Here is a 72,089-nt window from a genome sequence, read left to right on the forward strand (position 1 = left end):
CTCGGTTTTGAGGCTACAATTTATGACTTGGCGAGACGTAATCCGGCTGAGAAGCGGCACTTGTCAGAGGTGGAGATTGAAACCCTGATATCTCAGGTTCATTTGTACTAACGTGTGTACTATTTGGCAGCCTGAAACTGTTATTAAAGGCTGTAGAAAGAATGCGGAATGGAAAGAGATCACTGATGCGGTCAACAGTGTTGCCGTAGTAAATCGGACTCCAGCTGAAGTTTATTTATTTTATACATGCTTGACATATGCTATAGTCCTAATAGTAATACAGGCTTATATTGCAATCTCTTAGGCCTACATGCCTAAAACAGTGTTGCAGACTGGCGCATAGAGGTCTTCTAAAAGAGCCAGATCTGCGATTGCTAATAAGTGATCAACTGATGACTTCTCCTTCTCCTGTTAAACTGATTATATGCTGCACCGCAAGTCCACACTGACTCCAAAACTTGCGTACACGAGTTCAGACCAGACGTGAGATTTTTTCGCAGCCTACGCTCACGTTCAAATTGATAAATGCCGAGCTTTGCGTAGGAATCGGCGTACGCCCGTCCTACGCCTGTTTTAGGTCGTATGCACGTTTCATAAATGAGGGTCCATGTCTTTGGGAAAACAGAGTATTTTGGTCTTTTACAACAGAGTCACCCACAATCAGAGTTTGAGGCCCAGTCGTTAGCTTTCCCTGTAGCTTTTTACTTTTTGAATTGCTCTCAGTCCTTACCCTGCTGTGTGACGATGAGTCGCAATCCAGGTCATCAGATGAAGGTCCAGTTTCCCTGCAGCAGTGAAGCAAATCTGTTATCCAGTTGCACCCTCGGTAGTTGGGGAGGCATTTTGTTGCTAATTCTCCCTCCTGCAGCTGTCCACGGCTGTGTCCTACTTAGTACAGTGGTTGAAGAGGCACTCTGCCTGGGAGTTAATGCAGGCCAGCCGTTTAAAGTATATCAGCCACTGTATGCCTACCATAACTATAAATAATTATATGGTATTATATATATATATATATATATATATATATATATATATATATACTGTGTATGTATATATGTATATATATATATATATATATATATCTATCAGGGCTCGACATTAACGGTTGCCCTTGGCAACCAAATTGTGACAATTGGCAACCTAATCATCAAACCTGGTTGATGTGATTTAAATTCTTAAATCAGCCTACTGATGGCATCAGATAAGACAATTATTATGCAATAAGGTTGTGCTGCTGTTGAAATTACATTCATATTTTGTATTTTAAAAAGTACAAATATGGAGAGCCACTTAGCACAGACCTTTAAAGAGAGAGAGAGATGTGACCCTGTAATTACAGCTTCATCTCACCCAATAGATGTAAATATAACCTGTATGTCTGACAGCACAGCCAACAGCTAACGTAAAACAAAATCTATTAATGATTCCATGTTAAACCAGAGTTATTGCATGGGTTATGTTTTCCAGCTTCTTGTAATTTATTGTGCATGCTAGCTTATATTTACCAGTTGTTATTTTACCTTAATAAAATTGTGATATGTCATGCATGGGATTGGTACCATAGGGTTTAACCAAAATCTAAATGTAGCTATCAGCAACATTGTTTTGCATTAAGTTAGCAAACACTAGTCTGTTAACAAGAATATTTGCAAGCCTCCAAGTTTAGTAGCAAATCTATGCATGATTCCATGGTAAACCAGAATTATTGCATTAGTTATGTTTTCCAGACTCTTGTCAATTATTGTACATGCCACCTTGTATTTACCAGTTTTCAGCTCAGCAACCTCAGTTTTGCATATTCTAAGCTAGCTGTAAACCCCCATTTGGCTGCTACATTCCCAGTTTTAGCCAACTCTAGCTGATCTGTTAACATGAATATTTGCAAGCCTCCAAGCACGGACGTCACACTTTAAATCCTACCTGTTGCTTTTCACCATCTACTTATTTAACTGCTGTCGCATCCCTTGACATGCCATCTCCTTTTCCGTCTTTTTTTTTCTTCTAGATTTAGCCCCCGACAGATTTAATTCTGCTTGTTGCTTTGACTTTGGTGATGGGGCTACTTGGTCGGGGTGGCTGTGGCTTTGATGGGAAAGCTGTCGCATACCAATCGGAAGGTTGCCGGTTCAAACCCAGGCCATGAAATCCAATCTCAAAATGTCCTGGGTCCCCGAATTGCTCCAGATGCCCCATCGGTGTTTGAATGTGTCTATGTTTTGCTTTTTTATTGATAAGGAAAGAAATTCCACTAATTAACCCTGACAAAGCACACCTGTGAAGTAAAACCCATTTCAGGTGACTACCTCATGAAGCTCATTGAGAGAACACCAAGGGTTTGCAGAGTTATCAAAAAAAAAGCAAAGGGTGGCTACTTTGAGGAATCTAAAATATAAGACATGTTTTCAGTTATTTCACACTTTTTTGTTAAGTACATAATTCCATATGTGTTCATTCATAGTTTTGATGCCTTCAGTGAGAATCTAAAATGTAAATAGTCATGAAAATAAAGAAACACATTGAAGGTGAAGGTGTGTCCAAACTTTTGGCCTGTACTGTAGCAAGCCAGCTGCCTGCCTTTCTCTCATTTATTCTATGGCCAATCTATGGACAATGTCATAAGTCGCCCAGATGCCTAGAAGCAGGGACATGGCCCACTCAGCTGTCAAGCACCACAGAGACTTAACAGTCCGACATCCTGCCACACCCCCAGTCGGCCCTCCCAGCCAACACCTACCACCAGTCATCCTAACTGACGATGCCTCATTGCAGACCTCCAGGCTCCCAAGTGGTCCCATCTATAGATTGTTTGTAAGCAGGGGCATTTTAAAAGGTCATTTATGAGGTTTTTTAACGTTAATATGAGTTCCCCCCCAGCCTGCCTATGGTCCCCTAGTGGCTAGAAATGGCGATAGGTGTAAACCGAGCCCTGAGAATCCTGCTCTGCCTTTAAGAAAATGAAAGCTCAGACGGGCCAATCTGGAATCTTGCTCCTTATGACCTCATAAGGAGCAAGGTTACCTCCCCTTTCTCTGCTTTCCCTGCCCAGAGAATTTGGCTCACTCATGAGAGAGAGACACATCATGGCTTTCAAACAAGCAAAGTGGCAGTTGGTCAAGGCCACAATCCCACCCTCCACCTCGCCCCCCCTCTCTCCTCCTCAATAGCTACAGACACAGAAATGGCACATCCTAAGGAAAGCTCATTGTGGGACTGGCTCTAGTGACTGTAATTCTGCACCAAGGCTGAATTTCAGGAAAGAGACCTCCGATATAGTATTAGGGGACCACTAAGGTCTATATAAAAGAGACTTCAGATACAGTATTAGGGGACCACTAAGGTCTATAGAAAAGAGACTTCAGATACAGTATTAGGGGACCACTAAGGTCTATATAAAAGAGACTTCAGATACAGTATTAGGGGACCACTGAGGTCTATATAAAAGAGACTTCAGATACAGTATTAGGGGACCACTAAGGTCTATATAAAAGAGACTTCAGATACAGTATTAGGGGACCACTGAGGTCTATATAAAACTGCAAATGATTTGCCATTGTTGCGCATCTGTGGCTACAATGTGAAGACTGGCAGAGAACTTAAATATTATTCTGTGTCAGTAGGTGGCAGTATAGCGCAATAATGATCTTGTTGATTTAAGACAATAGAAGTACTGCCACCTTTTGCCGTGGCTCAAAAAAGGTTGAAAAACACTGCACTAACGTTTATATAAAAGCATCCAAAGACCACCATGTCATGGGACCTTAAATATTCAAGGGCATTCAAAACTTACTAAACTGTACCTCTGTCGGGAGCTCTGGATGATCCTTTCCTGCCACTTTTCATTTGATAAACAATGTCTATTTTGATGCTTTTTATGCATTCTGGCACCTTATTTTCATTCAAAGTACAACAAACCTGCCAACTGCATTTATAATACATTAGTATTAATTCATATTGCATTTTCATATAATACTCAATGACAAATACAGTTAATATTGCTGAATTTTAATATTTAACATGATCAATGTAACGAGAGCCAATGATTTGCTAATAAAGAGTTGACAGTAACGTGAAATACTGAGAGAAGTCTACATGCCAGTTGTGATAAATTGATAATGTAAAATTTTATTTTTATTTTGTATAAATACAGAAATTAGCCATTACATTGTTCAAGCTTTTTTTTTTCCATGACAAACAGTGAATCTCTTTTTAAAAGTAAAGAGACGTCTTGCTGTTATGGAAATAAGTGCACACAATGAATACCTTTCAACTATTCACATCCCTGCATGATTCCTTCAGAAGAAATGCCTGTACATTAGTAATCAATAGTAAATAAATTAGTAATCAGTGTTATTACATCAAATAATTTTGGCTGGACACAACAACCTTTTGAGGTGTTTAGAAATTTCTTTCATTTTTAGCCCATATATGAGTGGATTAAACAAAGAATGATACAAAATTGTTTGTAACATCATTATTAAGTGTGCAGTTTTGGAAAAATTGGATTCTACTCGAGCTATACTGATATCATATCACATAAAAAGCATAAAACAAAGAACAAGTCGGGGTAAACAGGTCTCTGCTGCTTTTTTCCTGACTTCTCTACAACTTCGATAAGTTACTATAAATATCTTGATGTATGTAAAGATTATGAAAAGCATAGGCAGAATTGAGAGATCTACTAAACTAACCACACCAAATATTGTTATTACTCTTGATGTCACACACTGAAGTTTGTAAATTGAATTGTTACAAAATATTCCTTTTAAAGTTAAATCACTCAGTTTCGCTTTAGAACTCAATATTGTTGGGACTGCAATATGACAAGCAGGCAGAAGCCAAGCAAACAACAGGAAAATACTCACTGTGGTTTTTTTCATGATAGTGTGATATTGCAGAGGTTTACATATGGACACATATCTGTCATAGGCCATGACTGACAACAATAAGAATTCAGAACCGCCAAAAGTATAAAATATATAAAATTGAAAGAGACAGGCTGAATAAGAAATTATCTGTTTTTCAGATAAAAAGTCAATCAAAAGCTTTGGGTAGATATTAGTGCTGTAAACAACAGAGTTCAGTAACAAAGCTGCAATGAAAATATACATAGGCTCATGGAGGTTTTGGTGAACCCAGATAAGGTACACAATAGTAGAATTACTGCAGATTATTAGAGTATATACTATGAACATAATAAAAAAATAAACATATCTGTATTTGTTAACTTCCACGTGCCCATCCAGAGTTATATAAGTTACATTTGCCTCATTATCCATTAATGTTGTCTAAAACTAAATGTTCAAATGTTCAGTAATAAAACAAACAATTTTATAACAAGCATGAATTCCTAAAAAGAACTGTCACTTTCATGATAACACCAACATCCAACTTGTACTGTAATGTCTTACCCATTCATAGATACCTGACATTGAATGTTACCTGGTGTGTGTTCATTTCCAAAATTAAGAAAGTGAACTGTTTGAGTCTGTGGAAAGTATTTATGAAATTGCTTTTCCCTCCAAGGAGCTCATTAAACTTTCCACCAGTAGTTACTAATATATATATATATAATTTCATCAAACTCTGGAGGCCTGAATTCACATCATTGTTTGACCTCTTTTTCTTGACCATTTGCTCCATTACGTCATCTTTCCAACTTAAAATATTGTCTGTGCTAGTCCCGTCAAGACTTCAACCAGGAGAACGGGGTTTGTGTCTTTTGAAAATAACAGTAAACAGCGACATATTTTTAACATCACGAAACAAAATGAACTACGTCACATTCTGCATCATTCTGCTTCTATGAGGTACTTTGAGCTCTGGCCGCGTGGCGGCCCACAGCAGGGACTACAAACCCGCCGCTGCCCTGACAGAGCTCCAGGGCCTGGAACTCCCCTCTTCCTGCTAGCTAAACGGCCCGGGGTGAGAGTGAGAGCACGGCCAGCGAGCTTGTTACACGCAATCTCTTACCACATTTACACATGTGCACATATTATCAAACGCCAACATCTAACTAAACGTCTTATAAGGTTAACAACGTGTCCGATTTCAAGTTAATGCATATTTGTGGGGACTAGCTAGGTGTTTTGTTAGCTGCGGCTGTCCCTTCAAGTCTAGCTATATGTAGCTACAAATCACGGATAGTTAACTTCATTTTCGGCATAATTTGAGTGTATTTACAGTTTGAATTTCGTCACGCCACTTACACAACATCTAACTAAATGTCTTATAAAGCTAACAACGGTGTCTGATTTCCAGTTAATGAATATTTGTGGAGAGTAGGTGTTTCGATAGCTGCAACTGTCCCCTTCAATTATAACTAGACTGCTGTAGCTACAAATCATGGATATTTAGCTTCATTTTCGTGTAATTCGTGTAAAGTTTACAGTTTGAATTCCGTACTACAGATACGTTATAACATCTACCTAACGGTTTTATAAAGCTAACAATGGTGTCCGATTTCAAGTTAATGAATTTTTGTGAATTCCAGAGGAATTATAAGAGAGGCATAGCTCTCATTGATAGAGCTACATCCAGCCGTAGGGCTCTATCAATGAGACCGCACAGGAGCGTTTATTTCCCCAATCGTTTGTTTAAATAACTCAACACATTATAATTACACACATTAAAAGATTAACTGGATCAGATTGCTGGCGTAACAAGCTCTCACTCACACACACCTGGCATTAGGAAGAGGGGAACTGCAGGCCCTAGAGCTCTGTCAGGGCAGCAGCGTTTAGTAGTCATTCACCCACAAAGCAGTGACTTTACGTGGGTATGAAGTGCTGTGGGCTGCCAGTCTTGAAGGAGCTCAATCGAGCTCACAGCAGGCCGGGGTCTGTGAAGGAAGGCAGGCCAGGCGACGAGTCAGCAACACAGGCAACACCGGCAGCTGAACTGCGACACACAGTCGGACAAAATTTGCAATTAGACATACATTTTTGTAAAACGGCCCATATTTGACCTCTACATTGTTGATTTCTCGCATAAAAAAGTCTCAGAAGTGAATTGAATGGTAAAATAGCAGATGAACAACAGATGAAATACTATATAATTTCTGAGATCTGCACGACATAGAGTCAGAAGACTAACTGATCTCAGGTCAGTTGTGTAGCCTATGTAAATGTTGGGGCGTGACAAGGAGAGAGACTAGAGCCAAATGAGGAGGAGCCGCAATAGTTGACGTCAACTATGGGGCTCGTTGAGCTTCACCTGTTTTCAGAGGCAGTTTCAAATTGTGAGATTTGCAGAGAAAAGATGTCAATGGGATTTAGAGGTTCTATGTATGTCCTAGTTACCCACTAAACTGTAATTATTCAACTATGACAAGGTAAAATCAGTTTTGCATTCTATCACCCCGTTAACCCCACCTACAGCCTTTCCCTAACCCCAAATGGTTTTACCCTGCATGATATAAAAGTGACATCAAGTGTGTTGTGCCTCGTGTGTAGTTTCTATTGTTTGAATGTTTAAGTACTTCTTCTTCTTCGTCTTTTTTTCTTGTAGGAAAATCTTACCAAATGAATTGCAGAATGCCATTAATGAATTAAATGTAAACAGTGGTACTTGAGGGGCTTGCTGGATAGGGTTGGGTACTGTTTGGATTTTTTCTGATTCTGATGCCGAACCGGTATTTTTAAAACGATTCCGATTCCTAAACCGATTCTTGAAAAACTGAAAAATTAAATCAAAGAAAGGCTCTTTATGGAGTTTTTTTTTTTTTAATTGAAAATTATTTAAATTTAACAATATTAACGTTTTAAAGTACTTATATATATAATAAGTAAACCTAAGTCACCTAACACATAACTACAATAATTTAACAATAACTAACAGTTACACTTTTAACAAGTAACAACAAAATAAATGTTGAGTTGGTATGCCAACCAGCTTCAAACTTTAGCAGTTCTTTTGCAGAATAATGACCATATTTATGGTCTCTGGCAATATAATACTAACCTGACTCCGCCAGATGGATCGCTTTGCCTTTGCTCGGCATATCCATCTGGGAACTTTCCGTTGGAGAACCTTTGGGAAGGGGTGAAAATACTGGTTAGCTGATTGGATAAACCAGTAATAAATAAACCTATAAACCTACCTAACCTATCACCACCTATGTTGGCGATAGACGGGCCAGATCAACCAGTCATATCAAACTCTTGCTGAAACCAGTCGGGAGAAGAGCAAAAACATTTTTTCCTCCGAGAAAAGCCTCCAGTGCTGTTTTTTGCTCTTCTTTCAATGAAGGAATACTTTCTAATTTGGATAAAACTTGCACGATACCTACGCTCATCTCATCTGTGGAGGCTGCCATGTTGTTTAGACTGAACAGTCACTTCTCGTTGCATCACACCTAAATTCGCCTCAAAACCAACGCTGATTGGTCGTTTAGCGAACGGCTCCAAATATTCTCTATCTCAAGATGCCAGATTGATCTGAGAGGAGAAAACTGGAGAGATCTCGCGAGATCAGGACAGTCTCACAAGGCTAATACACTACACCTCTCCTGACTTATGGCATGTCCTGCACAGTGGAAAACTCTCTCAGATGGTGTCCAAGAGGCCTGTACACAGAGGTATGAGTTTCAAAGGACAGACAAGCTAGCAGAGCAAGTGTAACATGTTTACTAGCGATCACTAGCGATATATATATATATACAGTGCCTTGCGAAAGTATTTGGCCCCCTTGAACGTTTCGACCTTTTGCCACATTTCAGGCCTCAAACATAAAGGTATAAAACTGTAATTTTTTGTGAAGAATCAACAACAAGTGGGTCCCAAGTATGAAGTGGAACAAAATTCATTGGCTATTTCAAACTTTTTTAACAAATAAAAAACTGAAAAAGTGGGCGTGCAAAATTATTCAGCCCCTTTACTTTCAGTGCAGCAAACTCTCTCCAGAAGTTCAGTGAGGATCTCTGAATGATCCAATGTTGACCTAAATGTCTAATGATGATAAATAGAATCCAGCTGTGTGTAATCAAGTCTCCGTATAAATGCACCTGCTCTGTGATAGTCTCAGAGGTCCGTGTAAAGCGCAGAGAGCATCATGAAGAACAAGGAACACACCAGGCAGGTCCGAGATACTGTTGTGGAGAAGTTTAAAGCTGTATTTGGATACAAAAAGATTTCCCAAGCTTTAAACATCCCAAGGAGCACTGTGCAAGCGATAATATTTAAATGGAAGGAGTATCAGACCACTACAAATCTACGAAGACCCGGCCATCCCTCTAAACTTTCAGCTCATACAATGAGAAGACTGATCAGAGATGCAGCCAAGAGGCCCATGATCACTCTGGATGAATTGCAGAGATCTACAGCTGAGGTGGGAGACTCTGTCCATAGGACAACAATCAGTCGTATACTGCACAAATCTGGCCTTTATGGAAGAGTGGCAAGAAGAAAGCAATTTCTTAAAGATATCCATAAAAAGTGTCGTTTAAAGTTTGCCAAAAGCCACCTGGGAGACACACCAAACATGTGGAAGAAGGTGCTGTGGTCAGATGAAACCAAAATCAAACTTTTTGGCAACAATGCAAAATGTTATGTTTGGCGTAAAAGCAACACAGCTCATCACCCTGAACCCACTATCCCCACTGTCAAACATGGTGGTGGCAGCATCATGGTTTGGGCCTGCTTTTCTTCAGCAGGGACAGGGAAGATGGTTAAAATTGATGGGAAGATGAATGGAGCCAAATACAGGACCATTCTGGAAGAAAACCTGATGGAGTCTGCAAAAGACCTGAGACTGGGACGGAGATTTGTCTTCCAACAAGACAATGATCCAAAACATAAAGCAAAATCTACAATGGAATGGTTCACAAATAAACATATCCAGGTGTTAGAATGGCCAAGTCAAAGTCCAGACCTGAATCCAATCAAGAATCTGTGGAAAGAACTGAAAACTGCTGTTCACAAACGCTCTTCATCCAACCTCACTGAGCTCGGAGCTGTTTTGCAAGGAGGAATGGGCAAAAATGTCAGTCTCTCGATGTGCAAAACTGATAGAGACATACCCTGCCGCGACTTACAGCTGTAATCGCAGCAAAAGGTGGCGCTACAAAGTATTAACTTAAGGGGCTGAATAATTTTGCACGCCCAATATTTCAGTTTTTATTTGTTTAAAAGGTTTGAAATATCCAAAAAATTTCGTTCCACTTCATGATTGTCTCCCACTTGTTGTTGATTCTTCACAAAAAATTACAGTTTTATATCTTTATGTTTGAGGCCTGAAATGTGTCAAAAGGTCGAAAAGTTCAAGGGGGCCGAATACTTCGCAAGGCACTGTATATATATATATATATATATATATATATATATATATATATATATATAACTTGATTTCACATCATATCACCCAATTGAACATGTGTTACGGTAAGTGAACTTTGGAATGACTAATTTTGATTGATTTTGAAATTGCTTCATACGCAGTGTTCGTAAGAAACTTGCATTTCAGCTTATAGTTTTGATTCTTGACTGTTGTGATGTTGTGTATACAAAGGCATTTAAGACAATTCTTGTTCCACTTAACACAGCATGAAATAGACTGCAAATTTGTCCTTGCATTTCATTTTCTTGCTCGCCACTGAACAATGTATAATGCACTGAATGTTAGACACATTCATTGGCTTCAACGTGTATTTTAATGTTTTCATTTCAATTATTTGCACTCTGATCAGCTCTATTTCTATGTCCCTCCTTTTATGAAACAATTTGCAAAAGAACTTTTAAGTTTAATTCAATTCAATTCAATCATTAGCAGTGGCTGCTCGACAGTGGCGAGGAAAAACTCCCTTTTAGGAAGAAACCTCAGCAGACCCAGACTCTTGGTAGGCGGTGTCTGACGAGGTCGGTTGGGGGTGTGATGAACAGTGGCACATAATAGTCACATTAAAGATAATGGAACAGTGACTTCGAAGGTAGTCGTTGTAGTTCATGTTATAGCAGGGCACATCTTGGCATACTGAGTAGTGCAGTCTCCTATACTGGATCATGACTACTCTGTGCATATGAACATCGCAGCAGGGCATTGCAGGATGAAAAGTGGGACTGCAGAGCATGGGTGGATGCAGCAGGATGCAGCAGGACGCAGCAGGATGCAGCAGGACGCAGCAGGACGCGGCCGGGCATTGCAGGGAATCGCAGAGCTATGCTATACATAAGGACTCCGGGGAGTAAAATCCCCAGAGCTAGGTTAGTAACAAGCAGTTCTGGGACAGGATGCATACAAAAGGAAACAAATGAAAACATTGATGAGAGGCTGTACTGGCCTGCCTCCCTCTACTCTCCATATATTATTGATTATATGATAAATAAATCTGATGATTACGAAGAGGAGCAGATGGGCTGGGTTAGGCGGACGCTGCAACCCCTCACTCCTTAACTATAACCTTTATCAAAGAAGAGAGTTTTCAGTTTACTCTTAAATGTGGTGACGGTGTGTGCCCCCCGAACCCAGACTGGGAGCTGGTTCCACAGGAAAGGAGCCTGGTAGCTGAAGGCTCTGGCTCCCAGTCTACTTATAGAGACTCTAGGAACCACAAGTAACTCTGCATTCTGGGAGCGCAGTGCTCTAGTGGGACAATTAGGTACTAAGAGCTGTTCTAGATAGGATGGTGCTTGACCATTTAGGGCTTTGTAGGTCAGGAGAAGGACTTTAAAGTCAATGCTGAATTTTACAGGAAGCCAATGCAGAGTAGCTAATATGGGAGAAATATGATCTCTTTTCTTAGTTCTTTGTCAGAACACGCACTGCAGCATTCTGGATCAGCTGAAGAGTCTTAACCCCCTGATGCTTGAATTTATTCACAATTATATAAACAAAATATTATGTGTGTTTCTGGCTCCAAGCTGATGCTAAATTAAGTTGAGATTGTTAATTTGTCTATAGCATATGGAATAGATATAAATTTAGGTATGATGCAAATTAGCGACAACAGGCATTATGGTAAAATTAATAAAACACATAGTAGATTTCATTCATGTCACAAAGTTGTTAGAACTTCTAAACTGTAATTGACAAATACATGGATCTTGACGACGGCGAGAAAGAAAACACTCTCCTACTCCCTAACATTGACAGTAGTTTCTTTAGGGTTAGTGGTAGGTTTAGGGGTAGGGGTAGGGTTAGGGGTAGGGGTAGGGTTAATTCCGCTTCCGTGAACCGGATGTAACTCCCACTCTGACCGGTACTACGAGAAACCAGTGCATGCAAAATGTTTCGAGGTATGTATCGCATGTAAACAAACCGGCATTGGGAGGAATACACACGCTATCTCGCCTGCAGTCGGAATGGAAGGGGTTTGATGCAAATTAGCAACAGTCGGCGTTAAGGAAGCTGTCACTGTTTTTATAATGACTGTATTTGGTGATCCACTCACACTGTAATGTTTATTGATTTATTTATATTGTGGTTGTGATGTTTTAACCCTCCTAATGTACGTGTTGATGTTTTTTTTTCTTTTTTACAGTTTTATGTATGTTGCATTGATTTTGTTGTGCTATATGTTGGGACTCCCTTGAAAATGAAAAAATATTTTATAACGATGGACTCTAAGCTCCAAAGACTGTACATTTTATTATGCTTATCTACAATAAAGCTTTGCATATCTACAAACAAGTCTCTCCTGATTGAATTGTTTTGTTTTTCACAGTTTTAACGATTTTGTTGTGCTATATGTTGGTACCTCCTTGAAAATGAGATGATACATCTCAAGAGGTTTATGCTAATAACTAAATTTGAACTAACTTCTGTGTTGACTTTTTTTTATTTATTTTTTTTGTCATCTTCTATTTGTTTTTTACTTTCTTTTTGTTATGCAATGTTGCTGTACAGCACCTTGTCACCCTTGATTTGAAAGGTGTTTTTTGAATAAAGTTTACCTCTTCGCTTACTTTTTGTAGCTGACAGGATCATAATGTGGAATTATATGACGACTTCAAAGTTGTAACGTTCTCTTTTTTGCTTTAGGGTTAGCAATGACACTAGCATGTTTTGACTCGTGATGGTGCCAGATATTAGCATCCTAAGGACATTCAATTCAATTTGGCTGTACTGTAATGTTTATTGCTTTATTTATACTGTGGTTGTGATGTTTTAACCCATCTAATGTATGTGTTGATATGTTTGTTTTTTTGTTTGTTTTTTACACTTTTATGTATGTTGCATTGATTTTGTTGTGCTATATGTTGGGACCCCTTGAAAATGAGATGATACGTCTCAAGGTGTTTATATTAATAACTAAATTTAAACTAACTTCTGTGTTGACCTTTTTTTGTATCATTATTTTGTTTGTTGTTTTTTTCAGTGTCATCTATCTTTTTTACTTTCTAATTTTATTCAGTGTTGCTGTACAGCACCTTTTCACCTTTGATTTGAAATGTGTTTTATAAATAAAGTTAACCTCCTCACTTACTTTTTGCACCTGACAGGATCATAATGTGATATTATATGATGACCTCAAAGTCGTAAATTCTCTTTTTTTGCGTTAGGGTTAGCAATGACACTAGCATGTGTTGACTTGTGATGGTGCCTGATATTAGCATCCTGAGGACATTTGGGGCTTAGCCTTGACCTCTGTTGTGTAATCCTGCCCATTCAAATGTTTTTTTATAAACAAGCTCTAATTTGAGGCTTTTTCATGCACTGTGGTACCTTATTTACATTCTAAGTACAACAAAATTCCCAGTGTGAATCAATTTATTTTAACTGTGAATAAGAAAATTGTCAGATGGCCACCGGACACCCTCATAAGTTGAGCATCAATATTAAAGTCATAGCTTGAAGTGAAAAATAAGGATTTACTCCTGAGTCAGAATGTGTTACACTGAAAGACAAAAAAACATCAGTTAACACCAAATATCATTGTTAATCAAAACAACTTAGTTTTCTAATTACATTTATGACAAAGTAAAATACAGAAAAATCTACAAATCAGCTATTACATTGTTCTAAATCATGACACCTTTCTGTTGCCATAACAAACAGTAAAGAGTCTCTTTGACAGTAAATAAACAGTACTGTGTATTTACAACAGTCCATAACAGTGCTGTTTGTTATGGAAATAAGTACGTACATTAAATAACTTTCAACAATTCACATCTAAGCATGATAATTTCAGAAGAAGTGACTGTACATTAGTAATCACTGTTATTACATCAAATAAATTTGACTGGACAGAGCAATCTTTTGATGTGTTTAGAAATTTCTTTCATTTTGAGCCCGTATATGAGTGGGTTGAACAAAGGATGATACAACATTTTTTGTAACGTCATTATTAAGCGTGCAGTTTTAGGAAAATTGGATTCTACTCGAACTATACTGATATCATATGTAGTCAAAATGGATAAACTGATTAAAACCAACAGGTGGGGTAAACAGGTCTCTGCTGCTTTTTTCCTGACTTCTCTACAACTTCGATAGGTTATTATAAATATCTTGGTGTATGTAAAGATTATGAAAAGCATAGGCAAAATTGAGAGATCTATTAAAGAGACTACACCATGAATAGTAATTACTCTTGATGTTACACATTGAAGTTTGTAAATTGAATTGCTACAAAATATTCCTTTTAAAGTTAAGTCACACAGTTTTGTTTCAGCACTCAATATTGTTAGGACTGCAACATGACACGCAGGCACAAGCCAAGCAAACAACAGGAAAATACTCACTGTGGTTTTTCTCATGATAGTGTGATATTGCAGAGGTTTACATATGGACACATATCTGTCATAGGCCATAGCTGACAACAGTAAGAATTCAGAACCGCCAAAACTATAATACATATAAAATTGAAAGAGACAGGCTGAATAAGATATGATCTGTTTTTCAGATAAAAAGTCAATCAAAAGCTTTGGGTAGATATTAGTGCTGTAAACAACAGAGTTCAGTAACAAAGCAGCAATGAAAATATACATAGGCTCATGGAGGTTTTGGTGAACCCAGATAATGTACACAATAGTAGAATTACTGCAGATTATTAGAGTATATACTATGAACATAATACAAAAATAAACATATCTGTATTTGTTAACTTCCACATGCCCATCCAGAGTTATATAAGTTACATTTGCCTCATTATCCATTAATGTTGCCTTCAACTAAATGTTTTGAAAATGTTGAGATGTAATAAAAAAAGCAATTTTATAACAAGCGTGCATGAATTCCTAAAAAGAACTCTCACTTTCATGATAACACCAACATCCAAGTTATACTGTAGTGTCTTACCCATTCATAGATGCCTGACCTTGAATGTTACCTGGTGTGTGTTCATTTCCAAAATTAAGAAAGTGAACTGTTTGAGTCTGTGGAAAGTTTTTATGAAATTACTTTGCCCTCCAAGGAGCTCATTAAACTTTCCACCAATAGTTACTAATATATAAAGTACTTCATTAACCTCTGGAGGCCTGAAGTCACAGCATTCTTTGGCCTCTTTTTCTTTACTATTTGCTCCATTACGTATTATTTCGAACTTAAAATATTGTCTGTGATAGTCCTGTCAAGACTTTAACCCAGGTCCTTGTCTTGTCTTGTTTGAAAATAAAAGTAAAGAGCGACATATTTTTAACTTCACGAAACAAAATGAACTACGTCACATTCTGCATCACTTGCGTAAAACAGAAGTGAGGTAACTTAACAAATGTAAAGATTGTAACCCCACCTACAATATTTCCCTTACCCCAAATGGTTTTACCCTGCACGATATAAAAGTGACATCAAGGGGCCCTGACGAAGCGTCAGAAGTTGGAAGTGAGATTTGGGCCTAAGAAATATGCCCTTGTTCAATAAAAGACAATTAATGGTAGCAACCTGGTCCAGATTACCTACATCCAATATCAGCCATTGCAATCCTGTCCAAACAAACACAAGTGTTTTGTGCCTCCTGTGTAGTTTCTATTTTTCAGTGTTTACCTACTTCTTCTGTCTTTCCTTTTTGTAGGAGAATTTTACCAACTGAAGTGCAGAATGCCATTAATGAATTAAATCTAAACAGTAGTACTTGATGGGCTTGATGGATAGAAAACAGGTTTATTAAACTATCTTCCCATATTTTATGTATCCACTGCTGATGTATCAACATCTTTGTTTCATGTGCGTTACTAGCCATCTGCGAATGTGCATTCATCTTCAACAATAAATTTATAATCAACTTTCATATTATCTCAGGGTCAACAATATCCTATCACCACTCCACAACTACCGCCCTACTTAAATTTACCATTGATTTGTTCCGTGCTGCAGATAATGGTAAACCCACAGGTGCCATCTTTATTGATTTAACTAAAGCTTTTGATTTTGTTGATTACCATCTCATTTAGATAAGCTTCATGCTATCTGAAAATGCAGTTCTGTAATTCAATTAAAATTTGCTTAACAGAAACAATGTGTCAACCTTAACATAAGTAAATCTCATCTCTTAATTTAACTGGAACATGTGCCCCTGGGCTCAACATTGGGACCACTCCCGTTCTCTTTTCATGTGAATAATTTATCATCAATTTGCATTACCTGTTTTGTACGACATTATGTTGACACTGTTTTATTTATATATATATATATATATATATATATATATATATATCAGCCCGGTCTCATGGCAGTTCGTGTAAATGTTATTGTAATCTATTGATACGTGTTCACTGAGACGTTTTTGTCGGTTTTTACGTGGCGGACAACACGAAAATGTGAAGTAATGTAATTCAATGGGAAGCATATTTTGTTGCCACAGCACGAAAATGGTAGGGAGTAATATAAAAAGCTAAAAATCCGTGTAGGGAGGTTGGTCGGGGTGGTGGATGGGTCAACCAACACAGGACTTTCACCCGGGCGAGTGGGGATCGCGTCCCGTGTGTGGTGCTTTGTTTGGCGTTTTGTCCCGCGTGTTACTGTGGTGCATCTCCCGGCATTTAAGGCGCCCTTTCACCATAAGGTTTTTCCTAAACCCAACCCCTGCCATCCCGTTTTGGTGGCGCCTCCCCAGCGGGGCGCCTCGCGGGCGCCCCCCGGCTTATGGAGCGTCCTTTTCGGCCACCTCCCGGCCGCCTCATCCGGCGCGTCCCCAGCGTGCTGCCTCGCAGGTGCCTCCCGGCTTATGGAGCGTGCTTTTCGGTCGCCTCTCGGCGTCCTTTCCCAAAGAAAATAACTTGACATTTACACATAAAAAACGAGAAAAATAACGTGACATTTACACATAAGAAACGAGAAAAATGTCTACGTGAACACGAGAAAAATAACATCACATTTACACGTAAAAAACGAGAAAAACGTCTCCGTGAACACATATCAATAGATTAAGAATAATGTTGACATTTACACGAACTGCTGTGAGACTGGGTTGTATATATATATATATATATATATATATATATATATATATATATATATATATATATATATATATATCTTCAGATTTGACAACCAAAAATTCAAGTTTCTCTTCAATCTGATTTCAACATCTTACAAGTTTGGCTTTTACATAATACACTATTGCTCAAGAAAACAAAGTCAAATATTATGATCTTTGGTATCAAACAGAAACTCAAATCCGAACTTGGGCGTGTGTAATAACCTGTAATGTTGAAAATCCTCTGCATAAAGTTGATAGGATTAAATATCTTCGTGTATGGCTTGATTCCGAACTATCATTCAAATCACACATTGAACATGTGTTACAAAAAGTGAACTTTGGAATTTATTAAACAATTTGCAAAAGAGCTTTTAAGTTTAAAGCTCCAGCAGATTGGAATCATTTGCCTGTTGGTTGAAGATCCATTTCCATACTTGGTATGTTTAAGCATGCCCTGTCTTTTCACTTTAAGATGGAATGCTATTGTTATTAAGGAAGCTGTTGCTGTTTTTATAATGTTTGTACCTGACTGTATTTGGTGATCCACTCGCACTCTAATGTTTATTTATTTATTTATACTGTGGTTGTAATGTTTCGATCAACCTAATGTATGTTCTGATGTCTTTTTTTGTTTTTTCCTGTTTTATGTATGTTGCATTGATTTTGTTTGTGATATATGCTGGGACCCCCTTGAAAATGAGATGATACATCTCAAGGTGTTTATATTAATAACTAAATTTAAACTAACTTCTGTGTTGACCTTATTTTGTATCATTATTTTGTTTGTTGTTTTTTTCAGTGTCATCTATTTTTTTTTTTACTTTCTTATTTTTATTCAGTGTTGCTGTACAGCACCTTTTCACCTTTGATTTGAAATGTGTTTTATAAATAAAGTTTACCTCCTCGCTTACTTTTTGCACCTGACAGGATCGTAATGTGGTATTATATGATGACCTCAAAGTCGTAACATTCTCTTTTTTTGTGTTAGGGTTAGCAATGACACTAGCATGTGTTGACTCGTGATGGTGCCTGATATTAGCATCCTGAGGACATTTGGGGCTTAGCCTTGACCTCTGTTGCGGAATCCTGCCCAATCAAATGTTTTTTTTATAAACAAGCTCTAATTTGAGGCTTTTTTATGCACTGTGGTACCTTATTTACATTCTAAGTACAACAAAATTCCCAGTGTGAATCAATTTATTTTAACTGTGAATTAGAAAATTGTCAGATGGCCACCGGACACCCTCATAAGTTGAGCATCAATATTAAAGTCATAGCTTGAAGTGAAAAATAAGGATTTACTCCTGAGTCAGAATGTGTTACAGTGAAAGACAAAAAAACTTCAGTTAACACCAAATATCATTGTTAATCAAAACAACTTAATTTGCTAATTACATTCATGACAAAGTAAAATACAGAAAAATCTACAAATCAGCTATTCCATTGTTCTAAATCATGACACCTTTCTGTTCCCATAACAAACAGTAAAGAGTCTCTTTAACAGTAAATGCAAAGTACTGTGTATTTACAATCCATAACAGTGCTGTTTGTTATGGAAATTAAATACCTTTCAACAATTCACATCTCAGCATGATTATTTCAGAAGAAGTGACTCTACATTAGTATTCAGTGTTATCACATCAAATAAATTTGACTGGACAGAGCAATCTTTTGATGTGTTTAGAAATTTCTTTCATTTTGAGCCCGTATATGAGTGGGTTGAACAAAGGATGATACAAAATTATTTGTAACGACATTATTAAGCGTGCAGTTTTAGGAAAATTGGATTCTACTCGTGCTATACTGATATCATATGCACTCAAAATGGAGAAACTGATTAAAACCAACAGGTGGGGTAAACATGTCTCTGCAGCTTTTTTCCTGACTTCTCTATAACTTCGATAGGTTATTATAAATATCTTTGTGTATGTAAAGATGATGAAAAGCATAGGCAAAATTGAGAGATCTATTAAAGAGACTACACCATGAATAGTAATTACTCTTGATGTTACACATTGAAGTTTGTAAATTGAATTGTTACAAAATATTCCTTTTAAAGTTAAGTCACACAGTTTTGTTTCAGCACTCAGTATTGTTAGGACTGCAACATGACACACAGGCACAAGCCAAGCAAACAACAGGAAAATACTCACTGTGGTTTTCCTCATGATAGTGTGATATTGCAGAGGTTTACATATAGACACATATCTGTCATAGGCCATGGCTGACAACAGTAAGAATTCAGAACTGCCAAAACTATAAAATATATAAAATTGAAAGAGACAGGCTGAATAAGATATGATCTGTTTTTCGGATATAAAGTCAATCAAAAGCTTTGGGTAGATATTAGTGCTGTAAACAACAGAGTTCAGTAACAAAGCAGCAATCAAAATGTACATAGGCTCATGGAGGTTTTGGTGAACCCAGATAATGTACACAATAATAGAATTACTGCAGATTATTAGAGTATATACTATAAACATAAAAAAAAAAAAAAATTTTTTTTTTTTTTTACCCCCCCCATGCCCATCCAGAGTTATATAAGTTACGTTTGCCTCATTATCCATTAATGTTGCCTTCAACTAAATGTTTTGAAAATGTTGATATGTGATAAAAAAGACATTTTATAACAACATTGAATGTTACCTGGTGTGTGTTCATTTCCAAAATTAAGAAAGTGAACTGTTTGAGTCTGTGAAAAGTTTTTATGAAATTGCTTTGCCCTCCAAGGAGCTCATTAAACTTTCCACCAGTAGTTACTAATATATAAAGTACTTCATTAACCTCTGGAGGCCTGAAGTCACAGCATTGTTTGGCCTCTTTTTCTTGACCATTTGCTCCATTACGTAATCTTTCCAACTTAAAATATTGTCGTAGTCCTGTCAAGACTTCAACCAGGAGACCGGGGTTTGTGTCTTGTTTGAAAATAAAAGTTAACAGTGACATATTTTTAACTTTACGAAAATGAACTACATCACATTCTGCTTCATTTGCATAAAACAGAAGGGAGGTAATGTAACAAATGTAAAGATTTTAGTCCCATCTACAGTCTTTCTCTCCCCTACCCCCACGCTGTTCACGCGACAAATGGTACAAAAGGGTGCCAAGCAGGTTTTTTTTTGTTCCAAAGCGCAGGAGGTGCAGGTAAGAGCGGCAGAGAGTGACAGGTGGCGGTTCTGACTAAGCGTCAGAATTTCACAATTTGGGAGGGAGAAGTTGTTGTCATCACAAACTTCAGGCCTATAAAATGTGCTCTGGTTAAGATGGCATTAATCAACACAAGGTCAGTGAAATCTAGGCTTAACCTTTGCAGTGCCTGCCACCTTCTGGCACTATCTTCCTGTAGTTATAAAAATGCCGTCAGTCAATGGTTTTAAGAAGCTGTTCAAATCTGCTTCATAAGAACTTTGTCCTGTGAAGCATGTCATGCCTCCTGTGTAGTTTCTGTTGTTTGAGTGTTTAAACTACTTATTCTTCTGTCTTTCTTTTTAATAGCAACATTTTACCAATTGAAGCTTAGAAATGCCCTTCATGAATTAAATGTAAACAGTAGTGCAGGGCTTGATGTATCCACTTGCTGATCTGCTATCTGGAAATGTGCATGCATTATGCATTATGCATGGTGGTGGACATGGCACAGTGGATAGAACACATACCTTTGGTGCAGGAGATTTGGGTTCAATTCCCACTGTAATACATCAACCAATGTGTCCCTGAGCAAGACACTTAACCCCTAGTTGCTCCAGAGGTGTGCAACCTCTGATTAATAGCAATTGTAAGTTACTTTGGATAAAAGTGCCAGCTAAATGACATGTAATGTAATTATTCCACTCCATAAATGAGGTTATGTACTTGTTTTGAACAATTATAGACCTGTATCCATTATATGTTCAACTGCTAATGTCTTCTAAAAATCAATTTATAATCAACTTTCATAATTTCGTATTAACAATTGCTATTACCATTTCTTCCTGGCTTCAGGTTTCATTATTCCACAACTGCCGCCATACTTATTACACCAGTGATTTGTTCTGTGCTGTAAGTAAGTAAGTAAGTAAGTAAGTAAAATTTATTTATAGAGCGCATTTCACAGATATAAATCACAAAGCGCTTTTACAAGGTACATACACATATAATTGGGAAGAAAATACAGCATGACATGAGGAGAGACGAGGAGAAAAAGGCAACTCCCAGACTATGCCCCTGAATAGGGGTACAGTGTGGGAACAGGAAAAAACACCTCAGCACATAAGCACACAAGCAATACCATTTGCACAGCTGCACACCACATAACAGTACATTTGCACTGCTGCACATAACACAACATAACAATATAACATGACCGCAGACGGGGGTGGGATGATGGGTGCATCGGGATGGGGATCATGGAGTAGAGGTAGTCCAGGATAGGCAAACAGACATCTGGTCCTGCAGCCAAACAAAGGCGCTGGCCCCAGACCTGCCCGCCTGACTGGGGAAGAAGCGTGAAGGCGCTGGATAGGGGCTGGGGTGTGGTTGCAACTCTGTATGTATGTCAAAGTTTGTGTATGTGTAGGCCTGATTAGTCAAGCTACGTCTGGCCCCCGTAATCTGGTTTACTCATACCGCACGATATTTTCGGTGAGCACAGCCGGTTGCCATGGAGTAAGCCCTGAAACAGGACCCAGTACGAGTCAACAATCAACAGGTGTCTGTGGGAGTCGGGTGGGGAAAATGAAGAGTGTGGCTTGCTGTAGTGCTCCAAGTCGGAGTGAGTATTCAACACCGGCCTTGGCCAAGGCCAGCACTGGTTCAGGAGCCGAAAAGATAAGGTTGGAGTTTGTTTTGTCTTGGGGTTGAGGAACCGGCAGTTAGTCACTCCCGACTTCTCTGAAATGTCCCCTCTGGTCTCCGTAACGATCAAATTTCCTTGCCAAAACCATGAGTTTCCCCAAGATGTTCTCCAGCTTGTCCAGAGCTGACTGTCTCTCCAAGATGGTATCCAATTTTGGGCCCATGATAATCACAGTATCCAATTTGTGGCTCATGGAGTTCAGAGTCACAATTTGAGTTCCGACAGCTCTGCCCACAGCTTCAACCATGACGGGCAGCCTGGTGCTGCAGATAATGGTGAACCCACAGGTGTCATCTTTATTGATTCAACTAAAGCTTTTAATTTTGTTGATTAGTATCTGCTTTTAGATAATCTTCATAATCTTGCCCTTTTTAAAAAATATTTTTGTTTTTTTTAATATTTTTTTTTTCAAAAAAAAATTTTGCTAAATTGAAGTAAATCTTATCTGTTAAATAAACCAGGATAAGTGATTAAGCCGGGATATTCAGGTTATCCTGGATGAATTTAGCTTTGACTTGGTTGCACAAAAGCAGGTTAAATTAAACCCAGCCAAGTAACCATGGCGATTTATTCTTTGCAGCTAGCCTGCTTCAGAGCAGGCTAACAGGCAGGCTAAGATTAATCCTGGAGTCTGATGTGTTAAATCAGCTGACGCTCTGATCCGAAATATACGTGTTTAACAGTATATACATGTATATAGTCTAATAAGCACGGTGTCTTTCCCCCGGCTCAGATCGGTTAAATCAAAGGTAAACAAAAGATGCACTATACTTAACAACCTAATTGGAATTAAAACGACTGCAATGATAGAACAAAATAGGAAAATTAGATGTGGACTATTAAATATTAGATCTCTGTCTTCTAAAGCAGAGCTGGTAAATGATTTGATATCAGATAATACAATTGATTTATTTTGTCTTACTGAAACCTGGCTGGGCCATGAAGACTATGTTAGTCTAAATGAAGCGACTCCTCCTAGTCATATTAATACTCAAATTCCTAGAGGCTCAGGCCGAGGAGGGGGAGTTGCAGCCATCTTTGATTCAAGCCTGTTAATTAATCCTAAACCTAAACTAAATTATAACTCATTTGAAAGTCTTGTTCTTAATCTTCAACATCCAAAATGGAAAACATTACAGCCAATTATATTCGTTGTTATTTACAGGGCTCCAGGTCCGTATTCTGAATTTTTATCTGAATTCTCAGAGTTTTTATCATGTTTAGTCCTTAAATCAGACAAAGTACTTATTGTAGGTGATTTTAATATCCATGTGGACGTTGAAAATGACCTTAGTTATTAGCCTTAGTACTGCTTTCAACTCATTACTGGATTCAATCGGTTTCAGTCAGAGTGTGCACAAGGCGACGCACTTAACCACACCCTCAACCTTGTGATGGTATATGGTATTGAAATTGAGGATTTAATAATATTTCCGCAGAATTCTGTATTATCAGATCATTCTTTAATTACTTTCGAATTCTTACTACCTGACTATACTAAATTAGATAAAAGCTTCTACACTAGATGCCTATCTGACAGTGTTATAGCTAAATTTAAGGAAGATATTCCAACAGTATTTGACTCTATGTCATGCCTTAACATAACAGAGGACCTTTATGTTAACCTCAGTCCCTCTCAAATTGATACATTTGTAGACGGTGCTACGACGTGCCTACGGACGACCTTAGACTCTGTCGCTCCCCTAAGAAAGAAGATGATGAAGCAAAGGAAACTAGCACCGTGGTATAACTCCCAAACTCGCAAATTAAAACAAATCTCGCTTAACCTCGAAAGTAAGTGGCGTTCTACCAAAGTGGAAGAATCCCGTTTGGATTGGCAAGAAAGTCTCAAAACCTATAGGAAGGCCCTAAGAAAGGCCAGATCAGACTATTACTCTTCACTAATAGAAGAAAATAAGAACAACCCAAGGTTTCTTTTCAGACAGGTAGTCACAGCTCCAGTGAGCCAACTATTCCTCTAGCTCTGAGTAGTGATGACTTCATGAGCTTCTTTAATGATAAAATTATAACAATTAGAGATACAATTCATCACCTTTTGCCCTCAACTTTTAACAGTTCACCTTTAAATGCAGGACCGCTAGAAAGAACGACTAGTCCCGACATATACTTAGACTGCTTTTATCCTATAGACCTCCAACAATTAATGTTAAAGATATCCTCAGCTAAGCCATCTACCTGTCTCTTAGACCCCATCCCAACGAGACTACTCCAAGAAGCGTTACCCGTGGTTAACACTTCATTACTAGATATGATCAATATGTCCTTATTAACAGGTTATGTACCGCAGTCATTTAAAATAGCTGTGATATAACCTCTTCTGAAAAAAACCACCCTCGATCCTGAGGTCTTAGCAAACTATAGACCTATATCTAACCTTCCCTTTCTATCCAAGATCCTTGAGAAGGTGGTTGCTTATCAGTTATGTGATTTTCTACATAGCAATAGTTTATGTGATGACTTTCAATCAGGATTTAGAAAACATCATAGCACAGAGACGGCACTGGTGAAAATTACTAACGACATTCTAACTGCTGCAGACAAAGGACTTGTCTCCATTCTTGTTTTACTAGATCTTAGTGCTGCATTTGCCACTATTGACCATACACCTGTTGCAGAGATTGGAACACTTAGTTGGCATTAAAGGAATTGCTCTAAGCTGGTTTAAGTCCTATTTCTCTGATCGATCTCAATTTGTTAATATTAATGATAAATCCTCCAAGTACGCTAAAGTTAGCCATGGCGTTCCACAAGGCTCAGTGCTTGGACCAATTCTATTCTCCTTATATATGCTTCCTCTTGGTAATATTATTAGGAAACACTCAATTAACTTTCACTGTTATGCGGATGACACCCAATTATACTTGTCAATCAAACCAGAGAAAACTAGTCAGCTAGTTAAACTTCAATCGTGCATTAAAGATATAACATCCTGGATGACCTATAATTTTCTGTAAAGTGTCTCGATATAACTCTTGTTATGATTTGATACTATAATAAAATTGAATTGAATTGAAATTGAACAGTTATTCCTTTGTCTTCTGAATGTGTTCTGCTTCATTTTATTAACATGCATTACTTGTAACTATTGCTGTCACGAGTTTGATTTAAATCCTACTACTGCAGTTGTTGAGATGGTAATGGTAAAAAGTGGGACGATATGGAGGAAATGGGCTTTTCCTCCGCTGCTGTCCCCGTGAAATGTGGCCCCGCCCGTGCAACGCGGGGAGGCGGGGGAGGCACGGGGATCCTCCCACACGGTGCAGCGGACTCTAAAAGCGGACTTTTTGCATCAATAAGGACGACAATGGCACCTGATCAAACATCCTTTTTTACCAAATGGGACTGAGAATGTGTTGGAATGCCACAAAGCTTCTTAATCATTTTATTTTGGTGCTGTCACTTGTCATCTTCAAGCTTGGGAGAAAAAAAAAAAAAACATGAATAATAACTTAATTGTTTTATAGATATGCTTACAGTGTGTGTTGAAGTCACTTCTTTTTCTAGTTTTTGTCCAGTCATGCTTGTTCTGTATGAACATTACTTGTAGAAAGATACTATATAGAATTAGACATAGCTTATGGAGATTTGTGCATATTGTAAAACATATTCTCCCATTATGAATAAGCTTTGAAATTAAGCCTAGTCCTTATAAATTTCCCAGGAACAAGAATTATCCCCAGCAGATTGGAATCATTTGCCTGTTGGTTTAAGATCCATTTCCATACTTGGTATGTTTAAGCATGCCCTATCTTTTCACTTTAAGATGGAATGCTATTGTTATTAAGGAAGCTGTCGCTGTTTTTATAATGTTTATACCTGACTGTATTTGGTGATCCACTCACACTCTAATGTTTATTTATTTATTTATTTATACTGTGGTTGTAATGTTTTGATCAACCTAATGTATGTGTTGATGTTTTTGTTTAGTTTTTTCCTGTTTTATGTATGTTGCATTGATTTTTTGTGCTATATGCTCTTGAAAATGAAATGATACATCTCAAGGGGTTTATCCTAATAACTAAATTTGAACGAACTTCTGTGTTGACCTTTTATTTTTTAGTTTGTATTATTAATTTGTTTTGTTTTTCCAATGTCATCGTCTTTTTTTTTTACTTTCGAATTTTTGTTCATTTTTGCTGTACAGCACCTTGTTACCCTTGATTTGAAATGTGTTTTATAAATAAAGTTTACCTCCTCGCTTATTTTTTGTAGCTGACAGGATCGTAATGTGGCATTATATGACTTCAAAGTCATAACATTTTCTTTTTTTGTGTTAGGGTTAGCAATCACACTAGCATGTGTTGACTCGTGATGGTGCCTGATATTAGCATCCTGAGGACATTTGGGGCTTTCCGGGATCCTGCGACTTTGCGGGATCCTGCCCAGTCAAATGTTTTTTTTATAAACAAGCTCTAATTTGAGGCTTTTTTATGCACTCTGGTACCTCATTTACATTCCAGGTACAACAAAATTCCCAGTGTGAATCAATTTATTTTCACTGTGAATAGACAAAAGGTCAGATAGCCACCAGACACCCTCATAAGTTGAGCATCAATATAAAAGTCATAGCTTTCGAAGTAAAAAATAAGGATTTACTCCTGAGTCAGAATGTGTTACGGTGAAAGACAAAAAAACAGCGACGAACACCAAATATTATTGTTACTCAAAACAACTTAGTTTGCTAATTACATTTATGAAAGTAAAGTAAAATACAGAAAAAAGTCTACATATCAGTTGTGATGACTTGATGATGTAGAATAAAATATTTTTTTTTGTATGAATACAGATATTAGCCATTACATTGTTCAAAATCAAGACACCTTGCTGTTCCCATAACAAACAGTACTGTGTATTTACAAACGGTCCATATATTACATACATTAAATACCTTTCAATAATTCACATCTCAGCATGATTATTTTAGAAGAAGTGCCTGTACATTAGTAATCAGTGTTATTACATCAAATAAATTTGGCTGGACAGAACAATCTTTTGAGATGTTTTGAAATTTCTTTCATCCTGAGCCCGTATATGAGTGGGTTAAACAAAGGTTGATACAAAATCATTTGTAACGTCATTATTAAGCGTGCAGTTTTAGGAAAATTGGATTCTACTCTTGCTATACTGATATCATATGCAGACAAAATGGAGAAACTGATTAAAACCAACAGGTGGGGTAAACAGGTCTCTGCTGCTTTTTTCCTGACTTCTCTACAACTTCGATAGGTTATAATAAATATCTTGGTGTATGTAAAGATTATGAAAAGCATAGGCAAAATTGAGAGATCTATTAAAGAGACTACACCATGAATAGTAATCACTCTTGATGTTACACATTGAAGTTTGTAAATTGAATTGTTACAAAATATTCCTTTTAAAGTTAAGTCACATAGTGTTGTTTCAGCACTCAATATTGTTAGGACTGCAACATGACACGCAGGCACAAGCCAAGCAAACAACAGAAAAATACTCACTGTGGTTTTTCTCATGATATTTGGATATTGCAGAGGTTTACAAATGGACACATATCTGTCATAGGCCATGGCTGACAACAGTAACAATTCAGAACTAGCTAAAGAGTAAAATATTTGAAATTGAAAGAGACAGGCTGAATAAGATATGATCTGTTTTTCAGATAAAAAGTCAATCAAAAGTTTTGGAAAGATATTTGTGCTGTAAAGAAGAGAGTTGATTAACAACGCTGCAATGAAAATGTACATAGGCTCATGGAGGTTTTGGTGAACATAGATAAGGTACACAATAGCAGAATTACTGCAGATTATTAGAATATATACTAATAACATAATGAAAAAATAAACATATCTGTATTTGTTAATTTCCACATGCCCACCAAGAGTTATATAAGTTGCATTTAACTCATCAGCCATTACGATTGTCTTAAACTAAATGTTCAGTGATAAAACAGGCAGAATTAATAACCAGTTCTGAATTATAAAGGCACTTGGTGTGTTGTTATCTACAACATTCAGAAAGTGAATTGTTTGAGTCTGTGAAACATTTTTATAAGATTGCTTCACTCTCCAATTAAACTTTCCACCAAAATAGTTACTAATATATGAAGAACTTCATCACACTCTGGAGGCCTGAAATCACAGCATTGTTTGACCTCCTTTTCTTGACCATGTGCTCCATTACGTAATCTTTCCAACTCAAAATATTGGCAGTTGTAGTCCTGTCAAGACTTTCAGGCAGGAGACCAGGGTTCGTATCTTGTTTGAAAATAACAGTAAACGCTGATTTTTCTTTTAACTTTACAAAACAAACTACATCACATTCTGCAACATGTGCGTAACCGAAAGTGAAGTAGTTTCGCATTGCCAGACCAATCTCCACAGCGCTGCGGGTTAAGTCTGGCAACATGAGTATACACTCCATGGATAGGAGAAAAAAAGGTCAGAGGTTATGTGCATTTCTTTAAACCAATCACAATCGTCTTGGGCTGTGCTAATCTCTGGATGCAACGACAGTGTCTCTGCAAAATTGTCACGGGAAGGAACCTATTTAGGTGCAACATTTGCACCCCATAAAAGAAAATGCCACATACACCATTAAATTAAGTTAACTATTCACACAATACATTAAAGTGAGTTATATAAATTAGCTGCATACATATTTAAATGTAATTTGCTAATACCAGTATTCGCCGTGTGTATTTTATCCACAGCAAGTCCCTGCCAATTGGTCCCAATTCCACATGTGGTGGAACTGTTTTTAAGAAGCTGTTAAAGACAAATCTGTTTCATAAGCACTTTGTCCTGTAAAGTGTGTTGTGCCTCCTGTGTAGTTTCTATTGTTTGAGTGTTCAACTACTTCTTCTGTCTTTCTTTTTTTCTTGTAGGAGCATATTACCAACTGAAGTGCAGAATGCCATTAATCAATTAAATGTAAACAGGGGTGCTTGAGGGGCTTGATGGATAGAAAACAGGCTTCCCATATTCTTATGTATCAATTGCTGATTTAATCATCCTCTTTGTTTATTTGTTATTTGTTTATTGGATATTTCAAACCTTTATAACAAATAAAAAACAGAAAAATTGGGCGTGCAAAATTATTCAGTGAGGATCTCTGAATGATCCAATGTTGACCTAAATGACTAATGATGATAAATAGAATCCACCTGTGTGTAATCAAGTCTCCGTATAAATGCACCTGCTCTGTGATAGTCTCAGAGGTCCGTTTAAAGCGCAGAGAGCATCATGAAGAACAAGGAACACACCAGGCAGGTCCGAGATACTGTTGTGGAGAAGTTTAAAGCCAGATTTGGATACAAAAAGATTTCCCAAGCTTTAAACATCCCAAGGAGCACTGTGCAAGTGATAATATTGAAATGGAAGGAGTATCAGACCACTGCAAATCTACGAAGACCCGGCCGTCCCTCTAAACTTTCAGCTCATACAAGGAGAAGACTGATCAGAGATGCAGCCAAGAGGCCCATGATCACTCTGGATGAACTGCAGAGATCTACAGCTGAGGTGAGAGACTCTGTCCATAGGACAACAATCAGTCGTATACTGCACAAATCTGGCCTTTATGGAAGAATGGCCAGAAGAAAGCCATTTCTTGAAGATATCCAAAAAAGTGTTGTTTAAAGTTTGCCACAAGCCACCTGGGAGACCCACCAAACAGGTGGAAGAAGGTGCTCTGGTCAGATGAAACCAAAATCAAACTTTTTGGCAACAATGCAAAACGTTATGATTGGCGTAAAAGCAACACAGCTCATCACCCTGAACACACCATCCGCACTGTCAAACATGGTGGTGGCAGCATCATGGTTTGGGTCTGCTTTTCTTCAGCAGGGACAGGGAAGATGGTTAAAATTGATGGGAAGATGGATGGAGCCAAATACAGGACCATTCTGGAAGAAAACCTGATGGAGTCTGCAAAAGACCTGAGACTGGGATGGAGATTTGTCTTCCAACAAGACAATGATCCAAAACATAAAGCAAAATCTACAATGGAATGGTTCACAAATAAACATATCCAGGTGTTAGAATGGCCAAGTCAAAGTCCAGACCTGAATTCAATTGAGAATCTGTGGCAAGAACTGAAAACTGCTGTTCACAAACGCTCTCCATCCAACCTCACTGAGCTCGAGCTGTTTTGCAAGGAGGAATGGGCAAAAATGTCGGTCTCGATGTGCAAAACTGATAGAGACATACCCATGCGACTTACAGCTGTAATCGCAGAAAAGGCCCAAAGTATTAACTTAAGGGGCGGGAATAATTTTGCACGCCCAATTTTTCAGTTTTTATTTGTTAAAAAGGTTTGAAATATCCAATAAATTTCGTTCCACTTCATGATTGTGTCCCACTTGTTGTTGATTCTTCACAAAAAATTACAGTTTTATATCTTTATGTTTGTAGCCTGAAATGTGGCAAAAGGTCTAAAAGTTCAAGGGGGCCGAATACTTTCGCAAGGCACTGTAATGCTAAACCCACAGGGGCCGTCTTTATTGACTTAACTAAAGCTTTTGCTTTTGTTGATCACTATCTGCTTTTAGATAAGCTCAATACTATTTGCCTCTCTGAATATGCAGCTCTGTCGTTCAATTCTTAATTGCATAGCCGAATAAGAAACTTGCCTTTCAGCATATAGTTTGGATTCTTGACTATTTTGATGTTGTATATCAAAATGCATTTAAATCAGGCCTTGTTCCACTTAACACAGCATGAAATAGACTGCATATTTTTCCTTGCATTTCATTTTCTCACTCACCACTGTACAATGTATAATGCACTTTAATGGCCATCTCTAAATGTTAGACACATTCATAGGCTTCAACGTATATTTAAATGTATTTATTTCAATTATCCTTATTTACAACAGTATGTTGTACTTTTTACCTCAAGTTACCAAGTTCGGCACTCTGATCAGCTCTATTTCTATGTCTGTCCTTTTAAGAAAACAATTTGAAAAAGAGCTTTTAAGTTTAAATCTCAAGCAGATTGGAATCATTTACCTGTTGCTATAAGACCCATTACCATACTTGGTATGTTTAAGCATGCCTTGTCTTTTCACTTTAAGATAGACTGCTATTGTTATTAATGAAGCTGTCACTGTTTATCTAGTTTCGCATTGCGAGACCTTCCTCCACAGCGCTGTGGAGGAAGGTCTTGCTAGTCCACACAGCATCGGAAAAAAAACATGCTCTGGTTTATTGGCATTTCTCTAAACCAATCACAATCGTCTTGAGCAGCGTTAAGCCCCGGATGGAGCCACGGTGCCTCTGCTAAATAGCTTTGGGAAGGAACTTGTTTTGGTGGAACATGTGTAGGTTTAGAAGTTGTTTTATTCATACAACAGAAAACTCAGATTTTACAGATAGTCTAGCTAGCTGTCTGGATTTACCCTGCAGAGATCTGAGGAGCAGTTAACCATAGTCCTCATAAATGCACCAGAGTTTAGAACAACAACACAAAGAAAGACGAAGGGAAAAGAAATCTGGCCCAAAAGAGTGAAATCCAGCAGAGTGGATCATTGTGTATAGATTACTGTTTATTTTATGTTTATACCGGAATGTATTTCCATTCATACTTTACTGTTTATTCATTATTGGCCATTTTGGCCACCCTGTAGTTGTAATGTTTTGATCAACTTAATGGAGCTCAGCGTAAGTTCTTACAGGAAGACTTCATATTCCTTTTTTCATCGCTCCTAATGATCAGCTGTTTCATGGTATATCACTTGTCAGTAGTATATCAGATCCAGCTGTGTTAGTTAAACCAATCAGAGTAGGCCATTTGTCAAAAGCCTTTAACAGCATGACATCCTGTTTTAAATCTGCTCTCCCCCCTGCAGTTGTCAGTTGTCGTCTCAGGAATAGAGTGCGTCCCGCCTCCTCCCCTTCAACCAACGGTGGTCTCACCCACGCCCTTGGGTATTGTCACTACTTGGCTGTCGATGGCTCCTGTGCACCTTCATCACCACCACCAGTGTCTGGACTCCATCGGGGGATATGTTTAGGTTTCACTACCCCTTTATGACATTTGGTTTCGATTGAGTCCTATCTCCAGAGACTCGCTACATTTTCATGTTTGTTTGTACAATAAATATGTTCATATTGGCAAGGAAGTCTCTCCTGATTGAAATATGTGTTGTTGTTTTTGTGTTGTTTTTTCCTGTATGTATGTTGTCGCATTGATTTTCTTGATTGTGCTATATGTTGGGATCCCTTTGAAAACGAGATGATACATCTCAAGGGAAGAAATTCCCAGTGTGAATCTATTTATTTTCATTGTGAATATGAAAATAGTCAGATGGCCACTGGACACCACGTACGTTGAGTATCAATAGCAAAGTCATAGCTTAATATAAGGACTTACTACTGAGTCAGAATGTGTTGCTGTGGAAGAACTAATAAATAGAGGTGAACAAAAAATATCATGCTTACTCAGGAAACATGTTGGCAAATTATCTGTGAAGTGAAAGGCATGTTCACACTTTATGTTTGGTATTAACACATTATCTATCTACATTAATACAATTAATATTGCTGAATGTCAACATTTAATTTGATCACTGTAACCAGAGCCAATTTTAGGAATATGAATGTCATCTCTGAGTCAGAATGTGTTACAATGAAAGACAAAAAAAACAGCGGTGAACAACAAATATCATTGTTATTCCAAAGAACTTAGTTTGCTAATTACATTCATGACAGTAAAGTAAAATATAGAAAAAAAGCCTACATATCAGCTGTGATGACTTGATAATGTAGAATGTTTTTTTGTATAAACACAGATAATAGCCGTTACATTGTTCAAAATCAAGACACCTTTCTGTTCCCATAACAAACAGTAAAGAGTCTCTTTAACAGTAAATACACAGTACTGTGTATTTACAAACATGGAAATAACAATTCAATTCAATCCCTCAATTTACATCTCAGCATGATTATTGCAGAAGAAGTGCCTGTACATTAGTAACAATTAGTTATTATATCAAATAAATTTGGCTGGACAAAACAATCTTTTGAGATGTTCAGAAATTTCTTTCATCCTGAGCCCGTATATAAGTGGATTAAACAAAGGTTGATACAAAATTATTTGTAATGTCATTATTAATCGTGCAGGTTTAGGAAAATTTGATTGCACTCGAGCTATAATGATATCATATGCAAACAAACAGGAGAAACTGATTAAAACCATCAGGTGGGGTAAACAGGTATCTGCAACTTTTTTCCTGACTTTTCTGCAGCTTCGATAGGTTATTATAAATATCTTGGTGTATGTAAAAACTATGAAAAGCATGGGCAGAATTGAAAGATCTAATAAAATAACAATACCAAATATAGTAATTACTCTTGATGTCACACATTGAAGTTTGTAAATTGAATTGTTACAAAATATTCCTTTTAGTGTTAAGTCACACAGTTTCGCTTCAGAACTCCATATTGTTTGGACTGCAAGATGACAAGCAGGCACAAGCCAAGCAAAAAACAGGAAAATACTCACTGTGGTTTTTGTCATGATATTTGGATATTGCAGAGGTTTACATATAGACACATATCTGTCATAGGCCATGGCTGACAACAATAAGAATTCTGAACTGCCTAAAGAGTAAAATATTTGAAATTGAAAGAGACAGGCTGAATAAGATATGATCTGTTTTTCAGATAAAAAGTCAAACAAAAGCTTTGGATAGATAGCAGTGCTGTAAAGAACAGAGTTTAGTGTCAAACCAGCAATGAAAATATACATAGGCTCATGGAGGTTTGGGTGAACCCAGATAAGGTACACAATAATAGAATTACTGCATAATATTAGAATATATGCTATAAACATAATAAAAAAATAAACATATCTGAATCTGTCAACTTCCACATGCCCACCCAGAGTTATGTATGTTACATTTAACTCATCCATTAATGATGTATAAAACTAAATGTTCAGTAATAAAACAAGCAGATTTGATAGCCACCGTCCATGAATTAAACTTTGAAAAGAACTCTCACTTTCATGATTATACTAAAATCCAACCTGTACTGATGTGTCTTACTCTTTCAAAGGTATCTGACCTTGATAGTCACTTGGTGTGTGTTCAACTCCAAAATTCAGAAAGTGAACTGTTTGACGCCGTGGACCGTTTTTATGAGATTGCTTCACTCTCCAAGGATCTCATTAAACTTTCCACCAAAATAGTCACTAATATATGAAGAACTTATACAAACTGCGGAGGCTTGAAGTTGCAGCATTGTTTGACCTCCTTATCCTGACCATGTGCTCCATTACGTAATCTTTCCAACTCAAAATATTGGCTGTTATAGTCTTGTCAAGACTTTCACCCGGGAGACCGGGGTTCGTGTCTTGTGTGAAAATAAAAGTAAACACAGATTTCCTTTTTTTACTTTACACATGAATTACAAAGTTAAGTAACGTAACAAATACACAGATTTTAATCCAAACTACAATCTTTAAAATTTAACATATATAACTCATATATATCATATATGTGGAAGTTCACAAATATAGATTCCTTTGTTTTGGGATCATGTTTGCAGCATATATTCTAATAATTTTCATTAATTCCACTATTGTGTGCATCATCATAAATTACCAAAACCTCCATGCGCCTATGTACATTTTTATTGCAGCTTTTTAAGTTAATTCTGTTCTTTTCAGCACTGCTATCTATCCAAAGCTTTTAAATGTTTTTGGTTTATTTTATCTGAGAAACAAATCATATCACATTCAATGTGTCACTTTCAATATTTCTAATTTTACACTTTAGGGGATTCAGAATTCTTGCTGTTGTCAGCCATGGCTTATGCCAGATATGTGTCTATATGTAAACCTTTTCAATATCCAACTATCATGAGAAATTGACTATTAGTATTTTTTTGGTGTTGGCTTGGCTTGTGCCTGCTTGTCAGGTCGCGGGGTCAGCTGCATTGAGTGCTAAGAAAAAACTGTAACTTTAAATGGAATCTTTTGTAATAATTCAGTTCAGAAAATTCACTGTGTGGTTTCAAGAGGACTGTCTGTGTATGGCGTGATTATTTTGCTCAATATGTGTTTTTTCCTATGCTTTTCATAGTTACATACACCAGGATATTTATAATAACCTATCGAAGTAGTAGAGAAGTCCGGACAAAAGCTGCAAAGACCTGTTTACCCCACGCTCGATGGAGTTTTTTGCCCCCAACTGCTCCATCCAGGCAGCGCTGTGACCGCTGCATTCAAGGTTACCTAACCTTAACCCTAACCCTAACCAGTGCCTCCCAACAGTGCCTGGTAGGCAGCAAAAAACATTGATAAACTTACCCCGCCTGTTGATTTTAATCAGTTTTTTGTTGTTGTGTACATATGATAATATGATACTTAGACTGGAATCTGACTTTCCACAGTTTATAATTACTGTTTTGTATCATCCTCTCTTTAATCCGATCATATACGGACTAAAAATGAAAGATATATTTAAACACCTGAAGAGGTTGTTGTCAGTAAAATTATCTGTTGTATAAACACATTTTCAACATGTGTTGAAATGATTTATCAGGTCTATGACAAGCATTTTAAGGATTTGTTTTGAACACAGTAAATATCATCAGCTTCACCAATGTTATGTATTTTATTTAATCAACTAATCATAAATTTAATTATTAATTCATAATTTCCCCTTCAGTTAGCTGTAACAAAACAGAACCTCGCCTTGGCTGACTCTCGTGGTACAGATAAGTCAGTACATTTGAGTAAAAGCAGGCTTCACTTATCCCGAGTGAATGCACTACGCGAAACTCAGATGTGGGGGGTTGTCTGGGATATTCAGGTATTATTCAGGTTTTAGAGGCGTGTACAGCACATTCAGAATATGTCTCAATCTGGGTTTTTACTGCAGTTTGTGCCAGTTTACAGCTAACGGTCAGCTCTGTGCGTTGCTATGGTTACTGTACACAAACCAACCAGTCGACAGTTTGCAGCGCTGCAGTAAAGATGCACGGCCAAAAGAAAAACAGAAGAAACGGCTACTTTTAAAACATTATCAAAGACTTGGAAAACAATGTTTTTGGATATGAGCCAACCTTTTCAAGTAGCTGGTTGAAGGAATGAGGGATGCTGTGTTCACATGCTCCAACAAGTCCTCCACTGCTGGAAGACTCTGAAATATTCCTGTTTTGCAAACTGGAATACTATGTGCATGTAAATGTAGCTGCAGCTTCACCTGCAAAAACTTCCCAGAGTGTCTTTGCTTCATGTCTCTTGCTTTGCGCCCCCACTCAGTTACAGTGCCTTGCGAAAGTATTCGGCCCCCTTGAACTTTTCGACCTTTTGCCACATTTCAGGCCTCAAACATAAAGATATAAAACTGTAATTTTTTGTGAAGAATCAACAACAAGTGGGACACAATCATGAAGAGAAACGAAATTTATTGGATATTTCAAACCTTTTAAACAAATAAAAAACTGAAATATTGGGCGTGCAAAATTATTCAGCCCCCTTAAGTTAATACTTTGTAGCGCCACCTCGATTACCGCAGCTGTAAGTCGCTTAGGGTATGTCTCTATCAGTTTTGCACATCGAGAGACTGACATTTTTGCCCATTCCTCCTTGCAAAACAGCTCGAGCTCAGTGAGGTTGGATGGAGCCGTTTGTGAACAGCAGTTTTCAGTTCTTTCCACAGATTCTCGATTGGATTCAGGTCTGGACTTTGACTTGGCCATTCTAACACCTGGATATGTTTATTTGTGAACCATTCCATTGGTAGATTTTGCTTTATGTTTTGGATCATTGTCTTGTTGGAAGACAAATCTCCGTCCCAGTCTCAGGTCTTTTGCAGACTCCATCAGGTTTTCTTCCAGAATGGTCCTGTTCTTCGCTCCATCCATCTTCCCATCAATTTTAACCATCTTCCCTGTCCCTGCTGAAGAAAAGCAGGCCCAAACCATGATGCTGCCACCACCATGTTTGACAGTGGGGATGGTGTGTTCAGGGTGATGAGCGTGGTGTTGCTTTTACGCCAAACATAACGTTTTGCATTGTTGCCAAAAGCGAGTTCGATTTTGGATTTCACCACAGCACCTTCTTCCACATGTTTGGTGTGTCTCCCAGGTGGCTTTGTGGCAAACTTTAAACGACACTTTTATGGATATCTTTAAGAAATGGCTTTCTTCTTGCCACTCTTCCATAAAGGCCAGATTTGTGCAGTATACGACTGATTGTTGTCCTATGGACAGAGTCTCCCACCTCAGCTGTAGATCTCTGCAGTTCATCCAGAGTGATCATGGGCCTCTTGGCTGCATCTCTGATCAGTCTTCTCATTGTATGAGCTGAAAGTTTAGAGGGACGGCCGGGTCTTCGTAGATTTGTAGTGGTCTGATACTCCTTCCATTTCAATATTATCGCTTGCACAGTGCTCCTTGGGATGTTTAAAGCTTGGGAAATCTTTTTGTATCCAACCGGCTTTAAACTTCCCACAACAGTATCTCGGAGCTGCCTGGTGTGTTCCCTGTTCTTCATGATGCTCTCTGCGCTTTACACGGACCTCTGAGATTACTACAGAGCAGGTGCATTTATACGGAGACTTGATTACACACAGCTGGATTCTATTTATCATCATTAGTCATTTAGGTCAACATTGGATCATTCAGAGATCCTCACTGAACTTCTGGAGAGAGTTTGCTGCACTGAAAGTAAAGGGGCTGAATAATTTTGCACGCCCACTTTTTCAGTTTTTTATTTGTTAAAAAAGTTTGAAATAGCCAATGAATTTCGTTCCACTTCATAATTGGGACCCACTTGTTGTTGATTCTTCACAAAAAATTACAGTTTTATATCTTTATGTTTGAGGCCTGAAATGTGGCAAAAGGTCGAAACGTTCAAGGGGGCCGAATACTTTCGCAAGGCACTGTAGTTTAAAGCAAGGCGATAAGCCTCTCTCCATTCACTTTCTGAGGACTTTGTTACCATACTTTCACCTTTTTGACCTACTATAACATTATAAAGGTTTATTAAGACCATTGTAAATTAAAAAGAAATTACAAAAAAGCTGGAGGGGGGTAAAGTTAAGAGAAAACCCCCCAAATTTGCAAGATTAAAGACCTACATTTACAGGCTTTCTAGAATTTGAGTTAGACCCCACATGCAACAGATGTAAACAAAGCCATATTACATATGTTCTGGACATGTCCAAGAATACATCACTTCTGGCAGTCAGTTTTTTCTTTCTTTTTTTAAGATTATTTTTGGGGCTTTTTTTGTAGTGAAAGTGGATAGACAGGAAAGGTGGAAGAGAGATTGGGGATTCAGCAAAGTGCCACAGGTCAAACTCGAACGAAGGACTCGATCCTACTCGGTGAGCTACACATGGTTGCCCCCAGCAGTCAGTTAAATAATCTTTCTGAAATACTGAAGGAGCCAATTGATCCATCCCCTCTCTCTGCTCTGTTCGGTGTTATAGCCAACCCAGTCTCATGTCAGTTTGTGATGGCATCATGAAAGATCGTGATACCATCACAATCTTGTGAAGATTTACGTGATGGGGGTCACGAATTTTAAACTCATGTGTTTCAACAGGAAGCGTCTTTTGTGATCACAGATTGTTTCTGCCAGTCCGGCTGCAGCAGAGAAGCAGGATTCAGCTTTGATATTATTGGTATTTTTAGCCTTATAACTGCTGTTTTAATCAACGTTTATTTCTTATTCTTCAACGTTCCAGATGTTATCATGGTTTATATGTATTTATTTTAATGTCATTATTTCGGTCTTATTTCCAGGGAAGCTGGATAGCTTTGTTGTTTATTGATATTTTTAAAACTATAACACTACATCTATCAACATAAAGGCAGTTACACACCAACCAGACGGCTGACCGTTGGCAGAAAAGGCAGTTGGGCTGATCAGTCTCCCCGAGTTGGTCCAAAAAGTTCCTCAGAACACACCAAAGAGACAAGATGTAATATGTCTCCATAACAGCAGGCGGCGCTAATCTGTATTGTCGCCCAAAAAATGAAAACCGGCACCTGACTGGACGAACGCGTCACGTGGGTCTGGCTGCTGCTTCCGGATTTTGTGTTGTTCAACCGGCCACTACTGGTGACTCAATCAGAATACGATCTCATATTGTACTAAAATAGTTCACCTAAACGTGTTTCTGAAAACATTTTAAGAAAGAAATAGGCGAAATAAGGTCAGTTTAAAAGATTTTTTTGACAGGCTTAGTCACTGTCATCCTGCTTGCCATTTCCGGGTGACTCCCGACTGCCCTGTCTCCAACTGTCGACAAAATGAAGGCCGACACCTCCTCCAACGGACGACGGCACAGAACACAGCAAGCAGACTCGAGTCACTGACCTTGCCAGACTGTCTAACGGCCGATTATTGGCCCGGTGTGTAGCTGCTATTAGATGTTATCATGGTATGCATTTCTTTATTTTAAAAATATTATTTTGGTCTTCCTACTGGTAAAATATTACAGTAAAAAGTAAAAAGACAGAACACTACGATATGGGCCAAGCTTGGCGCATTCTAAGCCGATATCCCACAATGCAGTGCGGGTATTCATTTCAGAGAATCAGACAGTAATCAGGGGGTGTGTAATGCCAGTATTGCTTTAATGTACATATTTAGTCAGCGGTTTTGTCATCAGCAACAACATGTTGCTCAGCTTTGTTCCAGAAAGTTTTGCACTGTAATAAAGTTTAAAAAAATCAGCTGAAGACTCCGAAAGTGACGTAGTAATTACTGCTGAATATGAGAATGAGAATGAGAATATATACAATAAAAATACCAATAATGAAAAAAATGTGTTTTATGCTAAGCACTTTGATTTGCCTTGTCGCAGAAAATTACTAGGCCTATATAAAAAAAGACTACGGTTCAGTGTTTAGAAATACAGCCTATTGGCTGGTTTAACTAATTTGCATTTGACTTTTGCTGTTGTGAAAAACAAAAAATAATCTATTTTTTATATTTTTAAATATGTTTTTTTAATTTATTTAATCTAGCATTTTTTATTTTATTTTCCATGCATCGTTATTTAAAAATGCAATTTTCAAATTTTGCGGTTGATGAATGTTAATAGCAAAGAGTAAAGGGAAAAAAACATGAGCACATTAATGTGTGAGACTTAGTTTGATTTAACATCACCCTGCATTATTAGTTGTTTTAAATAAATGACTTTTTTGAAATAACAATTTATGGTAGGCCTTACATATTAATAATTATATTCGGAAGATGATCCTCATATCAATCATCATGGTTACAGTTTGTAGCCATCCTAACCTTTGTAGCCTTTACTGAGAGACTATCTTTTCAAAATTAAGAAGGGACTAGTTTTAGAAAGCATTTTCAAGAAATTAAAAAGATGAGCAGATTGTTGTCAAGGTGTTTGTTCACAGAGTAAGATGTATATAGCTTTGTATGGGTGTGTGCATACACAACATGTGTTTTGGCATTTTTGGCACACTTCTACCTCAGCCTATACTGCACACAGACACAAGTACTTTTGCATGTTCTGCTGAAACAGAGACCTGTGTTGCCATGCCAACATCTCATTCAACCATTTCACAAACTGAGGAAGGGTCGTGACATGGTTCAGAGGGTATCAGAGGTCATAAATGATGAACCAATCAATGGGCTCTGCTCCTATAGGCACCTTGGTGTGTATATGGACAACACCTTTGATTGGAAGGCCCATGTTGAAAGTGTGTGTTATTATTTAGAGCAGACTCACGGTGAATCAGAGGGTTTATATTATACTAGGCTGCATTACAGAGCATTTTAATATGTCAGCATGGCAAAATCGAAAACATCTAATTTAAAGCTTACTTGTCAGGTGACAGTCTCTCCAGGCAAGCACAGATAATATGGTCTGATATGTCTTTATTCTCCATGCCAGGTATGAGCTCTTATCCTCTGGCAGAAGAAATAGGGCACCCCAATGTAAACTAAATATTTCTAAAGTAAAGCCCTAATTTGGACCTACCTCAATTAAAACTTTAAATAATGTTGCCTGAGGCTGCAGGGGTTTTGCAATACCTTCATGATATGATGCCTATAGGGTTGTGTGTTGGTCTTGTCACTGTTTGTGAAAGATGAGCAATAGATTGTGGCTGTGTGATGTTTCTCAGTCTGGCTTCCTATCACTTAATTATATGTCCGCTGTATGATAAAACAATATGTCCGGTGATATGTGTGAAGCATTTGAACTCAAGGTATATCTAACTCAAGGTAGATATCCCTCTGGGGGCAATAACGTATCATCTGCAAAGTGGTCTCCATGATATGTGACAATTTACATGTTGTCGTAGAACTATAGCAAACACATCGTTGGAAAGGCCTCAACATTGACAGTAACATATGTTAGTCTGGAGAGGATACATTACTCCTGCTTTGAAATATTGACCTCTGAACCTTGAACCCAGTACATCTTTGAAGGCTTGTCATTTAGCAACAGAAGGTGCTACACACATACGACCAGCTGTGATAGAAAGCTCTGGACCTCAGCTGTCATGTAGATATGGTCTCCAAAGTTTACCCACTGTAAGCACTGTCAAATATGGTAATAAGCTATTTTCATCTATTTAACGATTTGATTTTCCCCATCCCAAAAAACACCAGAGTGTATCAAAAATTCTACACTGCCAACTTCTACTTATGAGAAATATAACAATATATTTAAAAACTACAATTCCCACTATAGACGCGGTCCAGAACCTGTTACAAAGCTAGTTTACTTGTAGTTCTTCCAGGGTGGATGGGCGGACATGTTCGGCTCCTATGTTTCTGCCATCTGCTGTGAATGGGCTTCAATCCATTTCAGATTGCTGCTGCCAGCCAGCCAGCCGAGCAAACAGTGCATGAGACAAATACATGAAACTGTATTCTATTATTAGGGCCCGAGCACGAAAGTGCCAGGCCCCAACGGTGCCGTGCACTGAAAGTGTGAAGGAACCTATTGTTTTTCGTCAGATTATTTTTCCGAGTCCATCGTTGCGCATTTTTGAGGGGGTTAGCATGGCGAAAACTCACAACAATTTGCAAACATGTCACAACTGGTGAAAATTGCAAAGATTCAAAATAATTACTTATATGCACCACTAGGTGCGCTATTGCGCGCAGAAAAACACGCGTTTGGCCCTATAACTCCCAAGCCGTACATTGCACATTCAAAACCATATATCTTCGCATTCCCTGGATCCGGCTGAATCTCCTGATCGTACGCCCCGCATTTCCGCCTAGACTTTTATGCCTGAAAAATGGCGATTTATTGAAAACCTACTTTGCTGAACTCCTCCTAGACCGTGCGACCGATCTGCATAAAACTTGGCAGGTAGCATCTCTACCTGACAAAAAGTTATCCAAAGAATTTTTATAGAAAAAAATTGCACATATTACGTACAAACAAATGTGTGTAGCTAAGTATGAAAACACCAACTTTGCCATATCTCATACAAAATAATTGCTATTAACGCAAAACTTAAGATTCTTGTTTGCCATGACCCTCTGCAGGTGCCCCACACATTTTACGAACATTGGCCACTAGGGGGCACTACGAGTACATAAAGTTTATACCTCATGAACTGCTCATCAGATTTTTACAAAATTTGATGGGTACCATCTAGGGCATCTCATGAGGCCACCCCTATAGTAAGGTACGGACTGGTCAAAATGGGCGTGGCCTATGTGACCTTAATTGGTTTTAGCCCTTGGGCACATTTTTGACGGCCTCAGTAAACACGAAAACTCACAAAAATTGGCGCACACACAAACACCTGGGAGCTTTGTGAGAGTGTACAGTGATTTGGGCCATACCTCTAAGCGGGCTCCATAGCGCCCCCTAACAGGCCTTAACATGGACATAGTTGCTCCGATCATCACCAGATTTAATACACATATTGCTCTAATCATTGCAGACATATTTCCCATTTAACTTCATTAGCTCCGCCCAACCGGAAGGCGGACATTTTTAATTATGCATTTTTCAGGTGTTTTACATTCTTTCAAACTCGTCCTAGGCCATGATTTCAATCTTCTCGAATCTTTGCAGTAGTATCTGTTGACCCTCATGACGAAAAGTTATCCAGAGAATTTTGATAGTTGAAAAAATGACAAGTTATAGGAACTTCCTGTCTAAACAGGAAGTTGCGTTATCTTTAACAATATTCCGATTGCAATTATTCCGATTGCCCCGAAACTTGACAAGGATGTTCCTCCTGGCCGGTTTAGCATCTGTGCCAAAGTTGCAATCGGCCATTATGGCGCTGTTTTAATTCCAATGGACACAAAACTTAAGAAAGTTGTTCCTCATGTGCCAATGAGGCTGTTTGCCAAAATGTCGTCAATTGGCCTTTAGATGGCGCTGTTTTGATTTTTTTTTATTAATTAGCTAATTTGCTTTGAGCAAAACCTCCTTTTTTTAACTCCTCCCAGAGCGTGAGTCCCATCTGCACAAAAATTTGAACGTAGACTCGGTGGACCCTCATGACAAAAATATATCAAAAGAATTTTGATAGCTAACACAATGCGCAAGTTACAGAGGACCAACTTCCTGCAGGGGGCTGTCGAAACAGGAAGTTGCGTATCTTAACAAGATGTATTCCCGATTGACACCAAATATGACAAAGTTGTTCCGTGTAGGGGTTTGAGCATCCACGCCAAATTTATAGTGCATCGGCCTTTAGATGGCGCTGTTAGAATTTTTTTTTATTTATTATTCACATCGTGATGTATGGGAAACATACTTTGTCTAACTCCTCCTGGGCTGTGAGTCCAATCTGCACGACAACTTGGATATAAACTCGGTTGACCCTCGTGACTTGCACAAAAGTGCAAGGCCCCAATGGTGCCTTGCACTGAAACTGCGAAGGAACCTATTGTTTTTTGTCAGATTATTTTTCCGAGTCCATCGTTGCATTTTTGAGGGGGTTAGCATGCACGAAAACTCACAACAATTTGCAAACATTTCACAACTGGTGAAAATTGCAAAGATTCAAAATAATTACTCATTTGCACCACTAGGTGGCGCTATTGCAGAAAAACACACGTTTGTCCCTATAACTCCCAAGCCGTACATCGCACATTCAAAAACCATATATCGTCGCATTCCCTGGATCCGGCTAATGATGTGGGCTATGTGAATAACTGGAGGGCGTTCTGGGGAAAGCCTGGTCTGATTGAGAGAAACGGCATTAATCCCACCTGGGACGGAGCCGCTCTCATATCAAAAAATCTGACTGAGTCTATTATCGGTCATAAACCATGACAACCCAAGTTTGATATTAGTAATCAGAGGTGCAGTGTAATGCGCCCCTCTGTGCTTCCGTTGGAGCAGTCGCCCACTCATAGTCTAATAAGCACGGTGTCTGTCCCCCGGCTCAGATCGGTTAAATCAAAGGTAAAGAAAAGATGCGCTATACTTAACAACCTAATTGGAATTAAAACGACTGCAATAGAACAAAATAGGAAAAATAGATGTGGACTATTAAATATTAGATCTCTGTCTTCTAAAGCAGAATAGGTAAACAAGTTGATATCAGATAATAACATTGATTTATTTTGTCTTACTGAAACCTGGCTGGGCCATGAAGACTATGTTAATCTAAATGAAGCCACTCCTCCCAGCCATATTAATACTCAAATTCCTAGAGGCTCAGGCCGAGGAGGGGGCGTTGCAGCCATCTTTGATGCAAGCCTGTTAATTACTCCTAAACCTAAATTACATTATAACTAATTTGAAGGTCTTGTTCTTAATCTTCAACATCCAAAATGGAAAACATTACAGCCAATTATCCATCCATCTCCATCCATCTTCGTCCGCTTATCCGGTGTCGGGTCGCGGGGGGAGCAGCTCCAGCAGGGGACCCCAAACTTCCCTTTCCCGAGCAACATTAACCAGCTCCGACTGGGGGATCCCGAGGCGTTCCCAGGCCAGGTTGGAGATATAATCCCTCCACCTAGTCCTGGGTCTTCCCCGAGGCCTCCTCCCAGCTGGACGTGCCTGGAACACCTCCCTAGGGAGGCGCCCAGGGGGCATCCTCACCAGATGCCCGAACCACCTCAACTGGCTCCTTTCGACGCAAAGGAGCAGCGGCTCTACTCCGAGCTCCTCACGGATGACTGAGCTTCTCACCCTATCTCTAAGGGAGACGCCAGCCACCCTCCTGAGGAAACCCATTTCGGACGGCTTGCACACTGGATCTCGTTCTTTCGGTCATGACCCAGCCTTCATGACCATAGGTGAGGGTAGGAACGAAAACTGACCGGTAGATCGAGAGCTTTGCCTTCTGGCTCAGCTCTCTTTTCGTCACAACGGTGTGATAGATGGAATGTAATACCGCACTCCGGCCGATCTCTCCGACCAATCTCCCCCTCCATTGTCCCCTCACTGCGAACAAAACCCCAAGGTACTTGAACTCCTTCACTTGGGGTAAGGACTCATTCCCTACCTGGAGAAGGCATTCGATCGGTTTCCTGCTGAGAACCATGGCCTCCGATTTAGAGGTGCTGATCCTCATCCCAACCCGCTTCACACTTCGGCTGCGAACCGATCCAGTGAGTGCTGAAGGTCGAGCCGATGATGCCATCAGGACCACATCATCTGCAAAAGCAGCGATGAGATCCCCAGCCCACCCGAACTGCAACCCTCCCCACCCCGACTACGCCTTGATATCCTGTCCATAAATATTACAAACAGGATTGGTGACAAAGCGCAGCCCTGGCGGAGGCCAACCCTCACCTGAAACGAGTCCGACTTACTGCGAGACCCGGACACAGCTCTCACTTTGGTCGTACAGAGATTGGATGGCCCTGAGTAGAGACCCCCTCACCCCATACTCCCGCAGCACCTCCCACGAGTATCTCCCGGGGGACCCGGTCGCACGCCTTCTCCAAATCCACAAAACACATGTAGACCGGTTGGGCATACTCCCAGGCCCCTCCAGGATCCTTGCGAGAGTGAAGAGCTGGTCCATTGTTCCACGACCAGGACGGAATCCGCATTGTTCCTCCTCAACCTGAGGTTCGACTATCGGCCGAACCCTCCTTTCCAGCACCTTGGAGTAGACTTTACCAGGGAGGCTGAGAAGTGTGATACCCCTGTAATTGGCACACCCTCTGGTCCCCTTTTTAAAAGGGGGAACCACCACCCCCGTCTGCCACTCCTTTGGCACTGTTCCAGACTTCCACGCAATGTTGAAGAGACGCGTGTCAACCAGGACAGCCCCTCCACACCCAGAGCCTTGAGCATTTCTGGGACGGATCTCATCAATCCCCGGGGCTTTGCCACTGTGGAGTTGTTTGACTACATCAGTGACTTCCGCCCGGAAACGACGCCAATCCCCGTCATCCTCCAGCTCTGCCTCTAACATAGAGGCCGTATTAGTCGGGTTCGGAGTTCCTCAAAATGCTCCTTCCACGCGCCCCTATTACCTCCTCAGTTGAGGTCAACAGTGTCCCATCCTTACTGTACACAGCTTGGATGGTTCCCCGCTTCCCCCTCCTGAGGTGGCGAACAGTTTTCCAGAAGCACTTTGTTGCCGACTGAAGGTCCTTCTCCATGTCTTCTCCAAACTTCTCCCACACCCGCTGCTTTGCCTCGTTCACGGCAGAGGCTGCAGCCCTTCGGCCCGCCGTTGCCCTGCAACTGCCTCCGGAGTCCTCTGGGATAACATATCCCGAAAGACTCCTTCTTCAGTCGGAGCGGCTGCCTGACCACCGGTGTCCACCACGGTGTTGGGTTACCGCCCCTTGAGGCACCTAAGACCCTAAGACCACCGCTCCTCGCCGCAGCTTCAGCAATGGAAACTTTGAACATTGTCCACTCTGGTTCAATGCCCCCAGCCTCCACAGGGATGCACGAAAGCTCCGCCCGGAGGTGCGAGTTGAAAGTCCGTTGGACAGGGGCCTCCTCCAGACGTTCCCAATTTACCCGCACTACAACGTTTGGGCTTACCAGGTCTGTCCAGAGTCTTCCCCACCCCTGACCCAACTCACCACCAGATGGTGATCGGTTGACAGCTCTGCCCCTCTCTTCACCCGAGTGTCCAAAACATACGGCCTCAGATCAGATGAAACGATTATAAAATCGATCATTGACCTTCGGCCTAGGGTGCTCTGGTACCAGGTACACTTATGAGCATCCCTATGTTCGAACATGGTGTTCGTTATAGACAATCCATGACTAGCACAGAAGTCCAACAACAAACAACCACTCTGGTTTAGATCAGGGAGGCCGTTCCTCCCAATATCGCCTCTGCAGGTGTCTCCATCATTGCCCACGTGGCGTTGAAGTCCCCCAGCAGAACAATGGAGTCCCCACTGGCCCCATGCAGGACTCCACTCAAGGTTCTCCAAGAAGGGCCGAATACTCCGAACTCCTGTTTGGTGCATATGCACAAACAACAGTCAGAGTTTTCCCCCACAACCCGCGTGGCGTGGGGAGGCGACCCTCGTCCACCCGGGGTAAACTCCAAAGTAGCGGCGCTCAGCCGGGGGCTTGTTAGTATCCCCACACCGCCCGCCGCACACCCTGAGCAACTCCGGAGAAGAAAAGAGTCCAACCCCTATCCAGGAGTACAGTTCCAGAACCGAGACTGTGCGTAGAGGTAAGCCCCACCAGATCCAACCCGGTAGCGTTCCACCTCCCGCACCAATTCCGCTCCTTCCCCACAGAGAGGTGACGTTCCACGTCCCCAGAGCCAGCGTCTGCTGCCCGGGTCTGGTCCGTCGAGGCCCTGACCTTCACTGCCACCCATGTGGCGCACCCGACCCCAGCGGTTCCTCCCACAGGTGGTGGGCCCATGGGCTGGAGAGATGGGAGCCACGTAGCTTGTTCGGGCTGTGCCCGGCCGGGCTCGTGGCAAACCCGGCCACCAGGCGCTCGCCGACGAGCCCGCCGTCTGGGCCTGGCTCCAGACGGGGGCCCCGGGCTTCCTCCGGGCAGGGTCACTCCATTTCTACCTTGTTTTTCCATTGGGGTTTTTGCAGCCAATTATATTCGTTGTTATTTACAGGGCTCCAGATCCGTATTCTGAATTTTTATCTGAATTCTCAGAGTTTTTATCATGTTTAGTCCTTAAATCAGATCAAGTACTTCTTGTAGGTGATTTTAATATCCATGTGGACGTTGACAATGACAGCCTTAGTACTGCTTTCAACTCATTGCTGGATTCAATCGGTTTCAGTCAGTGTGCACAAGGCCCACAACTGTTTTAACCACACCCTCGACCTTGTGCTGGCATATGGTATTGAAATTGAGGATTTAATAATATTTTCGCAGAATTCGGTATTATCAGATCATTCTTTAATCACTTTCGAATTCTTACTACCTGATTATATTAAATTAGATAAAACCTCCTACACCAGATGCTTATCTGACAGTGCTATAGCTAAATTTAAAGAAGATATTCCAACAGCATTCGACTCTATGTCATGCCTTAACATAACAGAGGACCTGTATGTTAACCTCAGTCCCTCTCAAATTGATGCATTTGTAGACGGTGTTACGACATGCCTACGGACGACCTTAGACTCCGTCGCTCCCCTGAAAAAGAAGATGATGAAGCAAAGGAAACTAGCACCTTGGTATAACTCTCAAACTCGCAAATTAAAACAAATCTCGCAAAACCTCGAATGTAAGTGGCGTACCACCAAGGTGGAAGAATCTCGTTTGGATTGGCAAGAAAGTCTCAAAACCTATAGGAAGGCCCTAAGAAAGGCCAGATCAGACTATTACTTATCACTAATAGAAGAAAACAAGAACAAACCAAGGTTTCTTTTCAGCACTGTCGCCAGGCTGACAGATAGCCACAGCTCTACTGAGCCATCTATTCCTCTAGCTCTGAGTAGTGATGACTTCGCGGGCTTCTTCAATGATAAAATTACAACAATTAGAGATAAAATTCATCACCTTTTACACTCAACTTCTAACGGTTCACCTTTAAACGCAGAGTCGTTAGAAATAAAGACTAGTCTCGACATATACTTAGACTGCTTTTATCCTATAGACCTTCAACAATTAATGTTAAAGATATCCTCAGCTAAGCCATCTACCTGTCTCCTGGACCCCATCCCAACGAGACTACTCAAAGAAGCATTACCTGTGGTTAACACCTCATTACTAGATATGATCAATATGTCTCTATTAACAGGTTATGTACCACAGTCATTTAAAGTAGCTGTGATAAATCCTCTTCTGGAAAAAACCCACCCTGGATCCTGAGGTCTTAGCAAACTATAGACCTATATCTAACTCTTCCTTTCTATCCAAGATCCTTGAGAAGGTGGTTGCTAATCTGTTATGTGATTTTCTACATAGCAATAGTTTATTTGATGACTTTCAATCAGGATTTAGAAAGAATCATAGCACAGAGACGGCACTGGTGAAAATTACTAACGACCTTTTAACTGCTACAGACAAAGGTCTTGTCTCCATTCTTGTTTTACTAGATCTTAGTGCTGCATTTGACACTATTGACCATTCAATCCTGTTACAGAGATTGGAACACTTGGTTGGCATTAAAGGAATTGCTCTGAGTTGGTTTAGGTCCTATCAATCTCAATTTGTGAATGTTAATGATAAATCCTCCAAGTACGCTAAAGTTAGCCATGGGGTTCCTCAAGGCTCAGTGCTTGGACCAATTCTATTCTCCTTATATATGCTTCCTCTAGGCAATATTATTAGAAAACACTCAATTAACTTTCACTGTTATGCGGATGACACCCAATTATACTTGTCAATCAAACCAGACGAAAGCAGTCAGCTAGCTAAACTTCAAGCGTGCATTAAGGATATAAAATCCTGGATGACCTATAATTTTCTGATGTTAAACCCTAACAAAACTGAAGTTATTGTGCTGGGCCCTAAACACCTCCGAACTTCATTATCTAAAGATATAATTACTCTGGATGGTGTTGCCCTGGCCTCCAGCACCACTGTTAGAAATTTAGGAGTTATCTTTGACCAGGATATATCCTTTAATGCCAATCTAAAACAAACCTCAAGAACAGCCTTTTTTCATCTTCGTAACATTGCCAAAATTAGGAATATCCTGTCTCAAAACGACGCTGAAAAACTAGTCCATGCATTTGTTACTTTCAGGCTGGACTATTGTAATTCCCTACTGTCAGGTTGCTCAAATAAGTCTCTTAAGACTCTCCAGCTGATCCAGAATGCTGCAGCGCGTGTTCTCACAAGAACTAAGAAAAGAGATCATATTTCTCGTGTATTAGCTTCTCTGCCTTGGCTTCCTGTTGAATCCAGGATTGAGTTTAAAGTCCTTCTCTTGACCTACAAAGCTCTAAATGGTCAAGCACCATCATATCTAGAAGAGCTCCTAATACCCTATTGTCCCACTAAAGCACTGCACTCCCAGAATGCAGAGTTACTGGTGGTACCTAGAGTCTCTAAAAGTAGAATGGGAGCTAGAGCCTTCAGTTATCAGGCTCCTCTCCTATGGAACCAGCTCCCGATCTGGGTTCGGGGGGCAGAAACTGTCACCTCATTCAAGAATGAACTTAAAACTCTCCTATTTGATAGAGCTTATAGTTAGGTAGTGAGGAGTTGCAGTGTTCACCTAACTGGCCCAACTGCTTCTCTTCATAATTGTTAGATTAATAATACATAACAAAGTAGAGGGAGGCAGGCCAGCCAAGCCAGATCCCGAGGGGAGAGTTCTAAGCCCGAAAAGCTACCTCTCCTTATGACCTGTCTCTCTTAGTTACCTGTTATAGTTGCGCTGTTATAGTTCTAGACTGCCGGGGGACTTCCTTCCTTTGACACACTGAGCTGCTCTCTCCTCTCCCTTTTTCTTACTATTACTATTACTATTACTATTTGTGTGCAGCCCATCCCAGAAATGCTTGTTACTAATCCTAGCTTCTGGGGAGTTTACTTGCTTTTTTCCCTCAGCGTATTTCCTTGGAGAACGTTGACACCAAAATCCTGGTTGCAGCTGTCGCCGTGGTCCTGCTGCACTCCCTGCTGAGCTCAGTGATGCCCTGCAATGTCATGCTGCGTCCTGCTGAACCCTGCAGCTTCCTGCTGAACCCTGCTGTGTCCTGCTGAACCCTGCAGCTTCCCGCTACATCCAGTCACTGTTCCATTATTAATGTGACTACTATCGCCACTGTTCATCACACCCCCAACCGGCTCGTCAGACACCGCCTACCAAGAGCCTGGGTCTGTCCGAGGTTTCTTCCCAAGAGGGAGTTTTTCCTCGCCACTGTCGCACTGCTTGCTCTTGAGGGAATTACTGGAATTGTTGGAATTGTTGGGGCTTTGTAAATTATAGAGTGTGGTCTAGACCTACTCTATCTGTAAAGTGTCTCGAGATAACTTATGTTATGATTTGATACTATAAATAAAATTGAATTGAATTGAATTGAATCTCCTGATATAGGCCACGCCCATTTCCGCCTAGACTTTTATGCCTGAAAAATGGCGATTTATTAAAAACCTACTTTGCTGAACTCCTCCTAGACCGTGCGACCTATCTGCATGGACCTTGGCAGGTAGCATCTCTTGACGGACCTGACAAAAAGCTATACAAAGAATTTTTATAGGATAAAAATTGCACATATTACGTACAAACAAATGTGTGTAGCTAAGTATGAAAACACCAACTTTGCCATATCTCAACCAAAATAATTGCTATTAACGCAAAACCTAAGATTCTTGTTTGCCATGACCCTCTGGAGGTGCCTCACAGATTTTACGAACATTGGCCACTAGGGGGCACTACAAGTACATAAAGTTTATACCTCATGAACTGCTCATCCGATTTTTACAAAATTTGATGGGTACCATCTAGGGCCACTCATGAGGCCACCCCTATAGTAAGGTACGGACTGGTCAAAGTGGGCGTGGCCTATGTGACCCTAATTGGTTTTAGCACTTGGGCACATTTTTGACGGCCTCAATATATACGAAAACTCACAAAAATTGGCAACCACATAAACACCTGGGGGCTTTGCGAGACTGTACAGCAATTTGGCCCATACCTGTAAGCAGGCTCCATAGCGCCCCCTAAGGTGTGGACGGCCTTAACATGGACATAGTTTCTCCGATCATCACCAGATTTAATACACATATTGCTCTAATCATTACGGACATATTTCCCATTTACCTTCATTAGCTCCGCCCAACCGGAAGGCGGCCATTTTTAATTATGCATTTTTCAGGTGTTTTACATTCTTTCGAACTTGTCCTAGGCCGTGATTTCAATCTTCTTGAATCTTTGAAGGTAGTATTGCTTGACCCTCATGACGAAAATATATCCAGAGAATTTTGATAGTTGAAAAAATGCGCAAGTTATAGGAACTTCCTGTCTAAAGAGGAAGTTGCTTTATCGTAGTAACAATTATTCGGATTGCCCCGAAACTTGGTAAAGTTGTTCCTCATGTCCGCTTTAGCATCTGTGCCAAAGTTGGCTGCAATCAGCCATTAGATGGCGCTGTTTTAAATTTTGTTTATTAATCAGCAAAATATTGACATATGAGAAGCCTACTTTGTCTAACTACACCTGGGATGTGAGTCCGATCAGCACGAAAACTTGCAACTAGACACGGAGGACCCTAATGAAAAAAAGGTATCAAAAGAATATTGATAGCTAACACAATGCACAAGTTATGGAGATCCAACTTCCTGTAGGTGGGTGTGGAAACAGGAATGGCTGTATCTTGCCAAGGGCTATTCCGATGGACACAAAACTTAGAACAGTTGTTCGTCATGTGCCAATGAGGCTGTGTGCCAAATATGGCGTCAATTGGCCTTTAGATGGCGCTGTTGTAATTTTTTTAATTAATTAGCAAATTCACTTTGAGCGAAACCTCCTTTTTTAACTCCTCCGGGAGCGTGGAGTCTCATCTGCACAAAATGTGCACGCCCGTGAACTCCTTGGGAACCTTGTGACAAAAAATGTCAAAAGAATTTTGATAGCTAACACAATGCGGAGTTACAGAGGACCAACTTCCTGAAGGGGGCTGTCGAAACAGGAAGTTGCGTATCTTACCAAGACTTATTCCGATTGGCACCAAGCACAACAAAGTTTTTCGCATAGGGCGCAGGCATCCATTCCAAATTTAGAGAGAATCGGCCATTAGATGGCGCTTTGGAGAATTTTTTTATTAATTATTCACACTGCGATATATGGGAAACATACTTTGTCTAACTCCTCCTGGGCCGTGCGTCCAATTTGTACGAAAACTTGGATATAGATTCTGTGGACCCTCGTGACTAAAAATTATCAAAAGAATTTTGATAGCTAACACAATGCGCAAGATATGGAGGAACAACTTCCTTTAGGTTTGTATTTCGAAACATGAACCGTTCTATCTTGGCAAAAGTTATTCCGATTTACATGAAACTTAGAATGTGTGGTCTACATGTGATGTTGCATTTTGCCAGTACCCCCCAGGGCAAGAAGCGAGGGCCCGTCATCGCTGCTGCAGCCGGACTGGCAGAAAGATTTGTGCTGTGATCACGAAATATGCTTCCCATTGAAATACATTAGTTTAAAAAAGTGACATTGTCACGTAAATCTTCACAATATTGTGATGGTATCACAATCTAATAGATTTCTTTTTGTGATGCCATCTGGGGATTGGCTAATAAGGACTGATGATTGATACCTGGATGAACTGATTGCTCACATGTCCATAAATTGGAGTGCCTGGGCAGTCAATGACAGTATCTAATCTCCAAAGAGTCATATAACATAGTATGCACCATCTGTGTTGTTTATAAGGAACATCCGAATGCCCTTTTGGGCCAGTTGTGACAGCCATATGTGTATTGGATTGATCAGAAAAAGACAAAGATCCCTCTGAAAGACAGTTTAATAAGACCAGAAATCAGCAGTCATTGGTAAAAGCTAAGCATTACAATGTGTGGAGATTTAAGAGGAAAAGATTACTGTTTCAGTGTCAAGTGCACAAAAATTCAATTCAAATCAATTTATTCATCCCCAGGGGGCAATTAAATGACACAAATGGCAGCATATTCCACCACATACAGTACATCATCTATAAAAATAAAATAAATACATAAATAGTTATATGTAAAAACAAAATAAAAAAATAAAATTCAGCCATTAACAAGATGGAATTAACTTTTAGCAAGCTCCTCTTCACAATGGAAAACAGAAGATTGGTATAGAGTTAGCACTGCTGGAATATCAGATGAACCTACTATGGACTAACAAATCTCAGTTTAAACCTCTTCAATCTAACCACTGAGTAGACTACAGAGGGCCCAAAGAAAAACACATCAATTCAATATTTAGAGTTTTAATAATGATCAAGGGGCACTGACACTTTTTTGAACTGGAAAAGTAATTCAACTTCCAAGTTCCAAAAAGTATACTCATTCATCATGCAACACTGTGTGGACATCCACTAAATTGATGTTTGAATCATTTCATTCTTTTTCTTCTGGGGCCAAAACTGATTTGTATGTAAATAACACATTTGGTGTCTGAATTAAACATTTTTATAAGTGTTAAATAGTCATTGTTAAAGGAAAGATGAAAACATGAATATAACAGCTGACTAGAAAACCTTGTGAACAGTGATGCCTGAGTACAATATTAATGACATAGTGCTGCAGGCCTTTACTTTAACGTCATGATAGTTAATTCATACGTGTTAAGGAAATGTTACATGTCCAACGTAGTTTGCTGTCGGGACTTTTGCATAAAAGCGCATGTCTGAAAGAGTATTTGTTATTATGATCACTGATTCCATCAGATCAATGGTTTACTCTTGGCCAGGGGGGATTGAAAGGTGATCTTCAAGGCACAATAACGCACTTTGTCAATGTAAAAAGACAAAGTAAAGCTAAAATGAATGGCACACCTAGACATAGGATTCTACCATTGCCAACATTTAAAACAAACTTTTAATGTTTTTTTTAATTAAACCCGATCATAAAGAATAAAATAGTGTTTGACTTTTTAATTACTGCAGAAAATATGTCATTACAATGTTAAAGCTGATGACCATTTATTGTATAGCAACTATGACATTTTTTTTTTCTTCTGGATTAAACACCTTCTAATAATCAAAGAAACCTCATCTCGACATTATTTTTTACAGAAGACAGAACAGATCATTTGTTGATATCTTGGTGCAGTTCTCTTTAACAGAACAACCTCCTGATGTGATTATAAATTTCTTTCATTTTTAGTCCGTATATGATTGGATTAAAGAGAGGATGATACAAAATCACTTGTAAAGTCATTATAAAATGTATAGTTTTTGGAAGCTCCAATTCCAGTTTAACTATAATGACATCATATGCAAACAACAAAGAAAAGCTGATTAGAACCAACAGATGAGGTAAACAGGTCTGTGCAACTTTCATTCTGACTTATGTACGACTTTGGTACGTTACTATGAATATCTTTGTGTATGTAAAGATTATGAAAAGCACAGGGAGAATTGAAACATTGAAAAAGACAATCGCACCAAACACAGTGAGTGCTCTTGAGCTCAGACAGTGAAGTTTGTAAATTGAGTTGTTGCAAAAGATTCCTTTCAAAGTAAAGTTACAGAGTTTAGTATTTGCACTAAGTGATACTGGAACTGCAACCTGACAAGCAGGCACAAACCAAGCTAAACCCAGAAAGATACGGACAGTTGTTTTCTTCATGATAGTGTGATATTGCAGAGGTTTACAAATAGACACATATCTGTCATAAGACATGGCTGCCAACAGTAAGAATTCTGAACTATTTAAAGAGTAATATAGGAAACACTGAAAGAGACAGGCTGAATAAGATATGATCTGTTTTTCAGATAAAAAGACAATCAAAAGCTTTGGATAGATAGCAGTGCTAATAAGAAGAGAGTTCAGTAACAAAGCAGCAATGAAAATGTACATAGGCTCATGAAGGATTTGGTGAAGCCAGATAAGGTACACAATAGTAGAATTACTGCAGATTATTAGAAAATATACTGTGAACATCATCAAAAAATAAAGATACCTGTATTTGTCCATTTCAACATGCCCACCAAGAGTTATATATGTTATATTTAATTCACTATCCATTTAATATTGTAGCGTTCACGGCTCTGCCGCACGGCTGGCTGGGTAGCTGAATGACGAGGAGACAGTGGCCGAAGTTTAACCGGATGGACCAGGCTTTATTACCCTCGAACACAGGCTAATAACAGGGTTGGAAGAGTGCCCAAAAACAACAACCAAAGCGCTGCTGGCCCCGACTACTCTCCTAGCTTCCTCCCCTCTCCGTAAAACTTCACCCTCCTTCCCGCCTCCTCTCCAACCTGACCAATCAGCTGAACTAGGGCAACATCTTCCCCCAATGAACCCCCCGAATCTCTCCCATATTAGTCCTGCAGGGTCGCTACATTGCCCCCCCCCCCGCTAATTCCTTGTCCCCGAGGAAGCTCAAAGTCTTGAAAGCGACCCGGCAATCTCCGCACCCTCTGCGACCTCCTAACTCCTTGACCCTCCGGGAGAGGTCTAGGAGCGGTAGAGGCATTTCTTGGCACTACAGCTCCAAGCGGTGTCACCACCTCTCCTCGAAGAGCATCCTGCTGCCGTATTGGTGGGCCTCTCCTGCGGCACGGTGATCCTACACTTGCCCCAGTCTGTGTCACTGGGAAAGCCGGCTGTTGGTTACCTCGGTATGGTGCCATCCTATCCCGGTGTAGAACTACTGTGCGTCCGCTTGGAGCCAGTTTGATGCGTTACACAACCTGGCCCACCCTTTGGACCACGTAGCAGGGACCAATCCATGTGCTGTCCAACTTAGGGCAGCGCGGCCCTTAACTCTCTTGGGACCATACACCCAGGCAAGATCGCCTGCCTGGAAGTCCTGTCCTTTGACGTGCACGTCGTAGCCTCGTTTTTGGCGGACCCCGGCCTGCTGCGATTGGTGCCTGGCAAAGTTGTGGGCCGTTCATATCGGTCCTGTAACTGCCTGGCATATTCTGGCCCTGCCGAGTCGCCGGTGCATCTGGTGGCCGTCCATAGGCCAGCTCCGTCGGCGTTCTCAGCTCTCTGCCGAGCATCAACAATGCAGAAGTACATCCGGTGGATTCTTGGACTGCGCTCGCGGCACGTACGAGGATGAGGGGAATCTGCAGATCCCAATCACTCTGGTCCGGGCAGTGGGAAAGGGCCAGCTGGGCGCTCAAGGTCCGCATGAACCGCTCCACTAATCCGTCACTTTGTGGGTGCAGCGGAGTAGTCCTCGTCTTCCGGATGTCAAGCTGGCTACACATTGTGGTGAACACCTGTGCCCGGTTCCGCCCTGGGTGAGGTGGAGCTGTGATGGTGTTCCGAAGCGGCTGAACATTCCTTGTACCAAGGCCTCAGCCACGGTTGTCGCCTCCTGGTCAGGAAGGGGTATGCTTCGGGGCCACTTCGTAAAATAGTCAATGGCGACTAGCACATATTGGTTCCCTCTACTAGTGCGGGAGGGGCCCCAGCACATCAACGCCCACTCTGTCCATAGGCGCCCTACCCGGTGCTGCTGTAAGGGTGCGGGACTGACCTAGGGGCCTTTACGGGCAGTACAGGCATCACATCGGCGCCGTAGTCTTCCATATCCCTCCTACTCTGGCCCCAGTAGAACGTCTGTCTCAGCCGTCTTAAGGTCTTTGTCACCCCAAAGTGACCAACTCCGAGGCTACCATGATGTGCTTCAAGCACTTCCTCGCGGAGGTTTTTGGGTACAACCACTTGCCATTGTGGTTCTCCAGTGGCTGGCCACGCCAGCATCTCTTCAGGACTCCCTCATGCAGCTCCACTCCAGGCCATTGAGACCAGAGCCCTCTGACGGTGGCGGACTGGCCAACCGCATCTTCCCAGGGTGGTCGGATGTTAGCATCCAGCACACCCATGACAGATTGAGGTCAGGGTCCTCGAGTTGCAATTCCCTCCACCTCTTCACATTATCGGGTAACAGCGCCCGACAGATCACCCTTCAAGCGTTCTGGCTTGCTTTTTCACGTTCTTCCAGCGGTCACAGTGGTGACAGCCTGGAGCGCATGGTCGTGGGGAGAGACTGTCTGCATTGTTGTGACTTTCCCCAGCTCTGTGCTGAATAGTAAACTGAAAGGCCTGGAGTTGTTTGATCCACCTGGCTACTTGTCCTTCTGGCTCTTTGAAGGACATGAGCCACTTCAAGGCAGCGTGGTCAGTGCGGATAGTGAACGGCAGGCCACAGAGGATATGCTTGAAATGGCCCACAGCATCGATCACTGCCAAGAGTTCCCTGCGAGTGACGCAGTAGTTCTTCTCTGGCTTATCGAGGGAGCGACTGTGGTAAGCAACAACATGCTCGCCCTCTGGGGTCAGCTGCGAGAGTACGGCGCCAAGACCTGTGTTGCTGGCGTCCGTGTCGAGGATAAACGGCAGCTCAGGGTTGGGTGCAACCAGCACCGGGTCCTTGCATAAGACCTGTTTTAGCTGGTGGAAGGCAGCTTCCTGATCATGTCCCCACTCATAGGGAACATCTTTGCGCAGTAAGTTGAACATGGGCGCAGCCACCGTAGAGAATCCAGCCACAAACCGTCTGTAGTAGGAAGCCAATCCCAAGAAGGATCTCAGTTGCCGGACATCAGTGGGGGTGGGCCAATCCCGGACAGCTGCTACCTTGTCTGGTTCTGTCATGATGCCAGCTTCACTTACTTTATGACCCAAGAAGGATACCTCCCGCCGCAGGAAGCAGCACTTACCGGGATGAAGCTTCAGGCCTGCAATCTTGATCCACTCCAGTACTTCTCTCAGGTTCTCAAGTGCTGAGTCAAAACTGGGCCCATGGACAAGGAGATCATCAAGGTAGACTAGGCAGCGCTCGGGGGGGACACCCACAAGGACCTTTTCCATCAGCCTCTCAAATGTTGCGGGGGCGTTGCACAGTCCGAACGGCATGGTGGTGAACTGCCACAGGCCCCGCCCCATGGTAAAGGCGGTCTTGGCTTTGTCTTCTGGAGCCATAGCCACCTGCCAATATCCACTCCGGAGGTCCAATGAGGAAAACCAGGCTGAGCGCCGCACGTAGTCGAGGGACTCATCTATCCGCGGCAGTGGATAAGAGTCTTTCACTGTCTTTGGCGTTTAATGGTCGGAAGTCGACACAAAACCTCCACTTTCCATCCTTCCTAGGAGCCATAACAACCGATGACACCCATGGACTTTCGAGGGCTCAATAATGCCAGCATCCTTCATTTCTTGTAGCATCTGGTTCGCAGCAGCTTAGCCGGGAATATGGGAGGAGCGCCCTAGACCGCTGGCGGAGTTGGCTGTGCATCCCCAGTATTGATGGAGTGCTGAACCAAGTGGGTGAGCCCCACGTCGTTGGGATTGGTGGAAAAACTGTGTCGATACTCATGCAGGAGGTTCCAGAGCCTATTCTGCTGCTCCAAGCTCAGACCTGCACGATTTTTCTCCCACAGGTCCTTGACCGGTTGCCCTGGCGGCTGTCTCTTTCTCAGAAATATGGGGGCTACACTTGCGGTCTGGATCACTGCAGGTAATGGTGGCTGGTTGTCCGATAGGACAAGGGCTGTGGGGCTGTCAGCGGTTAGTGGACAAGGGCTTCTTGCCGAGTGGCCCTCCCCCCGAGGTGAGTCTGGAGAATGGGACGGTTCTCCTTGTACATCATCGTCCTCAACTAAATAACTAGTCATTTTTGGAATGTGAGGGTCACTCAGGAAGGGAATAGATACCCCATCAGGGAACATAATTGTCCGTGTTTGGAAGTTGAGTATAGCCCTTGCTTCACACAGGAAGTCCAGTCCAAGTATACAACTCTCAGTTACTTCAGCGACCCAGACTGGTTGGCAGGTGGAATATGCCCCCACTTGGATCTGTGTTTCACACCGTCCTAGCATGGGGCCTTTGCGCCTTTCCTTTTACTGTGGTGAAGTGGGACATTGGTGGCTTGGGGTAGAGTTCCAGCTGGCAGGAGATCAGGGTGAAGGAGAGTTGGCGGTTGAGCCAGAGTCGAGCAGGGGCGTTGGTCAATTGGCCATTGACCAATATCGGTACTCGGCAGCTATCATTGTTTGGGCACTTTGCGTGCTAAGGGCATGAGTGACAGGGAGGCGGGCGTTTTACCACAGAATGATTGTCACAACCTCTGGGGAGCGAAGGTTGGCTCGGGTTGCTCCCCTCTACACCGAGCCTTGAGCATTTCCGATCCGGCACACCCAAAGCAGAATCGAGAATAGGACAGAAGCGCCAGGTGTGACCCCCTGATTGCACCTCCAGCAGATTTGCCTCTGTCGATCTTCAGGTGAAGGGAAAGGACGTCCGGGGCCCGTCGGCAGAGAGGTTGGTCCAATCTGCGCGAGAGGAGAGCTCTTGGGCCTTGTTGACACCTGTCCGGATAGGTTATCGAAACCTTCTATGGGGATGTCTTCCACCGCCCGTGCTTTCTCTAGAGCTGCTTCCAGGGTCTGTGGGTCAGCAAGCCGGACTTGTTGGTCGATGGAAGAGGTAGGAGGCCACGAATGAATGCTTCTTTAGTTAGCACCAAAGCGTGTTTCATCGTCAAACTCAGGGAATCCTCTTTGAGCGAGGTAGCGCAGCTCCGCTGCAAACACTCCTAGCTTTTCTCCAGGTGCCCGCATTCGTTGCGTTAAACCTCTGCCGCATCACAACTTGCGGGGGTGATGGTCCCAAAAGCGTTCTCTAGTGCCCTGGATATAGCTTGTGGGTTCTCCAGGTCGCCCGCCCAGTCACATCTAGCAGTACTTTCCCTAGCTTCACCTTCCAATGCTGAGATCAAATGGACGGCTCTCTCTGCTGGGGACCAGCCATTTGCGCTGCTAGAAGAAGAAACTGGGCCCAGTATGTTTCCCAGGAAGTGAGTCCATCATAGCGCCCAACCTTTAAGTGGACGTCTCTGGGGGATGTTGCACCCTCATTAGGGCCGTGATTAGTGCAGCAGTCAAAGCTGGTACCAGGTCACCTGGTCGGTTAGAAGCCGCAGGTGAACTAGCTGGGGTGGCAGTAAGGGGAGCAACACTTTTCACATCTCTCCACAGGTTGACAAACTGAACTGGCACCCTCGCCCGGAATGGTGGGCGGGTTGTGAATCCAAGCCACCCCTGGAACATTAGCATCATGGGTAGCAACTGCAGCATGCTTATTTTTTGATTGTGTGCCGTTTTGACACTGGCATGGTTGGTGCCCACATGTTCCCTATTAGCGTTAGCCTGATAAGCATTAGCATGAGCCTCTGACTCCTGGGGTTTAGTCACAGAGCTTTCCAGGAAAAGTCCGAAAGCACGTTCCATTGGCAAGGCTCATCCTCTGCATAAAGCCCTCCTCTATTCTAGCTGTAATGTCTTTCTCTAACTCTGTGATAGAACTTGGTTGGCCATCCATTTTACCTTTGAGATCTGCCCGAGTAGTGACATCATCGATGACTGGTCGACTGATGCAAAGTCTGCGTGCGTCCGGGTTGTTTACATTTAATTCTCCGGGGCATGGTCTGGCTAGTGCGGCAACTTGAAACGGACTTTTCCTCATAGCCGCGGAACGTCCGTCAGCAATGTAGCTAGGGGTGAGTGAGTTGTTTTCCCCACCTTTCTCCGTACAACTTGGTCGCCCTCTGCCGGCTTACCCTTTGGTGTTTCATGGGGAGTGTATAGGGCATAGCGGTCCGGTTTTCCGTTACGTTCAGCCATCTTGTTTCCTCGGTGGTGGCTAGCGGTGGTAGCCAGCTATTGTGCGGGGAAGGGAAGCGTGGTTGATCCCACTTCTGACACCAATGTAGCGTTCCGCGCTCTGCCGGCGCGGCTGGCGGGTAGCTGAATGGCGAGGAGACAGTGGCCGAAGTTTAACCGGATGGACCGGGCTTTATTACCCTCGAACACAGGCTAATAACAGGGTTGGAAGAGTGCCCAAAAACAACAACCAAAGCGCTGCTGGCCCCGACTACTCTCCTAGCTTCCTCCCCTCTCCGTAAAACTTCACCCTCCTTCCCGTCTCCTCTCCAACCTGACCAATCAGCTGAACTAGGGCAACATCTTCCCCCAATGAACAAACCCCGAATCTCTCCCATATTAGTCCTGCAGGGTCGCTACAATATCATACAAAAATGAATCAGTTAGTATAAACCAGGCAGATTATGTAACATGCATACATGAATTAAAAAACGAATGTTAGATTGTTTCATTAGTATTTACCTGCAGGTAGTGTCTGTTGACCTTCAGAATTCTGAAAGTGATCTGTTTGGCTCAGTGGACTGTTTTTATCAGTTATTTTTTGATCCTCCATGGATCTCATTAAAACGAAGTCCTACTAAGGGACTTATGTCCAAGCAGGATATGGAAAAACTTGTCCAAGCTTTTATTTTCAGTATCCTAGACTACCGTAACGGTGTCCTTACAGGTCTCCCTAAAAAAAATCTATCAGCTGCAGCTGATTCAAAACGCTGCTGCTCGAGTCCTCACTACGACCAAGAGAGTGGGTCAAATCATTACAGTTCTGAAGTCTTGATTTCTTAAAGAAATTATTTCAAAATACTTCTGCTGGTTTATAAATCACTAAACAGTTTAGGCCCAAAATACATTTCTGATCTGCTAATACACTATGAACAACCCAGACCAGAAAAAAGCTGTCTTGACTTGCCTTATACAAAATATAATCAGAAAAGAAAATATGAAGTTCATTCCTCGATGCAGAGGCCCAGGGTTCAAATCCGACCTGCGGCAGGTTTCCTACATGTCTTTCCCCTCTCTCTCCCCTTACATGTCTAAGCTGTCCTGGTGATTAAAGGTGGAAATGTCAAAATAATAAACTTAAAAAAAAAGATATATATATATATACATATATAAATAAATAAATGTTGGGACCACAAGTGGTGTTAAATGTGATTTTAACCAAAAGGCCTTAGATTAAACTGACCTGTGGATAGAAGACACATGTGGCACATGTGTTCAGAGACAAAGAGCTCAGAGACAAAAGAGAGACCTACTTGGAAGCGCCTCAGCCTGGTGAGTTCACACCTCTATGCGAAAGTCCCAGCCAGAGGGGACAACTTGCAGGAAGTCAAAGAACTACAAGATTGTAGTCCCGACACTTTCAAGAATTTCGAATCTTCCTATTGGGTCAGCGGGACCATAAACACAGCATGAAGTCTTGACCTAGAAATAAGCCTGATCACCCAAAATCCTTTGTCTTCGCTTGCAACTCACGTTGCTGAAAGGAGGCGCACAAGAGCTTGTGCTAAACTTCTATTTTCTGGAGAAAGTGGATTTAATTTCGGTGGATCCTTGAAAACGCACCAGTGTTTTCATATCTGCAGTGAGAAGGAAACAATGTTTTTCTTCTCAAAGTCGACTAAACTTGCCCCCTTGCTGCCTTTTTGGAGGGAAGTTTCTCCGTGGCCGCTGACGAGCGCCAGGGACCCGTTCTGTTTCATTTCTGTGGAAATCTACGGACAGGAACAAACGGACTGAACACACAGTAACAAGGCTTACGTCTGGGCAGAGATAAATAGTGTGTTTTATTAATGAGCAAAGGGTTCGCTACCACTTGTTGCCATTAATGTGATCTGTAATTTTAATCATGTACTGGTCCTGACGTGATTATTAATCTGTTTCTGTGAATGTATCATTGATCACAATACTTTTGATATGTTGTGTTAAGTAGCTGGGTAAAACCATAATCACTACCTGCTAAATCACTCCATTCACGGAGTTTAGTTACTGTCTGCGAGACAATCGCGGAAAATCAGCTGTTGGCCACTGGAGTGGTTATAATGACCGAAGTTTCCCACAGTAAGACAAAAGTCTCAGAGTCTGCCCTAACTACACGTGTGGTCCAGACCTGAGTGGCTGAGGGGGGCTGGTCATTATCGATAACTAAGATCAGAATGTCTCCTTCTTTACCCTTTCTTCTTTTACTAACACACACACACACACACACACAGACACAAGCTAGCCACGTAGCTCCCGAGCTAACACTGCTGACCTAGCATACGGGCTAAGCGTGCGCGTTGCCTAGCAATCCCCTCGGCCTCTTCAGCCCCTCCTCGTGCACCCAGCACCACTACCGCCCTCTTGAGGCTAAATAGTTATGTGCAGCTCACAGGAGTAGCCATTTTGGGAGTTGTTTCCGCCCCCTCCACTTTCATCACTGTCACACACACACACACACACACACACACACACACACACACACGTGTCCATGACACATGTTGCTTTTCTTTTTGCTTTGTTTTGGTTGTGATATTGTAAAAGGTATATAAGTTTATTATTGAAGGATTATTGATTATCTACTGATAATTGTGACGTTAATAAATCTTATTATACTTAAATAGCAGTTGCTTGTGATTATTTGTGTACTTATTGTAATAATTGCTGGCTGAAAAGGTCCGTGCTCAAAATCACCCCTTCCTTTGTTTCCTTTTAAAGGATTACCACAGAAATGAGACTGTTCCACAGTATATATATACACACACTACCGGTCAAACGTTTTAGAACACCCCAATTTTTCCAGGTTTTTATTGAAATTCATGCAGTTCAATATCTTATTGTACTCTAAAATGAAAGAATAGAACAAATTAACAATTTAAGTTAAAAAAGAAATAATGGAATCAATTTTTAAACCAAAATGTATTCTAAATTTTTGACTCATCAAAGTAGCCCCCTTTGGCAGATATAACAGCTGAACACACTCGTGGCATTCTTTCTACAATGGAAATCAAATATTCTTCAGAAAGTTCTTCCCAACTCTGTTGCAGAAGTTTCGATAAATTTGTGACACTTGTAGGTTGCTTTGCTTTCACTTTTCTGTCCAGTTCATCCTAAACCAGCTCAATGGGGTTTAAGTCTGGCGACTGTGCTGGCCACTCCATATTTTTAAGCTTACCATCTTGTTCTTTTTTGCTAAGGTAGTTCTGGCATAGCTTGGACTTATGTTTTGGGTCATTATCTTGCTGTAGGATGAACCCCTGACCAACTAGGCCCATACCAGAGGGTACTGCATGGCGCTGCAAAATGCTGTGGTAGCCGTTTTGGTTCAGGGTGCTGAGACTCAAAAGCAACCTCAAAGCCGGAAGCTTGGAGACCATGGGATTCACTCTAGAACTCACGATTTTGCCAGGCCTACTGCCAGACCTCTTCCTGTCAGAGTTTCCCCCAGTTTCTAAGTGCCTTTTGATGGTGAAGAATACTGTACTCACTGACACCTTGACTTTCTTCGCAATTTCTCTGTAGGAAAGACCAACATTCTTAAGTGTTATGATGGTCTTCCATTGTTAATTGCCTTTTTCCCACCAATTTTTATGGCAACACACTACTTTCTGCAGTACAATACTGTTCAAATAATGCTCACGAGGGGATGGTACCACAGTGTGTTCCAACAATAGTTTTATACAAACAGAGGGGGTTGTAAGTAATCCAGACAAGTTGGAACAACTGCGGGAATTGGTAGCACCAACTTTCAAAGCTTGATCAACCTCCATTGCTTTACATTGTTTACCCATTTCTTGTTCCCTGAAAAAGGCCATTTTATAAAATTCTGAAATGTACATTATTTATCAGTTTTGGGTACTTTTTTTTTTAACCTCACGCAGTTCACCTCTTACCTTTGTACCATTCCAAGCTATTCATTGGACTTGAACTGCTAAAATTTCAATAAAAAACTGGGGTGTTCTAAAACTTTTGACCGGTAGTGTATATATATATATATATATAATGTATTTTCATAGATTAAACTACCCAGCAGTATATAAAGTCATTAAAATAAGCTCTACCTTTAGCAACTGCAACATTAAAGTTATCAACACATTAATGCAGCAATAATTAGAATATGAAAATATATATATTATTCGTAAGAATGAGTACTTTTTGTACATTAAGTGCATTTTGATGTTGTTGCTTTAGTACTTTTACTTGAGTAAAATTTTAAATAAGGGCTGTGCAATTAATCAAATTTTGATTGCGATTTTGATTCCGGCTACTAACCATCACAAAATCAATGTTATCTAGAAAATCTATTATTTTACACTTTACGTTTTGACCTAAACTCTTATGTTGTCTGAATGACCTCCGGAAGGCTAAATAACTTTTTCTTTTCTTTTTTGTGGCATTTAGGCCTTTATTGTGACAGCCCTATACTTTTTTATATTAAAAAGTTCAAACGGGAAAAGTATGAAGGGACATTTCACAGTTCCAGGTGTTTTCACTGTTGATTTGTTTAACTGTTTCAATAAATGCAACATCTTTTCCAAAAGTCAACAAGTAACCGTGGTTAATAATAATGATTTCAATATTGGACAAAATAATTCCTTCCACAATCGATCAGCCCTATTTTGAATGCAGGACTTTTCCTTGAAACAGAGTATTTCTACACTGTGGTACTTTTATTAAAGTAAAAGCTCTGAGTACTTCTTCCACCTCTACTTTTGTGTGGCGTAGTTTAACAGTTTATTATTAAAGTCAGCAAAATGACTCAGTGATGTCACTTTAATTGTTCATGAAATAAACTTTTTATTCATAGGAGAAAAAGTTTGTGTGTTTGTGATAACTGTTGTTTCTCAGTTGTCCCTTGAGGCCGGCAGACTGTGACCACTGGGTGATAATTATCTGGCTGAAGTCAGCCCCCCCCCCCCCGAGGCCTGCCATGTTATCCATCCCCGCTAATGACACTCATTACAGTCTCCTTACATCAGCAGCGGGCTTCTGAGGACGCCATATTGGTGTTATCGAAATAGATTGCATCATACTACACACACACACACACACACACACACACACACTCAAAAACAATCCCAACTTTACTTTGAAGATTCACTTTCTGAGGACTTTGTTACCATACTTTAAACTCTTTGACCTCTATAACATTACAAAGGAATTATCTCAGGACACTTTACAGATAGAGTAGGTCTAGACCACACTCTATAATTTACAAGGACCCAACAATTTCAGTGATTTCCCCAAGAGCATGCATGAATGCGTAAAAACTCCTTTCTATGAAGAAACCTTGGACAGACCCAGGCTATTGGTAGGTGGTGTCTGACGGTGCTGGTTTGGGCTGTCATGAACAATGGCAATAAAAGTCACAATAAAGATAATGACTAGAAGTAGTAGTTGTAATAGTTCATGGTGTCGTAGAGTAGTGTCGTAACAGGGCGTGGCAGGGCATTGACCGGACATAGCAAGTCGAAGCCGGGCATAGCAGAGCGTAGCAGGGAGCAAGGTGTAATAGGGCACAGTAGTGCGCAGAGCAGGACCACAGGGACAGCTGCCACCATGATGTAGGTGCCATCATGATTCAAGGAAACATGCTGGGTGAAAAAAGAACACAAGGACACCCAACCCCGCCGGTCTAGTCGAACGCTGTAACTCCTCACTCCCTGACTATAGGCTTATCGAAGAGGAGAGTTTTAAGTTTATTCTTAAAAGTGGTGATGGTGTCTGCCCCCCGAACCCAAATTGGGAGCTGGTTCAGACAGCTGGTTCTGGGAGCAGCTGACAGACAGCGAGAGTAGGAGAGAAAGATGATGATGTCACACAGACGACCAGCGATGTGTGCTCAGAACAGCTTATGGATCTAAAAGGTATCATCCATTAAGTCATATATAAGTCTGTAAATTGTGTGCAAGGTTGAAGCTGCAGGCTAGTAAATGCTCTGGTATTGGTTCACTTTCTGTATTTTGCACTCTATTTCTGTGATAGAAACACTACAATGCTACAGTTTGCTGCTCTGCTGCATTGCAGATTGCTGAACACACCTGACTACAGGAGACATGAGCTCAGACTTGCAAAGTATTTATAGTTGGTGTGGTTTGAGTATGGATCACATGCTCACCACAAATTAATCGATCCAGATTTCGATTAAAAGCGTACCGAGACCACCTCTTCAAGCAGGTCTCGGTACGCTTGCTTGGTTCGCTTTTGGTACTCACCAGAGTGCGAATACCGTGTTCTCACCTTCCCTGACGAACCGCACCAGCGTGATAAACAAACTCTAGTTTGATTCAACCAAACTAAACAAGGCAGGTGTGAAAGTGCACTACGTGTATTTTGAGGCTGATTCTTTTGTACTTTTAGGGCATTTTCACACCGTTAGCCTTTAGTTTGGTTGAATTGCACTAAAGTTTGTTTGTCCCGCTGGTGCGGTTCGTCAGGACAGGTGAGAACGCAGCATTCGCACTCAGGTGCGCACCAAAAGCGGACCAAACAAGCGCACCGAGACCTGCTTGAAGAGGTGGTCTCGGTACGCTTTCAATCAAACTCTGGAGCGGTTTGTCTGTGGCGAGAACGTGATCCGTACTTGAACCACACCAACTATATGTACTCATCCAGTCTGAGCTAAAGTCTGTAGTGTGTTTAGCAATCTGCGATGCAGCAGAGCAGCAAACTGTAGCAGCGTGCAGTGTTTCTATCAGAGAAATAGACTGCGGTCAAGCTTGCCGTCCGTCACTCGTATCTCCGTGGTCAAACCAGCTGCCGCTAAAACTGGAGACAGACGCTGACAGAGCAGATCGAAGTCTCGGTGACCAGAGCAGACATAGTAACGTCTCTCGCTAAACAATGTCTGATAATTTTAATGAAATGAGCTGGTTTAACCATGGAGATGCAAGAAATATGCACTAGTCCAGAACACAGGACTTTCTTCCTGTATTTACTTTCTTGCTCCCGCCCCCAGACACATTCGACCAATAAGAGGGCTGGACGTTCTTGCCTGATTTGTAATGATGCATTTTGGTACGCTTGGATATTTCCAGGTGTCAAACCAAACCAAACCAACCGAGGGCAAATTGCTCCAAATTTACTACCTCACCAACTGATTCGGACCAAAGCAAACAAACTACAGGTGTGAAAACGCCCTTACTTGAGTAAAATTTGAAATTAGGGCTGTGCAAATAATCTAATTTTGATTGTGATTTTGATTCCGGCTACCAACGATCACAAAAACAATGTTATCTAGAAAAACTATGTTTGCACTATTTTGCACATTACATTTTGCACTAAACTCTTATTTTGTCTGAATGACCTCCGGAAGGCTAAATCGCTTCTTTTTTGTGGCATTTAGGCCTTTAGTGTGACACCCCTATGCTTTTTTATATTAAAAAGTTCAAATGGGAAAAGTATGAAGGGATATTTCACAGTTCAAGGTGTTTTCACTGTTGATTTGTTTCACTGTTTCAATAAATGCAACATCTTTTCCAAAAGTCAACGAGTCACCATGGTTAAACTGATGGTTTGGAATAATTTCACCCTAGGGTCCTTTGCACCATGACCTCGAGCCAAACACCCCCCCAGAAGCTTTTTTCACCTGGTTCTAACATTGGGAGAGTTAGCGTAGAGTAGCGTTATAAGTTGAATAGCTTAGTGCAGGGGCTAATGGACCCACGTTTGTATCTTTTAAATGACCCCACTAATAATGCCCAAAATGATACCAAACTTCTACACTCGTACAAATAGGTTATGTACTCATAAAATGATGGATTTGAAAGTTTGTAAGTACACCAGAAGTTTATGAACACTTGCCTGCTCTCTTTTGCTCTCTGTTGCTGCTGTTGCTACCTGCAGTTAGACGAGTGCTTAGGGGCCGTCTACAAATTACTACACCGAAAAGAGAGACAACAAAATATTCATTAATTTAATGATTAAATAAGGTTATGTCTCCAAACTTACCTCAGTTAGTACTTGTCTCCTGCTAGTTATACTGCAGCACTTACATAAAAAATGTTTTTCTTGCATCTTTTTTCGGTGTTGTAATTTGTAGACGGTCCCTAAGCACTCGTCTTACAGCAGCAACAACAGCAGCAGAGAGCAGAAGCCAGCAGGCAAGTGTTATTTACATACACTTCTGGTGTACTTACAAACTTTCCAATCCATCGTTTTATGAGTGCATAACCTATATGTATTACTGTAGATGTTTGGTAGTATTTCGGGTATTATTAGTGGGGTCATTTACAAGATACAAACGTGGGTCCATTAGCCCCTGCGCTAAGCTGTTCAGCCAATAACGCTACTCTACGGTAACTCTCCCAATGTTCGACCCAGGTTAAAAAAAGCTTCTGGGGGGGTGTTTGGCTCGAGGTCTTGGTGCAAAGGACCCTAGGGTGAAATTACTCCGAACCATCACTTTAATAATAATATTTTCAGTATTGACCAAAATAATTCTTTCCATAATCCAGCAGCCCAATTTTGAATGCAGGACTTTTACTTGTAACAGAGTATTTCTACACCGTGGTACTTTTATTGAAGTATAAGTTCTGAGTACTTCTTCCACCTCTACTTTTGTGTGGCATAGTTTAACAGTTTATTATTAAAGTCAGCAAAATGACTCAATAATGTCACTTTAATTACTCATAAATTAAACTTTTCATTCGTAGGAGAAAAAGTATGTGTGTGATAACTGTTGTTTCTCAGTTGTCCCCTGAGGCCGGCACACTGTGACCACTGGGTGATAATTATCTGGCTGAAGTCAGGCCGCCCCCCCGAGGCCTGGCATGTTGTTCATCCACGCTAATGACACTCATTACAGTCTCCTTACATCAGCAGCGGGCTTCTGAGGACGCCATATTGGTGTTATCGAAATAGATTGCATCATACTACACATACACACACACACACACACACACACACACACACACTAAAAAACAATCCCAATTTTACTTTGAAGATTCACTTTCTGAGGACTTTGTTGCCATACTTTAACCTCTTTGACCTCTATAACATTACAAAGGTTTATTAAGACCCCCCCCAGGCCTGGCATGTTGTCCATCCGCGCTAATGATACTCATTAGCTTCTAAGGATGCCATATTGATGTTATCGAAATAGATTGCATCATACTACACACACACACACACACACACTAAAAAACAATCCCAACTTTACTTTCTGAGGACTTTGTTGCCATACTTTAACCTCTTTGACCTCCTATAACAATACAAAAGCTTATTAAGACCATTGTAAATTAAAAAGAAAGACCTACATTTACAGGCTTTCTAGAATTTGACTTAGACCCCACATGTAACAGATGTAAACAAAGCCCTGCAAACCTATTACATATGTTCTGGACATGTCCAAGAATACAGTACATAATTTCTGGCAGTCAGTATTTTTCTTTCTTTTTTTTAGATTATTTTTTGGGGATTTTCCCTTTATTTGTAGTGACAGTGGATAGACAGGAAAGGTGGGAGAGAGATTGGGGACACAGCAAAGGGCCACAGGTCAAACTCGAACGAAGGACTCAGCCTACATGGCGAGCACGCTCCTACTGGGTGAGCTACAGGTCGCCCCCACAGCAGTCAGTTTTAAATACTCTTTCTGATATACTAAAGGAGCCAACTGATCCATCCCCTCTCACTGCTCTGTTTGGTGTTACCGTATATCACAGGATATACCTATAGTTTGGTGGACAGTGCATTTTTTATTTGGTTGGCTTTGCGTAAAAACATTGAACTTTGTCAAACTCACCAAACACTGTAAACACACATCACGCTTGTTTATTGGACAGAATATCTGATATATAATGTAACAACACCACATTTATAACGTCTTGGGTTTTCTGATTCTGATTAGGGCTACACGATATTAGGTAAATATCTAATTGTGATAACTTTGACTGATATAGCGATAAGATTCACGATATTGGAGGGAATGATCATGTTTGTATCATTATTCTCATTTTCATTGACTAATATTAAATCTTCAAATATTAAAATGATTATAGTGTGATTTTTGTGAGGATCTGTACCAAACAAATATGTTTTCTGTAGTCTGTAGGATACGATTTGTAGGCCCAGGACGTCTCTGTAGCACCACAATACTTCATTCAGAATGGATTGACACATATTTTGGCATTAAGAAATATTTGGATATTGCACTAGTCCATATTGTGATTTCGATAGAATTGGGATTAATTGTGCAGCCCTAGTTCTGATTTAGTGTTTTTAATATTTTAGAAGAAGGCGAACAATGAGC

At 40.8% G+C, this 72,089-nt stretch overlaps 5 protein-coding genes and 1 pseudogene across 5 annotated transcripts; all 6 read right to left on the minus strand.

Annotated features, from left to right (window-relative positions):
• Nucleotides 1–4,529: 4,529 nt before the first annotated feature.
• LOC120569240 (putative olfactory receptor 13C6) lies at nt 4,530–5,276 on the minus strand. Its single transcript, XM_039817039.1, has one exon. The coding sequence runs from the start codon at nt 5,274–5,276 to the stop codon at nt 4,530–4,532; it is 747 nt and encodes a 248-aa protein (XP_039672973.1).
• Nucleotides 5,277–14,159: 8,883 nt separating this feature from the next.
• LOC120569399 (olfactory receptor 13C2-like) lies at nt 14,160–15,086 on the minus strand. The gene has a single exon (XM_039817272.1). It carries the CDS (start codon nt 15,084–15,086, stop codon nt 14,160–14,162), a length of 927 nt encoding a protein of 308 aa, XP_039673206.1.
• A 3,901-nt stretch (nt 15,087–18,987) lies between these two features.
• LOC120569400 (olfactory receptor 10A7-like) lies at nt 18,988–19,914 on the minus strand. Its single transcript, XM_039817273.1, has one exon. It carries the CDS (start codon nt 19,912–19,914, stop codon nt 18,988–18,990), a length of 927 nt encoding a protein of 308 aa, XP_039673207.1.
• A 7,249-nt stretch (nt 19,915–27,163) lies between these two features.
• On the minus strand, nt 27,164–28,090 carry LOC120569277 (olfactory receptor 11A1-like). The gene has a single exon (XM_039817093.1). It carries the CDS (start codon nt 28,088–28,090, stop codon nt 27,164–27,166), a length of 927 nt encoding a protein of 308 aa, XP_039673027.1.
• A 5,073-nt stretch (nt 28,091–33,163) lies between these two features.
• LOC120569278 (olfactory receptor 13C2-like) lies at nt 33,164–34,087 on the minus strand. Its single transcript, XM_039817094.1, has one exon. It carries the CDS (start codon nt 34,085–34,087, stop codon nt 33,164–33,166), a length of 924 nt encoding a protein of 307 aa, XP_039673028.1.
• A 21,208-nt stretch (nt 34,088–55,295) lies between these two features.
• LOC120569401 lies at nt 55,296–56,207 on the minus strand (annotated as a pseudogene).
• Between the last annotated feature and the right edge of the window lie 15,882 nt (nt 56,208–72,089).

Source organism: Perca fluviatilis, chromosome 12 (assembly GCF_010015445.1).
Source record: "Perca fluviatilis chromosome 12, GENO_Pfluv_1.0, whole genome shotgun sequence".
Taxonomy (NCBI): Eukaryota; Metazoa; Chordata; class Actinopteri; order Perciformes; family Percidae; genus Perca; species Perca fluviatilis.

What these genes read in the sequence shown, in the direction of transcription:
- LOC120569240 (XM_039817039.1), bottom strand. Translation starts at nt 5,276, where the DNA reads ATGGATAATGAGGCAAATGTAACTTATATAACTCTGGATGGGCACGTG.
- LOC120569399 (XM_039817272.1), bottom strand. Translation starts at nt 15,086, where the DNA reads ATGGATAATGAGGCAAATGTAACTTATATAACTCTGGATGGGCATGTG.
- LOC120569400 (XM_039817273.1), bottom strand. Translation starts at nt 19,914, where the DNA reads ATGGATAATGAGGCAAACGTAACTTATATAACTCTGGATGGGCATGGG.
- LOC120569277 (XM_039817093.1), bottom strand. Translation starts at nt 28,090, where the DNA reads ATGGCTGATGAGTTAAATGCAACTTATATAACTCTTGGTGGGCATGTG.
- LOC120569278 (XM_039817094.1), bottom strand. Translation starts at nt 34,087, where the DNA reads ATGGATGAGTTAAATGTAACATACATAACTCTGGGTGGGCATGTGGAA.